This window comes from Anomaloglossus baeobatrachus, chromosome 2 (genome assembly GCF_048569485.1).
Source record: "Anomaloglossus baeobatrachus isolate aAnoBae1 chromosome 2, aAnoBae1.hap1, whole genome shotgun sequence".
NCBI classification, from domain to species: domain Eukaryota; kingdom Metazoa; phylum Chordata; class Amphibia; order Anura; family Aromobatidae; genus Anomaloglossus; species Anomaloglossus baeobatrachus.
In genome coordinates, this window is record NC_134354.1 from 46,632,323 (window position 1) to 46,704,411 (window position 72,089).

At 46.3% G+C, this 72,089-nt stretch overlaps 2 protein-coding genes across 2 annotated transcripts in view; one reads left to right on the plus strand and one right to left on the minus strand.

Annotated features, from left to right (window-relative positions):
* Positions 1 to 16,027: 16,027 nt before the first annotated feature.
* LOC142282503 (superoxide dismutase [Cu-Zn] B-like) lies at positions 16,028 to 54,694 on the plus strand. Its single transcript, XM_075332987.1, has 5 exons — positions 16,028 to 16,222; positions 40,970 to 41,060; positions 50,642 to 50,711; positions 51,532 to 51,646; positions 54,409 to 54,694. Exons 1-5 carry the CDS (start codon positions 16,151 to 16,153, stop codon positions 54,514 to 54,516), a joined length of 456 nt encoding a protein of 151 aa, XP_075189102.1. The 5' UTR covers positions 16,028 to 16,150; the 3' UTR covers positions 54,517 to 54,694.
* Positions 54,695 to 70,333: 15,639 nt separating this feature from the next.
* The window catches only part of SCAF4 (SR-related CTD associated factor 4), a 211,875-nt gene continuing 210,119 nt past the window's right edge, over positions 70,334 to 72,089 (minus strand). Inside the window, exon 20 of the mRNA XM_075335036.1 lies at positions 70,334 to 72,089. This exon is cut by the window's right edge and continues 480 nt beyond it. Within this exon, the coding sequence (XP_075191151.1) occupies positions 70,684 to 72,089 (1,406 nt within the window). The 3' untranslated portion in view covers positions 70,334 to 70,683.

Genomic DNA, 72,089 nt, shown 5'->3' on the forward strand with positions numbered 1-72,089 from the left:
ATTTCGGTAAAAATAATGCCGGAAATAGTGCTATACTGTGAGATCCGGCTATGAGACGCCGTAGCGGGTACAGCAAATCATAGGTGGATCTCAAACATGCTACCCCCAGCCCCTGCAGCACTGATTGGAGCGATCGTGCTATGACGCGCAATCGCTCCAATCAGTGTGCAGTGGGGCGGTTTGATTTGCTGGTGGCCGCCCTCCCCAGGCCTGTGCTGGTCTGGGGACCCTCCCCCAACATGTCTGCAGCGTGCAGCACTGGCTGGTACTAGTGGTACCACGCCGCTGCTGTCACGGAACAGGAGCGGTGAGTATTGTGCTCACCTTGCAGCCCCTGCGCGCTCCTGTGATTTGCTCCTGCGCGCTCCCGTTATGGCCCCTGCCCGTGCCCCCCGACATCCCAATCTGCCGGCCTCCCCCGTGATCTCTATTCTGCAGCTCCTCCGGTATCTCCCTCCTCCTCTGCTCTCCCACTCTGTCGCCCTCCCCCTCTGCTGTCCCCCCCGACGTCCTCTTACCTGTCTTCACCGGCCGATCACATCTGCCTCCATCGCTGGGTCCTTCTTCCTGGGTCTTCTGCTGAGCTGTCCAACTTCCTGCCTGCTGCTCCTGTAAAGCTGTTCCTCCTGCTAATCCTCTGGGTACTGTGAGTATAACTTTTTTTTTTTTCTTTTTCCTCTATCCCCTGTCCATTTTTACACCTCATGCCTCCGTGCGTCCCGCCGAGCGCTGATCAGGGATGCAGATAACGTATCTGCATCCGTGGTCAGTTTTTGGCGGGACTTTTTTTCCCGTATCGCATTAGTCCGTGCGTCCCGCCAAGCGCTGATCAGGGATGCACATAACGGATCGGCATCCCTGCTCAATTTTTGGCGTGACAAAAAGCATCGGGGATATGGAAAAATTTTGTTGGAAAAATTGGAAATTGCTGATGAACTTTGACCCCTTCTAACTTCCTAACGAAAAAAAAATTTCTTTCGAAAATTGCGCTAATGTAAAGTAGACAAGTGGGAAATGTTATTTAGTAACTATTTTGTGTGACATATCTCTCAGATTTATGGGCATAAATTTTCAAAGTTTGAAAATTGCAAAATTTTCGCACAATTTCCTAAGTTTTCACAAATAAACGCAAAAAGTATCGGCCTAAATTTACAACTGACATGAAGTACAATATGTCACGAAAAAACAATGTCAGAATCGCCAGGATCCGTTGAAGCGTTCCAAAGTTATAACCTGTCAAAGTGACACTGGTCAGAATTGCAAAAAATGGCCCGGTCATTAGGGTGTTTTAGTGGCCGGGGGTGAAGGGGTTAAATCAGTCCATTTTCAACAGGATAACTGAGAGGTGTGTGGTACCAGAGAGAGACCTATTTGCGACCAGACACAACAGGAAGGTTCCCATGTTCTGTTCCCATGTTCTGTTCCCTGGATCTGAGGGATCATCCTCACTCAGTAGATGCCCTATTGCTCAGATTGGGCTTCCACCTCGCATATGCCTTCCCTCCGATCACACTCCTCCCTGCGGTGCTCAGGAAGATACGGGACGATCAAGCGGCAGTGATTCTCATAGCCCCCTTTTGGCCAAAGAGACCTTGGTTTTATTGGCTGACCAATCTGTCCATAACTGATCCATGGGTTCTTCCGGAATTACCGCATCTCCTATCTCAGGGTCCAGCCTTCCACCCACAGAACACCAGGTTACATCTGACGGCGTGGAACTTGAGAGGTCACTGTTAGGAGGCAAGGGGTTTTCTCCAGGTCTCATCTCTAACTTGATGCAGTGTCGGAAACCTGTCACTACACGTATCTATGGGCGCATTTGGAACAAATTCTTAGCCTCCACGAGTGCAGCTCCTACTAAGCCGTTCCCTGTCCCAGTCATATTAGAATTCCTCCAGAGGGGTTGGGAACTGGGTCTGTCGGTTAGTACCCTTAAAGTGCAAGTTTCAGCGTTGAGTGCCTTGTATAACCATGCCCTGGCCGGAGATCACTGGGTGTCTAGGTTCATTATAGCCTGTGCTAAGTCTATACCTCGGTGCAGCATGCCCCTGGCATCCTGGGATCTTAACTTAGTCCTCTCGGCCTTAACACAGCCCCCGTTTGAGCCCTTAGATTCCATCTCACTCAAACATATGTCCCTCAAAACAATTCTCCTGATCACTCTCACTTCAGCCTGTAGGGTTAGTAACCTACAGGCCTTATCCATTTCTCCTCCATATACCCAGTTTTTTGACGACAGAGTGGTTTTAAGAACTGACCCGCCTATTTACCGAAGGTACATTCTCACTTCTATAGGTCACAAAAGATAGTGCTCCCCTCTTTTTATGACAACCCTTCTACTCCAGAGAGAGGATGGCACTGCCTGGATGTTAGGCGATGTCTTCAGTAGTATCTGTTGGTCACTTCAGAATGAAGGAGGGATAAGTCTGTTTGTTTGTTTTTTCCAGGGTTATAGGAAGGGGCTTAAAGCTTCAAAGTCCACCTTGGCTAGGTGGATCAGGGATGCAATCTCCATTGCTTACACAGCTAGGGGTGAAGACGTGCCTCCTGGTCTGAAGGCGCACTCCAAGCGAGCGATGGCATCTTCCTGGGCCGAGAGATCAGAGGTCTCCATCGAGTAGATCTGTAAGGCGGCTACCTGGTCTTCTCGGTCTACCTTTTTTTTAATCACTATCGTCTTGATTTGTCATTCACCGACATCACCTTTGGGAGACTGGTTCTGCAGACTGTTGTCCCTCCCTAGGTCTTCGTCTATCTAATTCTCTTGGTGCCGTCATGGGTGCTGGAAAAATACGTAATTACTTACCGGTAATGTGTTGGTTTTTTTTTTGTTTTTTTTCTGAACCCATGACTGCACCCTTACATTCCCTCCCCGCACTTATGTGTTGACAGTTTTACTGCCTTTTTCGCTCCTCTTCACTGGGCAGTTACGGTGGCGGGGTATGTCTTAACGATGTTCCCTTTTTCGGAGGTCCTGTCATGCTCTGTAATCAACTGATGCGGGGAGAGGTGCTGCCCCTTCTTATTCTGGAGGTTTCCTGTCCTTGAAGGGCAGATCCCCTCTCTCATGGTGCCGCCATGGGTTCAGAAAAAACCCATTACCGGTAAGTAATTACGTATTTTAGCTTTATAAGACGCACCCCCAAATTTGGTGAAGGAAAAGACTTTCTTTTTATTTTTTTTGTTGGGGTCCGTGTTATGCCAGTGTCCGTCTAACAAATCATAGAGTATATGTCCCTCATAGCCCCCCATCCTAAAATTAGCCCCCTTAATCTGGATATGGCCCCCTTATATTGAATATAGCCCCCTATTGCTGGCCCATGTCCCCTATTGATGGCACACGTCCACTATTGCTGGCACACAGCTGACATAGGTCTTCTATGGATGGAACACGTCCCCCCCCCCCCTCCTGTGCTGCCCATGGCCCCCTATGGATGGCACACCTCCCCCTGTGTTTGATATGGCCCTCCTGCTGCTGCCCATAGTAAAATAAAAAACTTTCCTTACCTCCTCCTAGCGCTGTCCTCCCGGTGTCTCCCTCCGTGCTGCTGAGCTCCTGCACTTCCTGGTTCTCGGTGTCGGTCATGTGATCTGCACAGCGGAGTGATATATAATCTCTGCCTGATCACAGCGGCAGCAGAGACACCGGGAGATCAGCACTGGAGGCGGTAAGTAAAGTTGTTTTTTTTTTTTTTTGTTTTTTTTTTATTTTACTATGGGCAGCAGCATGGAGGCCATATCTAACATGGGGGGCATGTGCCATCAAAGGGGGGCGCAGGCAGCTATAATATGCGCTACTGCCCCAGCCCATCACCGCGGTGCGGTTTCAGCCTCCAGAACCGCTCCAGAGCTGCCCCACCTCCCCTGGGCCCTGTAGTAATCCGTATATTCGGATTATAAGACGCACCCCCTACTTTCGCCCAATATTTGGGGGAACAAAAGTGCGTCTTATAAAGCGAAAAATACGGTGTTTATTGGAATACAACTTTAGAACACAAACTGTAATAAATTGTTAATATGCAGTACCCTATGTAATATATATCACTATGTAATAAACTGTGTAAGTGGCAAAGTTTCCAAAAAAACATACTTAACATTTGTGCAGTCTATGAATTTCTTATAAGAAATAGAATTGCTTCCATCAGATCCTCCTTCATAGATGACCTCAAATGTGACCTAATAATTTTAAGGCTAGAGAACAACCTCTACAAACTTGGGTTGGAGGCAAAGCCGTACCCACATGGGCAACATCTCTAACAATTTCCGGATATAAAGGAATTGCCTCATGCACAGTCAGTTGTGATGAACGGTTGAATTTTTCTATTTGAGAGCAAGTGAAAAATGTTGCTGAAATATGGTCAATCTGCTGCTATAGAAGACAGAGTGAAATCTTTTTCCTTGCGGCAACGCTTTGCATGCTCCATGTCATCCAAATACTTGTCAAAGTTAAACTCCTCATCTGATGAGGATGAAGATATGGCAGCAGTAGCACTGTCAGGACTCAAGTCCTCTTTCGCCTGGCACTCCTGTAAGCCACTCATCCTAACTGCTACCTCAGTCAGAGCTTCTTTTTCACTTTTTCTTTAGTAAGATGTTGATCATCAAGCAGTATACTATGACTAGGGTCCACATAAACAGCTGCCAGAAGAATTTTGTTTTCCAAAAGCTGTCTCTCTCCGTTTCATTGAAGCAGAAATACCATCTGCGATTAACCTCTTCACGACCATGGACTGATATATCCGTCATGGAGCGTGTCCCGTTAAGCCCCGCCCCCTGCCGCGGGCAGGCGGTGGTCGGCACACATCAGCTGTTTTCAACAGCTGACATGTGCCTGCTAGCCGTGGGTGGAATCGCTTCCACCCGCGGCCATTAACCCCTTAAATCTTGCTGCCAAAGTCTGGCAGCAAGATCTAAATGCGCGCGGCCATGTTTTTTACTTACCGCCGCCCCCACCGGAAGTCATGTGCGTGATCACGTGACTATCGGTGGTTGCCATCGTAGCACAGGGTCATGTGATGACGCCTGCAACTATGAAGTTTCACTTTAGTTTTCCCTCGGCCGCGAGCAGAGAGAAAAAGAAAGTGACTGACTGAATCTGCTGTTTACAGCTGTATAGCTGTGATCAGCAGATAGATAAGAGCGATCGGATTGCTGATCGCTATAGCCCCCTAGGGGGACTAGTAAAATAAAAAAAGTGAAAAAAAGTTTTAAAAAATAATAAAAAAAACCCTAAAAGTTCTTATCACCCCCCTTTCCCCCCATTGAAAATTAAAGGGTTAAAAAATAAATATACACATATTTGGTATCGCCGAGTTCAGAAATGCCCGATCTATCAAAATATAAAATCAATTAATCTGATTGTAATTTTTTTGCCACTACGCCGTTTACCAAACGCCAAAATTACGTTTTTTGGTCGCCGCATGTTTTACACAAAATGCAATAACAGGCGATCAAAACGTAGCATCTGCGCAAAAATGGTACCATTAGAAACGACAGCTCGAAACACAAAAAATTAGCCATCACTGAGCCATAGATCCCAAAAAATAAGAATGCTACGTGTTTCGGAAAATGGCGCAAAACGTGCGCCACTTTTATTGGACAAACTTGTAAAAACAATTTTTAACCCCTTAGATACAAGTAAACCTATACATGTTTGGTGTCTACAAACTCGCACCGACCTCAGGCATCATACCCACATATCAGTTTTACCATATAGTGAACACCGTGAATAAAACATCCCAAAAACTATTGCCATCAGTTTTTGTGCAATTTTTCCGCATTTGGAATTTTTTTGCTGTTTTCCAGTACACCATATGGTAAACCTTTTATGGTTTCATTTAAAAGTACAACTTGTCCCGCAAAAAAACAAGCCCTCATATGGCAAGATTGACAGAAAAATAAAAAAGTTACGGCTCTCGGAAGAAGGGGAGCAAAAAACAAAAACTCAAAAACTGAAAGTGCCCCGGGGCTGAAGGGGTTAAACCTCCTCTTTGGGACAGGCAAAATAGCAAGTTCTTCCACTCCCTTAAAAAAATGCCAGGAGTTAAATCCTCAGCTTGTAATTTTTTAGTCACTGTAAATGGGTGTTTATAAGCAATGCCTTCAATTCAGCCACCTGTGTCCATTGACCTTCATTTAGGGTTACCTGAGGGTTTGCAATATCTATAAAACTCTTTTAGTTCAAGCAATCGCTCAATTATTAAATAAGTGCTGCCCCACCGAGTGTCTTGATCAACAAATGCCCCTTTCCCAGCACGTCTCTTCAAGATGGAATCAATTTTAGGGGTTCTGGTGGCAATAACCAATTTCCTCACTTTTCCAATCAGATTTCCAGCTTGTCCCTCTTGCAGACTCTCATATTCATCACATACGCTGTGTTGTGCACACGCTGCAGCTGGCAATAAGAAAGTGTTTTGAAGCAGCTTCAACAAGATCCTCTAATTCTAAAGTATCATTTTGCTGTTCTTCTGTTGTAATATCTGTTTGTTCCTCAGTTACATGAATAGCACTGTGGACTTCCATCTCAGACATACTGAATCCTAAATTTTTCTTCTGGCTGTTGTTCATTACTCTCATTCCTCAGTTTAATTGTACTTATCATGTTTGAAGCATTGTTTTGTGAGGATCAGTTTTTGGGCTCAAAAACGGATCCTCACAAAGAATGAGCATGTCAGTTTGTGTGACGTTTTTTCAAATCTGCTTTTGCTATTGAAAACATTTATCTATGAGCTCAAAAACCTTTCAGGTGATGTGGTTTTTAAAAAAAGCATTTCTGCTTTTACAGCTAAAAAACGTAGCCTCAAAAGAACGCAGCAAAAACGCTGTGTGTGAATGTTGCCTTAGATCAGTTAGTTATAGAACAGCCATTTATAGGACATTTCATAACTTTCCCAAATTCTTATGAAAAATATTCAGCACATTCTGCATTGCACTACTGTACCCAATTTATTATATATTTTAGGAGTCGGTCTATTTGATACCGACTCCACCAAAATTAACACTGACTGCGACTTCACAGCCCTGGATCACACTGGTTGTCATCAGCGGCCCCTTGATGAGATTGTGGGGTGTCAATAGGTTGGCATGACAGTGTGGGGTCAGCGGATGATACCCTGTTGCTGCCATGTTTTCTGTGAATGCAGGAAGCATGCCCGCACTTGCAGGAACAGCATTTCTCATGATCAGAACAATGCCAAAGCATCGCTCTGATCAGAAGAAGTGATTGGAGTTTGCAGCTACAAAGTCCTCTGGGGAGGACTAGAGAAATCATTAAAAAAAGTAAAAGAAAAATATGAACCTTCTCCCCCATTGAAAATAAAACAATAGAATGCTGTACTTCTCAGTTTATAACACCCCAAATTTTGAGTGAAAAAACCCCAAAAAAACATGGTTTCATCTGGTGGTGTGTGCACAGACGAAATCTCTCAGCTTAAAGACATTTCGAGATCTTATCTGCACGCGCCACCTCCGGGCACCAATTTCCTTAAGCCCACTGCAGGGAGAGCAATTGGCAGGAGTTGGCGCGAGAGCAGCTAAGATCTTGAGCCGAGAGCACCATCTGCGCACATTTTGACTCGGGTGCTGTTATTTGAAGCCTGCACTACTGACATTTTCACTATGTCCCTGTCTCACCCCCCTGCAGCATCTCCTGTGAACCCCCCCCCCCCCCCTCCACCTCTCCTGGCAAGCTACATGCAGATTATAACATGCACCTCTCATTTTCCTCCCAAATTTTTGGGAGGAAAAGTGCATCTTATAATCTGAAATGTACGGTACACGTTATTCAGAAATGTCCAATCTGATCGGTACACGAGGTAGCGAGAAAAAAAATCCAAAGTTAAATAAAGCAGTTGGGGTATGTGCACACTAACTTTTTGCTGGATTGACGGATCCGGTACAGTACAATGGCAGCGCTGCAACTTCCGGGTCTCATGCTCCGGTCACATGCCATTGTACTGTTTACACTGTACTTGAGTGTGCTGGATCCGCCAATCCGGCGAAAAGCAGGCTGTGTGAAACTAGCTGAAGGCTGAGGCCACATGAGGATTTGTGCAAGTCTTCGCATGACACTCTGCTTACGCTCGCAGCAGAGTAGGAGCCGAGGGTCATGCGATTGTGGTCCGATCGTGCAATCAGACCACAGCTGCAGAGGGGAGGGCAAGTGCTGCAGGAGGGAGGGATTTATCTCCCCCATCTCCTCTGTTGCTGGCTAGTATGATTCTTGCACTACTTTTTGCTCGCATTACACTGGTTACTGTTACAACGCAAGAGCAGTACGATATTATTCTCGCACCATAGACTTGTATTGGTGCGAGTGGAACAAGATTGCATTGCACCAGCAGCATGCTGCGACGGTTTTCTTGGTCCGATTAGGGCTGAGAAAATAATCGCTCATGGGAGCGGACACAGAGTAATATTGGAAAAATTGAAAACAAAAAGGACTTTGTGTGCCAAACATACGTTCCAACATTTAGTTTAACCAAGTAATTGCATGTAAAAATTCTTTTTATTGAATACAAAAAGTTGGGTTGTCATAAAGATACAGTACAATGATACATGTATAATGCAAGATAAACGAGGACAGAGGGAAAAATTGGCACAATAAACCCTACATAATTAAGGCAGACAGACCTGTAAAACTAGCTTGACCCATATGAAATATATGTAGAATGTACTGGCGTACAGAAAAGGTAGGTCAGGAACTAGTGTACCACAGGGAGTTAAAGTGCACTGCATAAAAATAAAATGCAGGAATTATAGATGGAAAAATATATATTCCTGGAGGACTGATTCAGAAACTACCATATAAAGGTATACAAAAAGACCTTGGTGAGGTCTGAAATAATCCATCAATATAGTTAAAGAGGAAAGTCCAAACAGGAAACAAGTAACTTACCCATGTGAAGAGGTTGCGCCAGATGTATACTAAAGGGGCTTTACAAGCACCGACATCATGAAAGCACCTGCCCCTGTCGTTTGTGCGTCACGGGCAAATCGCTGCCCGTGGCGCACAATATCGTTCGTCCCCGTCACATGGACTTACCTGCCTAGCGATGTCGCTGTGGCCGGCGAACCGCCTTCTTTCTAAATGACAGTTCTTGGTATACCAAAAAGGGGTATCTTTGGCTCCTTCCCGTGTGGATCTTGTATGGCGTGCCATAATATGACACTCTAAATCCTCCTACATGGATATTGGGACAATAAAATCAACCTCTCAGGAGGATTTATGACTCATTACAAAATCTGAGAGGTCCGCTCCAGAGACTGCTAGGGCACCATGACTCTGAACCTACATGGATATTGGGACAATAAAACTCACACCACTAATCAAAGCTAATTAAGGATTCACTTTCCAAGCTCAGTGTTTGTTTATTTAAATGTCTTTTTACTATGCATCGCTCTACCCTGTTTTGTGTATATATTTGTTTCTTCAGATATTTTGTCATACCATGCCTGAGGAAGAGACCCGAGATGTCTCGAAAGCTTGCTTTATAACATCATATTTTAGCCATTAAAAGGTATCACAACTACAAAATTTTAATTTTGTTTCTCACTGAGAGCAATCAATTTTCAACTGCTTAACACGGTACCAGAACCTTTTTCTTTTAACTAATTATGTTGGAACGTATATTTGGCACACAAAGTCCTTTTTGTTTTCAACTTTTCCTCTTAGGGCTGCTTCTCAAACTCGCATTGGAATCGGACACATGTTGGTCAATGATTCAGCTTGCATTTGCGATTTTTTTTTTTTTTTTTTTTTTTTTTTTTTTTTTTGGGGTCACAGAGCTAGGGACCCCAATATAGAGATATACCTTGACGAGGTTTTGGGGCTCAGTTATATTGATCAATGTGATTGCTAAATATCTCCTTTTTCCTAATATTCTTGGCAGGTATGCAATTCATTATTCACATGTTCAAGTTAGCAAGTAGCATTTTTCATTGTATTTTCCAATATTTTTCCATATGCTTGAGGCATTATACTATTTAAGTTTGATGTGCAGCCTTATCCTTATACGGGAGTAACCTCAATGACAGCTCAGCTGATCGCGCTACTCACCTCAGTTGCTGCGTGGAGCTGACAGGAGCGGCGGTGTCTTCTGCAGCTCCGGTCACCTTCATGCAGCAGAGCTGGAAGCGACGCTGGACCATCCTGGATTACGCCGGACATGGAGGGCTTTTTGGGGCTTATTAAATTGGTGAACCAGGGAATTTGTTAGTGTTTTTTATTTCTAATGATTGTGTCTGTGTGTCTGTGTGTCTGTGTGTCTGTGTGTCTGTGTGTCTGTGTGTCTGTGTGTCTGTGTGTCTGTGTGTCTGTGTGTCTGTGTGTCTGTGTGTCTGTGTGTCTGTGTGTCTGTGTGTCTGTGTGTCTGTGTGTCTGTGTGTCTGTGTGTCTGTGTGTCTGTAATTTACAGATTAATCATGGAAGGTATCTCGTGGAGACGCCTGACATGATTAATCTAGGATTTAGTGGCAGCTATGGGCTGCCATTAACTCCTTATTACCCCGATTTTGCCAACGCACCAGGGCAAATCGGGAAGAGCCGGGTACAGTCCCAGAACAGTCGCATCTAATGTATGCGGCAATTCTGGGTGGCTGCTGACTGATATTGTTAGGCTGGGGGGCTCCCCATAACGTGGAGCTCCCCATCCTGAGAATACCAGCCTTCAGCCGTATTGCTTTATCTGGCTGGTATTAAAATTGGGGGGGACCGCACGCCGTTTTTTTTTTTAAATTATTTATTTCACTGCACAGTATAGACACGCCCACCGGCTGCTGTGATTGGGTGCAGTAAGACACCTGTCACTCAGCGTGGGGGCATGTCTCACTGCAACCAATCACAGGCGTCTGTGGGCGGGGAAAGCAGGGAATACGAGATTGTTTAATGAACGGCCGGCTTTTTCAAAATAGTAAAAGCCTCTGGAGCAGTGTGAACTCCGTGCAGCGCTGCGCCGGGGATCGGTGAGTATGAGAGAGGGCTGCTAACTTCAGTCACTCAGGGGATTAGCTGTCACCGGTGAGCCCTTCACAGGTGACCGCTAATCAGGACGCGGCACAGACAGAGCCGCAGCATGACAATGAAGTCGGGTGAAGTTCACCCGAGTTCATTCTGATCGTGCAGCTCTGTCCGTGTCTGCTGTCATCGGCCATTCAGCTCTGCTACATGGCTGTCTGTGTCTGCTGTCAGCGGCAATGTAGCAGAGCTGAATGGCAGATGACATAGTAAAAAATACGCATTACACACGCTAGTAAAATCATTAATTTATTCAGAAAAAGCATCGCACTTGCGTTGCACTCGGACCTAACGTGAACTAAAATCAGCCGAGTTTTTTTCAGCCCAGTCTGACCGATTTTACTCGCATAGATGTGTTTCCAGCCTTAAATGTGAGGACAAGCCGGAGCGGCCTTGAGATAGCCGCACCTGTGGCTCCACAATTGCGGGTCCTTTTAATTCTAAAAGAGTGTAATATTGGTCCGAGTGGAATGTGATATTTTTTTTAGGAACCTTGCTAGAACGCAGCCCAGGAGCCGCAGAAGGGGAAACTTTTAGGTTTAAAGCAAAATTTCTGCTGCCAGGTTCCCTTTAATGGATGTATAAGAAAAATAAAAATTAGCTTAATAAACACTCAAAAAGAGCAAGAGGGGAAAAAAAGAAACCTAAACAGAAAACATATGCAAAAAAAACATAAAATCTTAAGGGTATGTTCACATGATGTCTTTTATGGACAAATTCTGCTTTGAGTTTACCTGAAAAAGGGCCAGGTGAATTTAATGCACAGCAATGGAAAAAGAAAACGCACCCCTGTACTTGTGTACACGGAGCAGTGAGGCCGCCACCATGTCAGTCCCGCACTCACTGACTGCACTGCACTGTGTGTGTGACTGTGACAGGACTTTGCCGCCCTCTCTCTCACAGGAACAGCCCTTAGAGTCACGCGCTCTGCCCCGCCCCGATTGGTCAGCACTAAGGAGGCGCGAACGGGAACGCTTCTTCCATTGGTCATGGTGGGCACGCTGTCTCTATATAAGTCCGTAAACGAGTGATGGGCAGTCCGGCTCTTTTTGGTGATCCGGTTCCCATGGCTCTGCTCGCAAAAAAGAGCCGGATCTTTCAGCTCGTTCTCGGCTCCTTATTAACCCCTTCACGACTATGGATGGATATATCAGTCATGGAGCGTGTCCCGTTAAGCCCTGCCGCGGCAGGCGGCGTGGATTGGCACACATCAGCTGTTTTCAACAGCTGACGTGTGCCTACATGTTATGAGTGGAATCTCATTCCACCCGTAACATTAACCCCTTACATCTCTCTGCCAAAGTCTGGCAGGGAGATGTATATACGTGCGGTGAAGATTTTCACTTACCGCCGCCCCCACCGGAAGTCACGTGAGTGATCACGTGACTTTCGGTGGTTGCCATCATAGCACAGGGTCATGTGATGACGCCTGCAGCTATGATGTTTTCACTTTCGTTTTCCTTCGGCCCGGAGCAGAGGGAAACAGGAAGTGACTATCTGCTGTTTACAGCTGTATAGCTGTGATCAGCAGATAGATAAGAGCGATCGGATTGCTGATCGCTATAGCCCCCTAGGAGGACTAGTAAAATAAAAAAAGTAAAAAAAAAGTTTTAAAAAATAAAAAAAAACCCTAAAGGTTCAAATCACCCCCCTTTCCCCCCATTGAAAATTAAAGGGTTAAAAAATAAATAAATATACACACATTTGGTATCGCCGTGTTCAGAAATGCCCGATCTATCAAAATATAAAATCAATTAATCTGATTGGTAAACGGCGTAGAGGCAAATAAATTCCAAATGCCAAAATTACGTCTTTTGGTCGCCGCAAGTTTTACGCAAAATGCAATAACAGGCGATCAAAACGTAGCATCTGCACAAAAATGGTACCATTAGAAACGTCAGCTCGCGACGCAAAAAATAAGCAGTCACTGAGCCATAGATAACAAAAAACGAGAACTCTACGGTTTTCGGAAAATGGCGCAAAATGTACGCCACTTTTTTTGGACAAGCTTGTGAATTTTTTTTAACCCCTTAGATACAAGTAAACCTATACATGTTTGGTGTCTACACACTCGCATCGACCTCAGGCATCATACCCACACATCAGTTTTACCATATAGTGAACACCGTGAATAAAACATCCCAAAAACTATTGTGCCATCACACTTTTTTTGCAGTCTTCCACACTTGGAATTTTTTTGCTGTTTTCCAGTACACCATATGGTAAAACTTTTATGGTTTCATTTAAAAGTACAACTCGTCCCGCAAAAAACAAGCCCTCATATGGCAAGATTGACGGAAAAATAAAAAAGTTACGGCTCTCGGAAGAAAGGGAACAAAAAACGCAAAAACTGAAAGTGCCTGGGGGCTGAAGGGGTTAAATATGTGTTCACCCCAGGTGAACACATATTTAAAGGGAACCTGTCATGAGAAATTTTGCTTTAAACCTAAGTCTCCCCCTCTGCAGCTCGTGGGCTGCATTCTAGCAGGTTCCTGTACTTTTTGTGGCCCCTTTTAAACCAAATTAAATACTTTATAAACTTGTACCTTTTGCTATGTAAATTTTGTAAATCATCCATGGGGGCGGGCTCTCTGCTGACCGTTGCTGTTCCTCCAGCAGATTTACGCCGTCCCCCAACGCTGAATTTCATATCTCAGGACGCCGCCCGTGGTCCCGCGCATGCGCTGTGCGACTGTAGCGGGACTGTGCACTGTGTGCACGTGTGACCACTGGTGACGTTTTGCGCAGGCACGAGGTTATGGGCGGCGCTGTGAGTGTCCTTAGCAAGTGCCGCCCATAACCTCGTGACCGCACTTTCCCCTCTGCCTCCAGCGTTCTGTGCAAGCGCTTGCTGGCCAGATGACCCGACGTCACCTCTTTCCCATCTTGCCCTGCTGCAGGGTAAGATGGGAAGGAGGTGACGTCTGGTCATTTGGCCGGCGAGCGCTTGCGCAGAACGCTGGAGGCAGTGGGGGAAAGCGCGTCCACGAGATTATGAGCGGCACTTGCGATGCAATCACAGCGCCACCCATAAGCTCGTGCTTGTGACACACGTCACCAGCGATCCTGGCGTGGGCGGCACCTCGGGCGCAGTGGGCGGCGTCCTGAAGGATGAAATGGAGCGTGGGGGGACGGCGTCAATGTGCTGGAGGAACAGTGCGGTCACGAGGGGAAAGTGCGGTCACGAGGTTATGGGCGGCACTTGCTAAGGACACTCACAGCGCCGCCCATAACCTCGTGCCTGCGCAAAACGTCACCAGCAGTCACACGTGCACACAGTGCACAGTCCCGCTACAGTCGCACAGCGCATGCGCGGGACCACGGGCGCCCAGGGGCGGCGTCCTGAGATATGAAATTCAGCGTTGGGGGGCGGTGTAAATCTGCTGGAGGAACAGCAACGGTCACCAGAGAGCCCGCCCCCATGGACGATTTACGAAATTTACATAGCAAAAGGTACAAGTTTATAAAGTATTTAATTTGGTTTAAAAGGGGTCACAAAAAGTACAGGAACCTGCTAGAATGCAGCCCAGGAGCTGCAGAGGGGGAAACTTTTAGGTTTCAAGCTAAATTTCTGATGACAGGTTCCCTTTAACCCCTTAACGACCGCGGGCCGTAAAATTACGTCCTAAATGACATAATCTTACTGCCCGCGGTCCTCCGGCGGCAGCATGCCGCGATCGGCACACATCTCAGCTGATTTTCACAGCTGAGATGTGTGCCTGCTAGGCACGAGCAGAATCGTTATCTGCTCGTGCCGATTAACCCCTTATATGGCGCTGTCAATACCTGACAGCGCCATTATAAGCGCAATCGCGGTAAAGTTTTACTTACCGCCGAAACCGGAAGTCACGTGACGCGATCACGTGACTCCCGATAGTTGTCATGGTAGTACAGGGTCATGTGATGACTCCTGTACTACACATGAATTGGTTTCACTTTCGCTGTGCCCGGGGCACAGCAAAAGAGAAAGACAGCGTATCTGCTGTTTACAGCCTTCCAGCTGTGATCAGCAGATACTGCAGAGCGATCGGAATGCTGATCGCAATAGCCCCCTAGGGGGACTAGTAAAATAAAAAAAAAGTAAAAAAATAAGTTTTAAAAAATTAAAAAAAAACAAAAAAACCTAAAAGTTCAAATCACCCCCCATTCGCCCCATTGAAAATTAAAGGGTTAAAAAAATAAAAAATATACACACATTTGGTATCGCCGCGTTCAGAAACGCCCGATCTATCAAAATATAAAATCAATTAATCTGATCAGTAAACGGCGTAGCGGCAAAAAAATTCCAAACGCCAAAACGACGTTTTTTTTGTCGCCACAACTTTTGCGCAAAATGCAATAAGAGGCGATCAAAACGTAGCATCTGCGCAAAAATTGTACCGTTAAAAACGTCAGCTCGAGACGCAAAAAATAAGCCGTCATTGAGCCTAAGATCCCGAAAAATGAGAACGCTACGGGTCACGGAATATGGCGTAAAACGTGCGCCACTTTTTTCGGACAAACTTCCGATTTTTTTTTAACCCCTTATATAAAAGTAAACCTATACATGTTTGGTGTCTACGAACTCGCACTGACCTGAGGCATCACACCCACACATCAGTTTTACCATATAGTGAACACAGTGAATAAAATATCTCAAAAACCATAGTGCTATCGCACTTTTTTTGCAATTTTTCAGCATTTGGAATTTTTTTGCCATTTTCTAGTACACAATATGGTAAAACTGATGGTTTCATTTAAAAGTACAGCTCGTTCCGCAAAAAATGAGCCCTCACATGACCATATTGACTGAAAAATAAAAAAGTTACGTCTCTCAGAAAAAGAATGGCGAAAAAAAAAAACGGAAAGCGAAAAATCGGCCGGTCGTGAAAGGGTTAAGATTATAGTAACGCCACCAAAGCCCCGCCCACCCGCGGCTAAACCCCGCCCACTTACAAGCGGCTGATTAGATTGCTGAGTAGGCGGAGTTTAGCCGCGGGTGGGCGGGGTTTTGACTGCGAAAAGAGCCGTTTTTAGATTTTATTGGCTCAGACTGGTGAACGACAGGAGCCGGATCTTTGTGTCGGATCGTTAGCGACCGACACATCTCTAGCCGGCATACAGGTCAGTGTGACGCTGGGCGCGGAGACTGCACACATGCTGAAAGCATCCTGCGTCCTGAAAGGCACCGGGGACGTGGCCGGCGTCGTGCGCTTCCAGCAGCAGGAGGCAAGTAGCTTTTTATTTGCGGCTCGTCTCTGTGTATGTGCCGGTCTCTGGCGTGGCTGATTCCCAGTACTGAGCGCGCTCCTGAGCTGTGTGCAGCTGTACACTGCTTGTATGGGGTGTCTGCGTAATATTGTGCCACTACAAGTCCCAGGCTGTGATCAGGCTGCACTTCAGTAGTTTGCGTCCTGTTGCTTTTGCAGAAGCTAAACTATAACTCCCAGCAGAGAGTGGCACCATAGTGGGAGATGTAGCCCACACTATATTTCTCTAGGGCTGGTCACTAGCCTCTATTATAAGTTACACCAGGACCCCCTCCATGGCTGCTGGCTGCATAACCTCCAGGCTAATGACTGCATTATTAAATCCTCCCCACAATGCACGCCAGTATAGTCCCAGGGGGTTGTATGTACTACCACACCCATCATTCATCATCCATTCCTGTTGATGAACTGCTTTGATTTGGGAAGGGCGGAATTGTGCTGGGTTCACACATGGCGACAGCGACATCGCTGTTACGTCACCATTTTCTGTGACGTAGCAGCGACCTTGTAAGTCGCTGTTATGATCGCTGCTTAGCTGTCAAACACAGCGACGCAGCAGCGATCATAACGTCGCTACATGTGCAGAGAGCAGGGAGCCGCGCGCACTGCTTAGCGCTGGCTCCTTGCTCTCCTAGCTACAGTACACATGGGGTTAATTACCCGATGTGTACTGCAGCTACATGTGCACAGAGCAGGAGCCGGCACTGGCAGCAAGAGCGGCGGAGGCTGGTAACCAAGGTAAATATCGGGTAACCAGGGAAAGGTCTTCCCTTGGTTACCCAATGTTTACCCTGGTTACAGCTTTCCGCAGCTGCCAGACGCCAGCTCCTGCTCCCTGTTCGCTTCATTTCGTCGCTCTCTCGCTGTCACACACAGCAATGTGTGCGTCACAGCGGGAGAGCGACGACCAAAAAAAACGAACCAGGGCTGTGTGTAACGAGCAGCGATCTCACAGCAGGGGCCAGATCGCTGCTCAGTGTCACACACAGCGAGATCGCTAATGAGGTCACTGTTGCGTCACCAAAACCGTGACGTAGCAGCGATTTCGGTAGCGATCTCGCTGTGTGTGAAGCACCCCTTGGATGTGGGCCTCCCATGTGATCCCAAAAACGCGGTTACTGACAGCGCTGGAATGGGGCCAGAATGGGAGGGGAGTATAGGGTCTTCTATTTTAACTGGGGGTAACAAGTGACATTAGGGGTTGTCCTAGTAGTGGACAACACCTTTTAAATGTGATGCCTTTCGCCTTGTAGTGATGTTCTAAGTAGTTGAGCAGATTGCTAATAATCCGGGTCCGGCGGATCAGAGTCGGGTTGACATGGAAGTCCGAGATCCGATCCGGAATCCAGCCAATATATGTCAATGGGGAGCGGAATCCGGGACGAGAGAGAGAAAAAAAAATTGCCGAATCCGGATCGTGCACCCGGAATCCCGCGTCCGGGTCGGACTCGGATCTGCCGCTGAAACCGCGAGGATCCGGATTTTTCATGTTCGGGTCCGCTCAACACTAGTTCTAAGGCTAAGTGCGCACAGTGCATTTTTTCGGGTGAGTTTTTGGCTCAAAACTGCATGACTTTGCTTCCAAGCAAAGCCTATGAGTTTTCATTTTTGCTGTCCGCACACAACTTTGTTTTTTTTTGTTTTAGCTGCGTTTTTGAACTGGAAAAAAAAATGGTCATGTCAATTCTTTTCTGCGTTTTCCACCCATGCAATGCATTGGAAAAAACGCTGTAAAAACGCATGCGTCTTTAGTGATGCGTTTTTGCCACGGGTGCGTCTTTAGCGGCCAAAATTGCTGCATGTTTGCGGTCACAAAAAGGCAATGTGCGCACATAGCCTTAAAGGTCACTGCATAGTAGAACATCTCAATGTGCAGCTGTCAGACACAGCCAGACTCCCTGCAGAGTTGGGCGCTAGGTGGCGTTGCTGGGTATAAGTTTAATGTAATCAGCTGACATGACACATTGCTCTACAAGCCACGAGTGAAGCGGCGCTCTCCTCACAGCAGATATTATTATTAATAATTTTATTCATTTATATAGTGCTATTAATTCCACAGCGCTTTACATACATTGGCAACACTGTCCCCATTGGGGCTCACAATCTAGAGTCCCTATCTGTATGTCTTTGGAGTGTTGGAGGAAACCGGAAAACCCGGAGGAAACCCACGCAAACACGGGGAGAACATACAAACTCCTGCAGATGGTGTCCTTAGTGGGATTTGAGCCCAGGACCCCAGCGCTGTAAGGCTATGTGCGCACGTTGCGTACTAGCCCTGCAGATATTTCTGCAGCGATCTGAAGAGCACATGTGCGCTTTAGATCGCTGCAGAAATGTCCGTAGTGAGCGCCGATTCCATGCGCTCTGCCTGCAGCTCCTGCCATAGACAGAGCAGGAGCTGCCGGCAAAGCCAGGAAAGAAGTGACATGTCACTTCTTTTTGCGCAGCGCTTCGGCAGTAGCCGAAGCGCTGCGCTCTTAGACGCCACGTGCGCACGGCCCCTGCACAATCTCCATAGACTGTGCAGGGGACGCTGGACGCATGCAGTTACGCTGCGCTACAAAGCGCAGCGTAACTGCATGTTTTTACGCAACGTGCGCACATAGCCTAAGACTGCAGTGCTAACCACTGAGCCACCACAAGACTGCAGTGCTAACCACTGAGCCACCGTGCCGCCCTACAGATAACCTGCATGCTGTCAACCTGACAGCAACATTTAACGTGTGCTGTTCTGACCTCCTCATAGGCGCACCTGTGACATGATCACGGGATGCCTGTGTTATGACTGCCAGGGGTCACTTGATAAACCCTGTCTGTCATCTTGATAATCTTATCAAAGCTGCAGCATTGCTCTATATAGAACAAATGATCCAACCATTGCAGGTACAAGCCCCCTAAAGGGACTATTATAGGAAATCTGCCACTAGGTTTTTGCTCTCCCCCCCCCCCCCCAACTGAGAGCACATAATGTAGAGCCGGAGATCCTGATTCCAGCGGTGTGTCACTTACTGAACTGTTTGCTGTCATTTTGATAAAAGCAATGTTTTCGCTGCTGCTGCTGTGGATCTAGCAGTTATACAGAGCTCATGAATATGCTGGACTACCTGGCAGCCCAAGTAGTCCTAGAAGGGTACAGTTCCACTTGCATATGGCTTGTGCGAGTCTCTCATCAGTATCACCTGGCACGGCCGCACACTTTGCTAACAGGAGCTGGTCAGCTGCATATATTTGCATGTAGCTGCACGCTCGTGTCCGAAGAGCATCAGGCTGTGCCGGGTTATACCAATGCAAGACTGGCACGAGTCGTATGCAAGTGGAACCGTACCCCAATGATCTACTGCTGATTTAACCCCTTCACGACCGCGGGCAGTAAAATTACGTCCTATTTTAACGTGACTTAACGACCAGGGACGTAATTTTACTGCCTAAACTTCATTTGATTGCCGTGGCCATAGCAACGGCTTTCAAATGATGTCCCCTGCTGTTTCTTACAGCAGGGGACCTTTGCTTGACCCCAGGGGGGGCGGCATCGCCACCCCCTATCGACGATCGATGTGATTGGCTGTTCAAATCTGAACCGCCAACCACATCGTTCGCACTAATTTCGGCAAAAATAATGCCCGAATTAGTGCGATACTGTGAGATCCAGCTATGAGATGCCGCAGCTGCTGCAGCAGATCATAGGTGGACCTCAAACATGCCGCCCCAGCCCCTGCAGCACTGATTGGAGCGATCGTGCTATGACGCGCAATCGCTCCAATCAGTGTGCAGTGGGGCGGTCTGATCTAGCGGTGGCCGCCCTCCCCAGGCCTGTGCTGGCCTGTGAGCCCTCCTCCAACATGTCTGCAGCGTGCAGTGGCTGGTACTTGTGGTACCATGCCACCGCCGCTGCCGCCGTAGCTGAGGTCACCGCTCCTTCTGCACGTGAGTACTGTGCTCACCTTGCAGCCCCTGCGCGCTCCCGTGTTAGCCCCTGCCCGAGCCCCCCTGCGATCTGCCCCCCCGACATCCCGATCTGCTCCCCTTCCCCCCCCCGACATCCCGATCTGCTCCCCCCGTGATCCGACTGCCTCCCCCATTATCTCTATTCTGCTTCTGCAGCTCCCTCTCCGGTCTCCCCCTCTGCTCTCCCCCCTCCCCCTCTGCTCTCCCCCCTCCCCCTCTGCTCTCCCCCCCCCCCTCCCCCTCTGCTCTCCCCCCCCCTCACCCTCTGCTCTCCCCCCCCTCCCCCTCTGCTCTTCCCCGACGTCCTCTTACCTGTCTTCACCGGCCCGATCACATCTGCCTCCATCGCTGGGTCCTTCCTGGGCATTCTGCTGATCTGCCTGCTGCTCCTGTAAAGCTGTTCCTCTGCAGCACTTCTGGTCAGTGATCCTCTGGGTACTGTGAGTATAACTTTTTTTTTTTTTCTGTATCCCCTGTCCATTTTTACACCTCATCCGTCCGTGCGTCCCGCCAAGCGCTGATCAGGGATGCAGATAACGGATCGGCATCCCTGCTCAATTTTTGGCGGTACTTTTTTTTCCCGTATCCCAGACGCTTTTTGTATCGCATCCGTCCGTGCGTCCCGCCAAGCGCTGATCAGGGATGCAGATAACGGATCGGCATCCCTGCTCAATTTTTGGCGTGACTTTTTTCCGTATCTCCGTTTTTTGTATCGCATCCGTCCGTGCGTCCCGCTGAGCGCTAATCAGGGATGCACATAACGTATCTGCATCCATGGTCAATTTTTGGCGTGACTTTTTTTTTTTTTACGTATCCCCGACGCTTTTTGTATCTCATCCGTCCGTGCGTCCTGCCGAGCGCTAATCAGGGATGCACATAACTGATCTGCATACCTGGTCCATTTTTGGCGTGACTTTTTTTTTTTTTTACGTATCCCCGACACTTTTTGTATTGCATCCGACCGTGCGTCCTGCAGCGGCCGATCAGTGCACTGCGTCTGTGCGTTTGAAAAGTCAAATGGCGCTCCTTCTCTTCTGAGCCCCGCCATTTGCCCAAACAATTACTTTCCACCACATATGAGGTATCTACGTACTCAGGAAAAATTTCTCAATACGTTTTTTGGTGCATTTTTTTACTGATAGCCTTGTGAAAAAAAAAAACTACCTAGTTGAAGCAACCGTTTTGTGGCAAAAAATTTTTTTTTCCTTTTCACAGCTCAACGTTATAAACTTCTGTGAAGCCCCCAGGTGTTCAAAGTGCTCACCAAACATCTAGAAAAATTATTTGAGGGCTCTAGTTTCCAAAATGGGGTCACTTGTGGGGGAGCTCCATTGTTTGGCACCTCAGGGGGTCTTCAAACCCGACATGGCGTCCGCTAATGAGTGCAGCTAATTTTGCGTTCAAAAATTCAAATGGCGCTCCTTTCCTTTCGAACTCTGCCGTGCGCCCAAACAATTGATTTTTACCACATATGGGGTATCAGCGTACTCAGGAGAACATGCACAATAAATTGTATTATGCACTTTTTCTCTTTTCTCCCTTGTAAAAATGAAAATTTTATGGCTAAAGTAACATTTTTGTGTTTAAAAAGTAAAATTTTCATTTTTTCCTTCCACATTGCTTTGGTTCCTGTGAAGCACCTAAAGGGTTAATAAACTTCTTGGATGTGGTTTTGAGCAGTGTGAGGGGTGCAGTTTTTAGAATGGGGTCACTGTTGGGTATTTTCTGTCACCTCGGTCTCTCAAAGTCACTTCAAATGTGATATGGTCCCTAAAAAATTTTTGTAAATTTTGTTGGAAAAATGAGAAATCGCTGATGACCTTTGACCCGTTCTAACTTCCTAACGAAAAAAAAATTTGTTTCGAAAATTGCGCTGATGTAAAGTAGACATGTGGGAAATGTTATTTAGTAACTATTTTGTGTGACATATCTCTCAGATTTATGGGCATAAATTTTCAAAGTTTGAAAATTGCGAAATTTTCAAAATTTTCCCAAAATTTCCTAAATTTTCACAAACGCAAAAAATATCGGCCTAAATTTACCACTGACATGAAGTACAATATGTCACGAAAAAACAATCTCAGAATCGCCAGGATCCGTTGAAGCTTTCCAGAGTTATAACCTGTCAAAGTGACACTGGTCAGAATTGCAAAAAATGGCCGGGTCATTAGGGTGTTTTAGTGGCCGGGGGTGAAGGGGTTAAAGTAATTTTTAATAAAAACTACACAAAGCAGCCCAGTAAGTGACACATCGCAGGAATCAGGATCTCTGCCACTATGTTATGCTGCTCTCAGATTAGGTGACAAAATCATGGTGACCTATTCTTTCAATATAGTACAAAGTAGAAAAAATATTTATGAAAAAAAAAATGCTCAAATCATGCCCTCTTTACAGGAGGGGGATGAAACTGATGCCAGTTGGAATCACTGTTTTCAGCCCTCCCACCATTCAAAAAAAGTTTAATAAATCAAAAATTATTTCTACAGTAAGGGGAACATATCTTGTAAATTTAAATTTGTTTTTTTTTTTTTTTTAGTGGTAAAAAGTTAATCCTCATTGTGGGTAATCAGTTATTTTAATATCAACATTTTTTTAGCTATCTTGATGAATTCCTCCCCATAATGTAGAGCAGGGGTGGGCAATTACTGTATTTTTCGCTTTCTAAGACGCACTTTTGTTCCCCTAAAATTTGGGGGAAAGTAGGGGGTGCGTCCTATAATCCGAATATACGGATTATATACTGCAAGGTCCAGGGGAGGTGGGGGCAACTCTGGAGTGGTGCGGGGGGGGGGGCCAGGTGGAGGCTGGTGAAGCTGCAGGAGGGAACCTTTGATCTCCTGCTCATATAATATGCACAGCCGCTGAAACCGCACCGCTATGGGCTGGGGGAGCGGCGCATATTATATCTGCCTGCGCTCCCTTTGATGGCACATGCCCACCCCTGTGTTAGATATGGCCCCCATGCTGCTGCCCATAGTAAACTAAAAAAACGCTTTACTCACCTCCTCCTGCGTGTCTCCCCGGTCTCCGTCCTGCTGCTGTGATCATGCATGCAGAGATGTCACTCTGCTGTGCCGATCACATGACCAGGATGTGAACCAGGAAATGGAGGCCGGAGCTCAACCCCAAGGAGGGAGACACGAGGGAGCACAGTGCTGGAAACCGTAAGGAAAGCGTTTATTTTACTAAAAGCAGCAGCATGGGGGGGATATCTAACACAGGGTGATGTGTGCCAGCCACTGGGGGCCGTGTGTGCCAGCCCAAGAGGGCTATATTCAATATAAGGTGGCCATATCCAGATTAAGGGGTTAATTTTAGGATGGGGGGACATATACTCTATATGATTTGTTAGACAGACGCTGGCCTTATAAGACTGACCCCATTTATTAAAAAGTCTCTATTCCTTCACCAAATTTGGGGGTGCGTCTTATCAGGTGCGTCTTATAAAGCGAAAAATACAGTAATTTTTCCCATGGGGCCTCATGAGAAATTGGGATGGTTTTAGAGGGTCGGACTAATATAATTAACTCAGTTCTACCCAATATACTACATCACTACACCCCCATATACTACACCTGTAATAAACTACACAACTACACCCCCCCATATACTACACCTGTAATATACTACATCACTACACACCCATATAATACACCTGTAATATACTAAACCCCCCTATACTACACCTGTAATATACTACACCCCCCTATATTATACCTGTAATATACTACACTCCCCATATACTACACCTGTAATATACTACATCACTACACACCCATATAATACACCTGTAATATACTAAACCCCCCTATACTACACCTGTAATATACTACACCCCCCTATATTATACCTGTAATATACTACACTCCCCATATACTACACCTGTAATATACTACATCACTACACACCCATATAATACACCTGTAATATACTAAACCCCCCTATACTACACCTGTAATATACTACACCCCCCTATATTATACCTGTAATATACTACACTCCCCATATACTACACCTGTAATATACTACATCACTACACCCCTACATACACCTGTAATATACTACATCACTACACCCCTATATACACCTGTAATATACTACACCCCTATATACACCTGTAATATACTACATCACTACACACCTATATACACCTGTAATATACTACACCTGTAATATACTACATCACTACACCCCTACTGTATATACCTGTAATATAGTACATCACTACACCCCTATATACACCTGTAATAAACTACATCACCACACACCCATATAAATACACCTGTAATATACTACACCCCTATATACTACACCTGTAATACACTACACCCCTATATACTACACCTGTAATATACTACATCACTACACACCCATATAATACACCTGTAATATACAACACCACTATATACTACACCACCATATACACCTGTAAAACCACACCACTACACCCCCAGTATTAGTCACCAGTCTCCCCCCTCCCCCATTGTCCCTTCTCAGCTTATTAGTCACTACTTACCTCTCCCTTCTTATTGTCCCCGTCCTCAGGCACCTCCATATAGGCCCCCCCCCGCAGAGCTGCTCCTTCTGTTGTATGGATACTCGCTGATCTGCTCCTTCTTATGTATGGGCCCTGGCTGCGCTGATGCTGTTCTGCAAGGGGCCCCCGCCGCTGCCTTATCTCTGGGAAGGCCCCAGCTGTGCCGCTTCTTCTCCTGCCCGGCGGTAACTTTTGAAATGACACGCGCGCCGTACTGACAACATCAGAGTGCGCGCGCGTGTGTCACAGAGAAAGTGCCGGCAAGGAACAGAGGAGAGATTCCTGCGTTCCGCTGCCTGCACTGACTGTGCGGAGCTGCAGGATCGCTCCCTGCCTGGCACGCAGCAGCCCGGCTCCACTGCAACGACTGAAGAAGGGCGGGCCAGATGTGGCCTGCGGGCCGCCCCTTGGCCAGGTCTGATCTAGAGGCTACAGTGCAAAATCAGTCGTGTTCCCCTTTTATTCTCAGGATTTTGGAGGCTCCTAAAATCATAAAACCATTTGCAAATTTCAGTCTTTGTCCCTTTGGGTTTGTATTTGCTGAAGGTAAATAAACATGGAGGTAGCAAGCTGAGATTAATGTTTGGAATGGATAAAGCATATTGAATGTGGGTAATAAAGTTGTAAATGAAGGTGTGTTTTGTTTTTTTTTTTCTCTTTCCAAATAAAGGATTTTTCGTTGTGTGTGTTTATTTACTTACCTTCCATTATTAACCTGTAGTGAATCTTGGTAAGACGCCTGCCATGATTAACCTAGGACTTGAGTGGCAGCTATAAGATGCCATTTAACTCCTTATTACCTCGATTGCCACCGCACCAGGGCAATTCGGGATGAGCCGGGTAGAGTCCCGGAACTGTCGCATTTAATGGTTTAATGGATGCAGCAATTCCGGGCGGCTGCTGGCTGATATTCTTAGGGTGGGGGGGGCTCCCCATAACGTGGAGCTCCCCATCCTGAGAATACCAGCCTTCAGCCGTGTGGCTTTACCTTGGCTATACTAAAATTGGGGGGGGGGGGGGGGGGTTGGGGGGGGTGTTGTTTACCGCACATCGTTTTTTTTAATTATTTATTTTACTGCACTATATAGACCTGCCCACCGGTGGCTGTGATTGGTTGCAGGGAGACAGTTGTCACTCAGCGTGGGGGGCGTGTCTGTCTGCAACCAATCATAGGCGCCGGTGGGCGGGGGAAGCAGAGAATACGTGATGGAATAATGAGCGGCCGGCATTTTCAAAAGAGAAGCCGCCAGAGCAGTGTGACAGCCGTGCAGCGCCGCGCCCGTGATCGGTGAGTATAAAGGAGGGAGAGACTGATCGACAGAGAGACTATTTACACACTGTCTGTGTGTACACATTGCTTTTTTGTGTGCTTTTCTGCACACAAAGCATGTTTTGGCAGGAAAAAGCAGCTGAAAAAAACCATGCATTTTTTGTGTGTGTGTGTGTGTGTGTGTGTGTCTCTCTCTCCGTCTCCATAGTATCCCTGGGTCATTACCATGATGACCCAGGGATACTGAGCTACGGAGAACCTCACACCATGCATGGTGTGTGAAATGCAGTGTCGCTGCAGCAATATAATCCACTGTAGTGATAAAGCATTGCAGGGGATTATAAGGCTATGTGCACACACTGCGTTTTGGTGCGTTTTTGGCTGTGTTTTGCTGCGTTTTTGCTCACTGCGTTTTTCTGCAGTGTTTTTTTTTTATATCAACATTGCCCTTGCCATTAAAGATTGTTGAAAAAAAAAAAAAAAAGGTCTGATGTCATTTCCTTCTTCCATATGTTCTTCATTCTCCACTAGTGTATGCAGGAGAGCAGACAGCTGCAGAACTACAAGGCTCAGCATGCTCCATCCAGGACTATATGCTGGAGGGAGAGTCAGGGGGGGCAGAACTACAAGGCTCAGCATACTCCATCCAATAGTGTATGCAGGAGAGTAGACAGCAGCTGTCGAACTACAAGGCTCAGCATCCTCCTTCCAGGACTGTATGCAGGATTTCTTTGCCCCCCCAAAGAAAAAAAAATGACGTGGGCTTTGCCATATTTTTGTATGCTAGCCGGGTACAGCAGGCAGGTACGGGCTGCCCCCAACCCCCAGCTGCCTATTTGTACCCGGCTGGGAGCCAAAAATATAGGGAAGCCCTTTTTTTTTTTAATTTTATTTTTATTTCTATTTGCTAGAAGGCAAAGCGATCAGATGATGTGTCAGATTCAAGGATGTGAATCACATGACACAACGGCTTTTATACAATCAGCTGATGCATCAGTGCAAAAAAAAAAACAACAAAACAACCACACACACTTCTGTGCAGCGTCGGGCTGGCTACCAGAGGAATCTCCAGTAATGCCAGGCCTGGATTCAGGTACCTGCACTGCACTCCGGAGCTCTCACCTGCGCTCCGGCGTGCAGCCTGGACTTTACAGTGAGCGCCGAGTGATTGATTCCCCGGCACATGCGATTCAGTTCATGACAGCTGCAGACATCCCGGGCTAATCTCCGGTGCTGTCAGGAATCCTGCAGCAAAACATGCAGCTGTCAAATTCTGCACAGTGCGCACAGCATTTTTTTTTTTTCCCCCATAGGTTTTGCTGGTGATTCACTGCAGAGATGTTATGAACATTTTCTGCAGCGGAACATGCAGCAAATCTGCAGGAAATCCGCGGCAAAAACTGGCAAGTGCGCACAGGGCCTTAAAGCAGCATTGCACTGAAGTTGCACTTTACATTCATTCACAATGGGCTAAAAGGGTTGCTGAAAGTGACTTCAGTTGCTGTGAAGAGGGTGTTCCAAGTTCTATAGGCACAGTATTTGCAGATGATACATAACTATGTAAGGTAGTTAACACAAAGGAGGACAGTTTGCAACTACAGATGGATTTGAGTAAATTGGAGAATTCGGCTGAAAAATGGCAAATGAGGTTTGACACAGATAAGTGTAAGGTTATGCACATGGGAAGGAGAAACAGATTCTACGATTACTTACTAAATGGGAAACTGCTGGGGAAATCAGACATGGAAAAAGACTTGGGCATCTTAGTCCATAAGAAGCTAAATTGGAGTGCCCAGTGTCAGGCAGCTGCCACCAAAGCAAATAGGATGCATTAGAAGAGGTCTGGGGGCACGAGATGAAAACATCATTCTCCCTCTGTACAAATCACTCGTCAGACCACACTTGGAGTATTGTGTGCAATTTTGGGTTCAGAGGCGGACAACTAAAATAATAAATGGAGTGGGTGCATTACAATCCCCAGAAAGGTTATCAAAATTAGGTCTATTTACTATAGAAAAGAGAAGACGTAGGGGAGACCTAATAAATATGTACAAGTATATCCGAGGGCAATACAGAGATCTCTCCCATGATCTGTTTGTACCAAGGACTGTGATGAGAACAAGGGGGCATTCTCTTCGATTGGCGGAAAAGAAATTTCTACATCAGCATAGAAGAGGGTTCTTCACGGTAAGAGCAGTGAGGGTCTCGAACTCTCTTCCTGAGGAAGTGGTGATGGCCAACTCACTGAAGAGAGGAATGGATACTTTTCTTGAAAGCAGCAGCATAGAAGGTTATGAATAACATATTACACGTAGATAGTTGACCCAGCTTAGGAGTCGGGAAAGAATATTTTTCCCAATGAGGAAAATTGGCTCCTACGCTGTGGGGGTTTACCTTCCCCTGGTTCAACAGCGGCACTAAAATAGGCTGAACTAGATGGACATAAGGTCTTCCTTCCGCCTTACAAACTGTTACTATAACTGGGTAAGAGCATCTTCTCCAGGCTGCATGTGCACGTCGCGTGTTTGTTCACGTTTGTCGTATTTTAAACTGCACTGTATCAATGACAAACTGCATGCTTTTGCTTCCCCAGCAAAGTCTAAGAAATCTGAATTTCCATGCGCACGTTGCAGTGTTTTGTCTGCATTTTATTTGTCAAATATAATATAATATAATTCGCTCACTCTCTGGAAGCTGGAGGCGTTGTCGGACCTGGAGGGGTGTTTGGGGGGGTTAATAAAGTGGTGAAAGAGGGTGCTTTTTTCTTATTTAAAAAAAAAAAAAAAAAGGATTTTATGGGTGTTTGTGTGTACTTTCACTTCCAGATTAGTGATGGGTGTGTCTCATAGATGCCTGCCATAGAGCCGAGTCCTGCACCGCTTCTGGGACGGCTGCGGGCTTCTATTGTTAGGCTTGAAAGCGCCAAATAATGATGGCCATTCACACGCTCATATCAGCCCGCAGTTGTCTGCTGTACCTTGGCTGGTTTTAGAAAAATGGAAGGGGATTTCACGTCATTTTAAGAAGAAAAAAAACATTTAAAAAAAATGTAGGATCCCCTCTTTTTCATAACCAGCCAAGGTACGGCACATAGCTGAGGGTTGCAGCCTGCAGTTGTTCCTGTACTGGATATGAAAACGGGGGACCCCACGTGTTCGACCCCCACAAAATAAAAAAAAAAACCCAAACAGCTGGCCAATCTAGCCATCCCTCTATCTATTCTATGTTCTTATCTATTTTTTTCCATCTATTCTAGCTATCTATCAAATATCCGATCATATTTTTTTTTCTCCTTTTAAAAAAATTCATTAACAAAAACACATGCGTTTTTACTGCTTTTTTTTGTACGCAGTGTTTACAGTTGAGCAGTTTTGTTGTCATACAAACTCCAGTGTGCGCACATAGGTGAATCTGCGTTTAGGGTATCTGTGTAGTGCATAATGTCATGAAAAGGTGACATTAATAGTACATTTATCAGTCGTGACATTAGAACAGGTGATAACTGCACCTATCAGGGATTGAATATATTGGGCACCAAGTAAAGTCACTCATTTTTATTGCTTTCAATAAAATAAGAACAAACGGGGGCATCAGAACAAAATGTGCATTTATGGTCGCCACAAAGATGCAGCGTGCACATATAGCCTAAAGCAGACACATTGCCACCTTGCAGTGTGGCATTCTCAAGAAGCCACACCCTACCAAGAATGGTCCTAGTGAGGATTACTGGAAGGGTATGAAGGCTAGCCTGTTTGACATATGAGCGCTTTCTAAGTTACTACGGTACAGGCTGTCATAAAAAGATGCCGGAAAATGCAGAGCATTGCAGGTTGTGGTGCTTTGTGCTGCATGCCTGCAGCTTATGCTGTCCCTCTCCAGTCTACCAGTGAAAGTTCTTCAGTGAGCATAAGGCTATGTGCCCACGGGGACAGTGTCCTGCGGATATATCCGCAGGACATTCCGCAGGAGCTCCCAGGAAATCGCACCACAACTTTTGTCTGTTTCCATGCTGCGGAATGTCGTGCGGATATGGTGCGGGCATTCTGCATTGAGGATACAGTACCATGGCTTCGGCACTGCATCCTCAATGCAGAACAAGTGCTGCAGTGATCGGGTGTTCATACTTACCTCCATCATGCAGCACCTCCCTTTCCGGCGGCCGTGTCACTCTGTGAGCGTCTGCAGGAGAAGGTGGGCGGGCCTGAACTAGCTCCGGCTGTCACATGACCGGAGCTCGTGCAGGCCCCGCCCACCTCTTCCTTCCTGTACCTGGATTCACCACGCTCCTGTACACCGGACGGAGAAAGTGACTCCGGTGAGGCAGGTAAGTATATGGGACCCTGCGGAGAAATCCGCAGGAATAATTGACATGCTGCTGATTTTTTCCGCAGGGAAATCCGCATTATTTCCGCAGCGTGGGCACAGCAGTTCCCAAATGCCATAGAAATGGCTGGGGAGTAGCTGTGCTGCAGATTTTTGAAAAATCCGCGGAATTTCCGTGAAAAAAACGCGGCAAATTCCGCGCATTTTCCGCAACGTGGGCACATAGCCTTAAACCGAACCAGAGCAACAGTAATAATAATTGTATTAGTGCCAACATATTCCTCAGCGCTTTACATTTCAGAGAGGAAATGTACAGATAACGAGACATGCAAAATAACAAAATTCAGATACCAAGAAGAGTGAGGTCCCTGCTTCTAAGCTTACACTCTATTATGAAATGGGGGAGGCACAAAAGGTGAATTTGGGGAAGAAGTAAAAACAAAAGCTTGTCATATGGTCCAGCCAACAATATAATAGGGGATTCAAAACCAGCCAGAATTTATACAGGTACAGAGTGTAATAAGGTAAGTGAAGAGGAGTGCAACCGGAAGATACAGGGGACAAGAATTGGAGGTAAATTTTATGAAGGGCAGAAAGGGACTAGATTAGATCAGGGAAGTGAGGTGATAGGCTAGTCTAAAGAAATATGTTTTTTAGGGCCCGCTTAAAGGTGTGGATGTTGGGAATTAATTGAATTGTTCTTGGTAGTGTGTTCCAGAGCATAGGCGCAGCTCGTGAGAAATCTTGAAGACGGGAGTGGGAGGTCCGAATTGTTGAGGATGTCAGTCTTAGGTCATTAGCAGAGCGGAGGGCACGGGTGGGGTGATAGACAGAAATGAAGGAAGTGATGTAGGGTGGTGCGGAACCGTGGAGAGCTTTGTGAGTGAGAGTGATACGTTTATTTTGCACTCTGTAATGGATAGGCAACCAGTGCAATGACTGGCACAGAGCAGAGGCATCAGTGAAGCGGTTGTAGAGGAAAATGATCCTGTCTGCAGCATTCAGGATGGATTGGAGAGGGGAGAGTTTAGTAATGGGGTGACCAATTAGTAAATTACAGTAGTCCAGGTAAGAATTAATTAATAAAAGCGAGTTTTTGCAGAGTCAACGGTAAGAAAAGGTCGAATTCTAGAGAGGTTTTTGAAGTGGAGGTGACATGAGCGAGTGAACGAATGTGGGGAGATCGGAGTCAAATATAACCCCAAGACAGCGAGCGTGCTGCTGGGAAGTAATGGTAGAACCACACAGAAATGGTAATATTGGGTTTGAGAAGGAATAGTAAAAGGAGGCCTGTTCTAATTATATTTTCTTTTAAAGCCCTGTTCCTGGCTTTATTTGCTTTTTAAGCACTGAAGAGGTATTCTAAATCGAAGCACTCTGACTCTGGTATTAGGCTGCTTTCACACATCAGTTTTTTTTTTTTTGCATCAGGCACAATCTGGTTTTTGCCTGATGCAACGGATCCGTCTCAGATTGTGTAAAAACTGATGCGACGGATCCGGTAAAAAAACGGAAGATTTTTATTTTTTAAATGCTGAGACCCAATAATCTCCGCACACACCCCAGCACTACCGCAGGCATAATCACCACACACTTCGGGCACTATCGCAGGCATCACCGTGGGCACTACCGCAGGCATCATCACCATGCACACTGCGGGCACTACTGCAGGCATCATCACCGCGGGCACTACCGCAGGCATCATCACTGCGGGCACTACCGCAGGCATCATCACCGTGCACACCGCATTTCACTTCAGTTGCTGTGTGGAGCTGATAGAGAGCGGCGGTGTTCTACTGCCGCTCCTGTCAGCTTTATGTAGCAGAGCTGATAGTGTCGTGGGACCTCTGTGGATTACGTCGGACCTGCAGGGGTATTTGGGGATTTTAATAAAATGGTGAAAGAGGGTGTTTTTTTTGTCTTTTATTCCAAAGGATTTTTTTGGGGGTGTGTTTTACTTTCACTTACAGGTTAATCATTGGGGGTGTCTAATAGATGCCTGCCATGATTAACCCCTTATTACCCAGATAGCCACCGCACCAGGGCAATTCGAAATGAGCCGGGTAGAGTCCCGGGACTGTCGCATCTAATGGATGCGGCAATTCCAGGCGGCTGCTGGCTGATATTTTTAGGCTGGGGGCTCCCCATAACGTGGAGCTCCCCATCCTGAGAATACCAGCCTTCAGCCGTGTGGCTTTATTTTGGCTGGTATCAAAATTTGGGGGGGATTGCACGCAGTTTTTTTTAAATTTATTTTTTTATTTTTTTACTGCAAGATATAGACCCGCCCACCAGCGGCTGTGATTGGTTGCAGTGAGACAGCTGTCACTCAGCGTAGGGGCGTGTCTGACTGCAACCAATTTTAGGCGCCGGTGGGCGGGGAAAGCAGTGAATACGAGATTGAATAATGGGCGGCCAGCATTTTCAAATCAGGAGAAGCCGCCAGAGCTTTGACAGCCGTGCAGCCCCGCGCCGGTTATCGGTGAGTGAATGAGTCAGTGAGTGAGTTTGAGAGAGATTGAGTGATTGATTTTTCTGACAAGCAATGAATTTATATCACTTCTGGACATGCTCAGAAGTAAAAACCGGTGTTTCACGCATGCCACCGTATCCGGCGCACATAGACTTTCATTATGTACCATGCCGCACCCGGCGCTATGCAGTTTTTTTGCCCTGGCTGGAGTGACAATTTTTGCCGCATCCGGCAAAAAACGGATCAAACGCAAGTACATGCGGCACAATCCGGCGCAAAAAAAAAGTCTGAGGAAAAACCGCACCCGGCTGCAAAAAAAAAACAAACTGATGTGATTTTTCTGCAAAGCGCCGGATTGTGCCTGATTGCAAAAAACTGATGTGTGAAAGCAGCCTTAGTAACTCTCCAGAGTTCTAATGGTTTTTCACCTCCACGGCACCATCTCATGATAACTTCTGACTTGTCAGAAGTCCGGAGTTGTCACAAGCTCCCAAGGTATCTGAGCCAGACTGAGGTTCAAATACAATTGAGTTGTGACCTTGGCACACTCTATGAAACTCTGGAAATGGATGAACTCTGCCACAGGAGTGTATGAGACAGGGCAGGGAACTTGCATTTAAAGCTTCACTCCAGTGGTGTAATTAAAAAAAAAAAAAAAAAAGCACCACTCCGGCATTTAAAGTAATGTATCGAGATGAGTGAACAGGAGTTTCGGCATTCGAAGGAAACAGACTTTGCAAAAAAAAAAAATTCTGGATAATGAGTTCAGCTGCATTATTTGTGAACACCATTTGCGTGAACATCGCTGTGCTCGGGTTCGCTCGGTGCTCAGCCCAATGCAAGCCACTCAGTGTTTGAACGTCTCACACTTGGGGTAACGGCATGATTAAATGTAGTGTGCAGCAAAGAGTATGGAAAGACACCTCCCACTCGAACCCGGAAGTCCTCTGTTTATGGCTGCATGTGGGTGGAGACCCAAACTGTCCAATTGTTGACTTCATTTGGGGTTCAGGTCCTAACAAAGTGTGTAAAATTTCACTAACTTGTATGTAATCCTACAAAGCGTTATAGAGCTATGGAAACTATTAAAAAGAGACTTTAAAATAAAAAATACAAACATTGTACTCAGGAAGACTCTACTTAATAGCCTGAATCTACTGATGGTTTTGATTTAAAGGCTTTATCCAGCACTTATTTTTCCATATGGGGCTTGGTACTTTCAGGCAGGTAGTGTCACGGATGTCGAAGGATTTTCTTCAGCTCACCTGCCGCCCGGGCTGCTGATCCTTGCGGGTGCCTGGAATCTACCAGTAAGTCCCAACCGGTTGGAAATAGTGGAAGGAAGGAAAAAGATCCGGCACAACCTCTTCTAAGATAAAATCATCCAAACTTTATTTGTGAATATTAAAAAGTAACATCCGTGAAACCAAAGGAGTTACTCCATGGAAACTTTACGCGTTTCGGACTACCGAATTAAAACAAAAAAGAGTCCTTAATCATAATCACTTATGATTAAGGACTCTTTTGTTTTAATTCGGTAGTCCGAAACGCGTAAAGTTTCCATGGAGTAACTCCTTTGGTTTCACGGATGGAACTTTTTAATATTCACAAATAAAGTTTGGATGATTTTATCTGAGAAGAGGTTGTGCCGGATCTTTTTCCTTCCTTCCACTAGTGTCACGGATGTGTCTGGACCTTCAGGTGCTGCTGCTGGGACCAGGTGCAGAAGGGCCCGGCGATCGTCCAGACATTAATGAACGCTGTCTCTTAGGGCCGTTTCAGATCAGCGTCTTTCTGCCGCACTCCCAGATCCGGCACAAGGGCAGTACAGTACAATCCAGTTCACTGGCAAGCTCCGGGCACACGTGGTCATGTGACCGGAGCATGTGCCAGCTTGTGACCAGGGCTTGCCGCACTGTCTGTGAACTGTAAAGTACTGTACTGCCCTTGTGCCGGATCTGGGAGTGCGGCAGAAAACCGCTGATCTGAAACGGCCCTTAGGGGCTTGATTTCGGTTTTTTTTTCTGTTTCCTTGCCGGGTTGGAGGAGCCTTTCCTCCAGCTGGTAATTAAGGGCCTTTATAACCTGGGGCCTTTCACTCCTCCAGTGCGGGTTATACTCTTCACTTGGCGAAGCTGCTTGCTCAGGAGTGCATGTGGCTTCAGACTACTGTGTTCCAAATTATTATGCAAAAAGAGTTTAGGAGTGATAAGGTTAGAAATTTTTTTTGTTTGTCATTTAAACTCATTGATGGTGATGTGTGTCAGGGCTCTTTATATCACTGAAAGCAATTGCAGATACCTGTGCGAATTAGTTTGGCAGGTGTGTCCAAATAAAGGCAAGACTACTTAAGAAGGCTGTTCCACATTATTAAGCAGCCTACATTTTTTTGCCAAAATGGGAAAGAAAAAGGATGTGTCGGCTGCTGAGAAGCACCAAATTGTGGCGTATTTACCGTATTTTTCGCTTTATAAGACGCACTTTTGTTCCCCTAAATTTTGGGGGGAAAGTAGGGGGTTCGTCTTATAATCCGAATATACGGGTCCAGGGAGGTGGGGGCAACTCCGGAGTGGTGCTGGGGGAGCTGGTGGACGCTGGTAGAGGCTTGTGAAGGCTGCTGGAGGCAGCGAGAGATCTCCTGCTCCCGCTCATATAATATGCACAGCCGCTGTCCATGCTGAAACCGCACCGCGGTGATGGGCCGGGGGAGCGGCGCATATTATGTGCCTGCGCCCCCCTTTGATCGCACATGTTCACAACCCCCCCCCCCCCCCCCCCCCTTGTTAGATATGGCCCCCATGCTGCTGGCCATTCTAAAATAAAAGAGCTTTACTTACTTCCTCCAGCGTGTCTCCCGGTGTCTCCCCGCTCACTGCTGATGCTGTGATCAGGCACGCAGAGATCATGTCACTCTGCTGTGCCAATCACATGACCGACACCGAGAACCAGGAAGTGCTGGTGCTCAACCACACGGAGGGAGACACGAGGGAGGACAGCACTGGAGAAGGTAAAGTAAAGTGTTAATTTTACTATGGGCAGCAGCATGGGGGCCATATCTAACACAGGGGGACGTGTGACAGCAATAGGAGACCTGTGCCACCTTTATGGGATGTGTGCCAGCAATAGGAGACCGGTGCCACCTGTATGGGACATGTGCCAGCAATAGGAGACCGGTGCCACCTGTATGGGACATGTGCCAGCAATAGGAGACCGGTGCCACCTGTATGGGACCTGTGCCACCTTTATGGGATGTGTGCCAGCAATAGGAGACCGGTGCCACCTGTATGGGACATGTGCCAGCAATAGGAGACCGGTGCCACCTGTATGGGACATGTGCCAGCAATAGGAGACCGGTGCCACCTGTATGGGACCTGTGCCACCTTTATGGGATGTGTGCCAGCAATAGGAGACCGGTGCCACCTGTATGGGACATGTGCCAGCAATAGGAGACCGGTGCCACCTGTATGGGACCTGTGCCACCTGTATGGGACGTGTGACAACAATAGGAGACCAGTGCCACCTGTATGGGACTTGTGCCAGCAATAGGAGACCTGTGCCAGCTGTATGGGATGTGTGCCAGCAATAGACCTGTGCCACCTGTATGGGACGTGTGCCAGCAATAGGAGACCTGTGCAACTTGTATGGGACGTGTGCCAGCAATAGGAGACCGGTGCCACCTGTATGGGATGTGTGCCAGCAATAGACCTGTGCCACCTGTACGGGACGTGTGCCAGCAATAGGAGACCGGTGCCACCTGTATGGGACATGTGCCAGCAATAGGAGACCGGTGCCACCTGTATGGGACCTGTGCCACCTTTATGGGATGTGTGCCAGCAATAGGAGACCGGTGCCACCTGTATGGGACATGTGCCAGCAATAGGAGACCGGTGCCACCTGTATGGGACATGTGCCAGCAATAGGAGACCGGTGCCACCTGTATGGGACCTGTGCCACCTGTATGGGACGTGTGACAGCAATAGGAGACCAGTGCCACCTGTATGGGACTTGTGCCAGCAATAGGAGACCTGTGCCAGCTGTATGGGATGTGTGCCAGCAATAGACCTGTGCCACCTGTATGGGACGTGTGCCAGCAATAGGAGACCTGTGCCACTTGTATGGGACGTGTGCCAGCAATAGGAGACCTGTGCCACCTGTATGGGACGTGTGCCAGCAATAGGAGACCTGTGCCACCTGTATGGGACGTGTGCCAGCAATTGGAGACCTGTGCTACCTGTATGGGATGTGTGCCAGCAATAGGAGACCTGTGCCACCTGTATGGGATGTGTGCCAGCAATAGGAGACCTGTGCCACCTGTATGGGATGTGTGCCAGCAATAGGAGACCTGTGCCACCTGTATGGGATGTGTGCCAGCAATAGGAGACCGGTGCCACCTGTATGGGATGTGTGCCAGCAATAGGAGACCGGTGCCACCTGTATGGGATGTGTGCCAGCAATAGACCTGTGCCACCTGTATGGGACGTGTGCCAGCAATAGGAGACCTGTGCCACCTGTATGGGACGTGTGCCACCTGTATGGGACGTGTGCCAGCAAAAGGAGACCTGAGGAATGGAGGCTTTTCTTGATAGCAAAAGTATAGAAGGTTATAAATAGCATAATCTTACAGGTAGATAGAAGAGTGACCAAGATTATTAGAGGAATGGGTGGGCTGCAATACCAAGACAGGTTATTAAACTTGGTTATTTAGTTTGGAAAAACGAAGGCTTAGGGGGGATCTAATCACAATGTATAAACATATGAGGGGACAGTACAGAGACCTTTCCAAAGATCTCTTTACACCTAGGCCTGCGACTGGAACACGGGGGCATCCGCTACGTCTTGAGGAAAGAAGGTTTAATCATAATCACAGAAGAGGATTCTTTACTGTACGAGCAGTGACACTATGGAACTCTCTGCCGCATGATGTTGTAACGAGTGATTCACTACTAACATTTAAGCAGAGCCTGGATGCCTTTCTTGAAAAATATAATACTACCAGTTATGTATATTAGATTTTATGACAGGGTATTGATCCAGGGAACTAGTCTGATTGCCGGATTTGGACGAAGGAAGGAATTTTTTTTCCCCATTGGAGCTGTTTGACACATTGTTTTTTTTTTGCCTTCCTCTGGATCAACATGTTAGGCTACGGGTTGAACTAGATGGACTTAGGGGTACTTTGCACGTTGCGACATCGCAAGCCGATGCTGCGATGTCGCACGCGATAGTCCCCGCCCCCGTCGCAGCTGTGATATCGTTGTGATAGCTGTCGTAGCGAACATTATCGCTACGGCAGCTTCACATGGACTCGCCTGCCTTGCGACCGTCGCTCTGGCCGGCGACCCGCCTCCTTATTAAGGGGGCGGGTCGTGCGGCGTCACTGCGACGTCACACGGCAGGCGGCCAATAGGAGCGGAGGGGCGGAGATGAGCGGGATGTAAACATCCCGCCCACCTCCTTCCTTCCGCATATCCTACGGAAGCCGTGGTGACGCCGGTAGGAGATGTTCCTCGCTCCTGCGACTTCACACACAGCGATGTGTGCAGCCACAGGAGCGAGGAACAACATCGGACCGTCACGTCAGCGTAATTATGGATTATGCCGACGCTGCACCGATGATACGATTATGACGCTTTTTTGCTCGTAATCGTATCATCGAACCTTTACACACTACGATGTCGCATGCGATGCCGGAAGTACGTCATTTTCAATTTGACCCCACCGACATCGCAACTGCGATGTCGTAGTGTGCAAAGCCCGCCTTAGAGTCTCCCTTCAACCTTAAAAACTATGAAACTATGAGAGGCTTCCGTCGGGCCAGTCTGCCATAAAGGCTTGACTGGCGGAGGGCTGCAGAGATAGTTGACTTTGTGGAACTTTCTCCCATCTCCCTACTGCATCTCTGGAGCTCAGCCACAGTGATCTTGGGGTTCTCCTTTACCTCTCTCACCAAGACTCTTCTCCCAAGATTGCACAGTTTGGCTGGACGTCTGGGTCTAGGAAGAGTTCTGGTGGACCCAAACTTCTTCCATTTAAGGATTATGGAGTCCACTGTGCTCTTAAGAACCTTGAGTACTGCAGAAATTCTTTTGTAACCTTGGCCAGATCTGTGCCTTGCCACAATTCTGTCTCTGAGCTCTTTGGGCAGTTCCTTTTGACCGCATGATTCTCATATGGTGGGACATGCCCTGTGAGCTGTGAGGTCTTATATAGACAGGTGTGCGCCTTTCCAAATGAAGTCCTATCAGTTTAATTAAACACAGCTGGACTCCAATGAAGGAGTAGAACCATCTCAAGGAGAATCACAAGGAAATTGGCAGCATGTGACTTAAATGAGTGTCTGAGTAAACGGTCTGAAACCTTATCACCATGTGATATTTCAGTTTTTCTTTAATAAATTTGCAAAAATTTCTATTTCTGGTTTTGTTCTGTCAAGATGGGGTGCAGAGTGTACAGTAATAGGGAAAAAAAATGAACTTTTTTGAATTTACCAAATGGCTGCAATGAAACTGTGAAAAATTTAAAGGGGTTTGAATACTTTCCGTACCCACTGTATAATGACATCTCATCAACAGAGCAAACCATAAGAAAGGTACTGTTCTTTTGGTGAGATGTGTAATTGCCGGCTGAGACCTCTCCATGCAGAATAGGAAGGTAGTTAGCAACCACCTGCCTTCTAGTTCTTAACCCCATTTAATAAGTCCTTGTAAACCCCTTTTAAGAAAGAAACAAAAAATGGCTCAGTGGGTTAGAAATTGATATGGCCAGGTAATGTTTCTTGCCAGCTCTGGTTTCATTTACTGTTACGGGGGGCTGTCTGATAATAACCGAAAGGAGTATCAGACAGTCAGGGTCCACCGTGCAAAGACTTTGCTGCAGACTATGGCAGAGTGCAATACCTCTGTTAACTCACAGAAGGATATAATAAGAAAGTAAAGCAATTCCTCCCTTACTTGGAGGGTGTGTGGAATGATCTCTGTTAATAATCACAGAGACAAAGGCAATGTGTGCGAAATGGCACCTACCTAGGTCCGCTCTTCTAGTGGTGCAAAAGAGACGAACAGCAGCGTAAGCCGCACAAAGCTCCTACCTGCGTTCGCTCCACTAGTGTGCGAGGACACGAACCACTAGATATGGCACCTGCCTAGGTCCGCTCTTCTAGTGGTGCAAAAGAGACGAACAGCAGCGTAAGCCGCACAAAGCTCCTACCTCTGTTCGCTCCCCTAGTGTGCGAGGATACGAACAACTGCCAGACGCAGTATAAGGAACGTTACCCTAGCGGCAACGTCCACCTACGAGTAGAATCACAAGGCCCAGCCAGACCATGTGCCTCAGGCACCTGCCTATGTCCGCTCCCCTAAGAGGTAAGGATACGGACAGCAGCCGAAGCTGTAAGGTATAAGAACGCTACCCTGCCGGTAGCGCTCACCTAGCATAGACAGAGGAATGCCTAGAGGAACGCGCACAGAGCGTCTACTCATATGCATGAACCAAGAGGACTGAGCACCATGCGGCGTGTGTCAGGGTCTTATATAGACTCTGTGCCTCATCCAAGATGGAGGACACCAGAGCCAATCCGCTGCCAGAACGACAGGAGTGACGTCATGCTGGCCTATCACCGAGCAAGACGTCACAAGCACATGACCAGCGACCAATCGGCATAGAAGGTGTCAGAGACATGTGACCTCGTGTCAGCGATGATGTCACCCGCACATGTGCAATGGCTCCAAGATTGGACTTAGTCTCCGGCGCTCGCACATGTGCAGTAGCAAGAAATCTGGACTTAGTCTCCAGCGCTCGCACATGTGCAGTAGCAAGAAATCTGGACATAGTCTCCAGTGCTCGCAGCAACCGTAAGATTTACATTCTGTTTTGAATACTTTTTAAGTTCACGTGTGGTGAAGCAGAATAGCACAGGATTAGGGGTGCGTGATCGTGAAGGGAGATCTGCTGGTTCTCAAGTGCATCTGCAACAAGCTGGCTGCAATGTGGATCTATCTGAGCCGCGGGCTAATGTTATAAGCGGCCATGTGGTAGTTTGCTAAAGGAATTGAATGAGTCCAAGCAGCTCTTCATTTTCCAGTTTACAGTTTGAGACTAAGTGGTAAGACACTGTAGAAGATAGAGAATATATATCTCTATTACGTATTTTTGTTTACAGAATAATGAAGTGACTGTGAAGGGCACGATTACTGGTCTGACCGATGGGCTTCACGGCTTCCATATCCATGCTTTTGGAGATAACACTAATGGTGAGTGATATAAACCACACTGTGGTATTATGTCCTGCTGTCCCCTTTACTGTTCACAAATAAGGGAGTACTACAACGTGTGTGTGTGTGTGTGTGTGTGTGTGTGTATGTATGTATGTGTGTATAATATATATATATATATATATATATATATATATATATATATAAAAAAAATTATATTCTGGTTTTTGATCAGTGCAGTTTTTACACCAAGGAAGAAGAAAAACTAATGTAATGCTTTATCTACCAGGTGAAACCTGATGGTTCAAGAGAAGGGTTTCAATTAGCCCCTTTACCCAGAGTCCATTTTCACATAAATGACCAGGCGCAGTGGCGTTACTAGAGTTTGATGGGCCCCGGTGCAAAGTTTGGATTTGGGCACCCCCCACTTACACAGACACTCGGGGTACAGGATAATGACGCTGATACGTGGTTCTTACCCACAGCACTCAGGTTTCTCATGTCCTGAAATCCCTCTATCAGCACCCATACGGTGGCTCAGTAATTAGCACTGCAGCCTTGCAGCGCTGGGGTCCTGGGTTCTAGTCCCACTCAGGACTCTTTTCTCTCTCTTTCTTCTCTCTTTTAACTGTGCCCTTTGGAACTCACGCTCAGCATGTAACAAACTCCTTCATCCATGACTTCTTCTGTTGTGAATGTCAGTTATGCTTTGGCTGCTGGGAGGCTCCCTCTTGTGGCCAGGAATGGTTTGGACAGAGACCAGGAGTGTTGAGCAATGGGCATTTCCATTGCTAATTCTCTGCTTATTTAAATCCTGGTCTGATAGCAGGCTATGCCGGATGTCAGTTGTTCTTTGTTCACCAGCCTGCTTTATCCTGCTCCATACCACATCTACCCCAGATAAGTGCTTTGCTCTTTGTTGTTTGGTTCTTTTACTCTTATCTGAGTTTGTCATTTGCTGTGGTTGTTTTCAGTTTATTTGCATGCAGAGATCTTCCCTCTCCGTTGCTTAGCTGGGAAACTTCCTGCAGTTATGTTTGGAGTATTGCTCCTATTAGTCCATGTGTTTGTGGCTTTTTGAATTTGTAATCATTCCTGTTTTCTGTTCATTGGTATGACAAGAGCGCATGGTATAGGACGGAGTGCAGATAGCACAAAAAGGCCCTCAGATCGCACGATCAGGAATTTTGAAGGGTTTTTCTCTGGCCACCATCAGCCTCTTTCCTGTCCTTTCCTATTTTAGTCAGTGGGGGCCTCACCTTTGCTAATCCTATCATCTATCTGTGTATTGTGTTTTCCTATATCACCGCAGTCTTTGAATGTGGGGGGCTTGCTATTCTTTATCTATTTATTGAGGTAGAGAGTTATCCATCTTTCCTTCCTTTAGGATAGCTAGTTCTCCGGCTGGGTTCGCGGTGCACAGGATGTTAGTTCACCCCTCGGCTACTTCTAGTTGTGATGGTTAGTAAGGGGATGGCGGCCAGATTAGTTGCCAATGCTCTTGTCACCTTTTATCAATGATTTATGGTGGTCTTCCATGGTTCCGGATCATAACATTCTTCCTTTCCAATTCCCTCAACCTCCTGGCTCTTACTGAGACCTGGATTCAGCAGTCAGACACCACCGCAGCTGCTGCTCTCATATGGTGGCCTTCAATTTTCTCACACCTCTAGACTTGACAACAGATCAGGTGGAGGTGTTGGTCTGTTGCTTTCCCCAAACTGCACTTTCCAGGTCATCCCTCCTGTTCCCTCACTTATCTTCCCTTCTTTTAAGGTCCACACTGTCGTTTTACAGACCCTTCTCCCTGCAAGTAGCAGTTGTATATCGCCCTCCAGGCCCAACCAGTCAGTTCTTGGATCATTTCGCCACCTGGCTTCCACATTTTCTAGCCTGTGACCTCCCCACTCTTGTCATGGGGGACTTTAATATTCTTATTGATGATCCCCTCTCCCCAGCTGCCACTCATCTTTTATCTCTAACCTCCTCTCTTGGCCTTTCACAACTAACTAACTCTGCTACACATGAAGGTGGGAATATGCTGGACCTGGTCTTCTCCCGTCTCTGCTCAGTGCATGATTTCACTAACTCCCCTCTCCCACTCTCTGACCACAATCTTCTTTCATTCTTGGTCAAGAGCTGTCAACCCACTCAGGACACCCCCCACTTACCTCCCATATAGGAATATACATGCCATTAACCAGAAATTTCTGAAGAAGTTGCAGTCATCACTGGCCCCAATATCCTCCCTCTCATGTCCTGACTCAGCTGTAAAACATTATAATGACACCCTACAGAGCGCCCTAGATGAAGATGCACCTGCTACACACAGAGCAACTCGGCGCAGACGACAGCAGCCCTGGCATACGTTGCAAACATGCTTTCTCCAGCGGTGTTCCAGGTGCGCTGAACGTTTGTGGAGAAAATCCAATCTGGCTGAAGATTTCATCCATTATAAGTTTAGGCTCAAAACATACAATGCTGCCCTCCACCTCTCCAAACAAGCGTACTTCAACACCCTCACCACCTCTCTAGCCCACAATCCGAAACGACTCTTTGATACTTTCCATTCCCTCCTAGGACCAAGAGTTCTGTCCCCAAACACCAACCTCAGTGCAGATGACCTGGCCAATTATTTTAAAGAAAAAAATTGACCATATACGCCAGGAAAATTCCTCCCAGGCTCATAACACCGCACATTGTCTGCCCTCCTACACTTCATCTAGCTCACTTTCACTCTTTGATCCAGTCACAGAAGAAGAAGTCACCAGGCTCCTCGCATCTTCTCGCCCTACTACCTGCACCAGTGACCCTATTACCTCACATCTCCTTAAATCTGTCACCCCAGCTGTCACCACTCACCTAACTAAAATATTCAATCTCTCTCTCCTCTGGTGTCTTTCCCTCCCCCTTCAAACATACCAGCATACACCCATTACTTAAGAAACTATCCCTGGACCAAAATTGTGCCGCTAACTACAGACCTGTCTCTAATCTCCCATTCATCTCCAAACTCCTGGAACGTCTGGTCCACTCCCGTTTAATCCGCTATCTGTCAGATAATTCTCTCCTTGACCCTCTACAATCCGGTTTCCGCTCCTTACATTCTACTGAAATTGCTCTTGCTAAAGTCTCTAATGATTTACTAACAGCTAAATCTAATGGTCACTACTCCCTGCTGATCCTCCTGGATCTCTCTGCTGCATTCGATACTGTGGATCACCAGCTCCTCCTCACTATGCTCCGCTCTATCGGGCTCAAGGACACCGTTCTTTCTTGGTTCTCCTCTTACCTCTCTAACAGCTCATTCACTGTATCCTTTGCCGGCTCCTCTTCCTCTCCTCTCCCCCTTACGGTCGGGGTTCCTCAGGGTTCAGGCCTAGGCCCCCTCCTATTCTCTCTATACACAGCCCCTATTGGACAAACAATCAGCAGATTTGGTTTCCAGTACCATCTCTATGCTGATGACACCCAACTGTACACATCTTCTCCTGACATCACCCCTGCACTATTACAAAATACTACCGATTGTCCACTGTCTCCAACATCATGTCCTCCCTCCTATCTAAAACTGAACCTGTCAAAAACTGAACTTCTTCTGTTTCCTCTCTCTCCTAACTTTCCGAAACCCAATATTACCATTTCTGTGTGTGATTTTACTATTACGCCCCAGCAGGATGCCCGCTGTCTTGGGGTTATATTTGACTCCGATCTCTCCTTCACTCCCAACACTCGCTCACTTGCTCGTTCTTGTCAATTCCACCTCAAGAACATCTCAATAATTCGACTTTTTCTTACCGTTGACTCTGCAAAAACTTACTGTCGCTCTCATTCATTCTCGCCTGGATTATTGTAATTCTTTACTAATTGGTCTCACTGTTACTAAACTCTCCCCTCCCTAATCCATCCTGAATGCCGCAGCCAGGATCATTTTCCTCTGCAACCGCTTCACTGACGCCTCTGCTCTGTGCCAGTCATTGCACTGGTTGCCTATCCGTTACAGAATCCAATATAAACTTATCACTCTCACTTACAAAGCTCTCCACGGTTCCGCACCACCCTACATCTCCTCCCTCATCTCTGTCTATCACCCCACCCGTGCCCTCCGCTCTGCTAATGACTTAAGACTGACATCCTCAACAATTCGAACTTCCCACTCCCGTCTTCAAGATTTCTCACGAGCTGCGCCTATGCTCTGGAACACACTACCAAGACCAATCCGATAAATTCCCAATATCCACTCCTTTAAGCGGGCCCTAAAAACGCATTTCTTTAGACTAGCCTATCACCTCACTTCCCTGATCTAATGTAGTCCCTTTCTGCCCTTCAAAAAATTTACTTCCAGTTCTTGTCCCCTGTACCTGTATAAATTCTCACCGACGGGTTCATGCAGCTGCTTTTGAATACCCTATTGAATCAATGGCTGGACCATATATGACAAGCTTTTCTCCCCCATTCCCTTTTGTGCCTCCCCTATTTCCTCATAGACTGTAAGCTTATGAGCAGGGCCCTCACTCCTCCTGGTATCTTAATTTTGTTATTTTGTATTGTCTCATATGGTCTGTACATGTCCCCTCTGAATTGTAAAGCACTGCGGAATATGTTGGCGCTATAGAAATTAAACTTAATAATAATAATAATAATAATAATAATAATAACATCTGCAAGGAGTTTGTATGTTGTCCCCGTGTTTGCGTGGGTTTCCTCCGGGTACTCCGGTTTCCTCCCACACTCCAAAACCATACTGATAGGACAGTGTTGCCATTGTATGCAAAGCGCTGTAGAATTAATAGCGCTACATAAGTGAATAAATATTATTATTATATATCCATCTTGTCGTCACACCCAGCTTCCCCATGCTGTGCTATACATCTTTCCCATATCAGTGCATGGGAAAGATGGGTGCTGAGAGATGTATAGCAGAGCATGGGAAAGCTGACTGCTGAGGGAAAGTGCCTTTATTTCTCAGGACAAAACGTTCCCATCCCATGCTATGTCCCCCCTCATATATAGTTCTCAAACTACTATAATGGCCCCCACATAGCCTTCCATATAGTATAAAGGGTCCCACATAACTCTTCATATTAGAATGAACCTCCATAGTCCTATGTATTATAATGCATTTCTTATAGTTCTGCATGTATTATAACTCATCCCATAGTACTCCATATATTTTACTGCACCACATAGTCCTCCATATATTATAATGCACCCCCATAGTCATCCATGTATAAAGTAGCCCTCATAGCCCTCCAATTCTAATGAATTTCCCATAGTTCTCAATGTATTATAATTCACCCCATAGTTTTCCATATATTATAATGCACCCCATAATACTCCATATATTTTACTGCACCACAGTCCTCAATGTTTTATGATGTACCTCCATAGTCTTCCATATATTATAATGTAGCCCCCATAGTCCTATATGTATTATAATGCAGCCCCATAAACCTCCACATGGTATTATGCAGCCCCATACTCCTCCATGTATAATGTACCCCTATATTCCATGTATAAGGTGTCTGTTATGGTCAGAAGACCACAAGATCTTGAGATACAAAAAATATAAATTCTAGATCAGACGGAGCAAAACTCCCTTTCTTGCTGGGAATAAATTGTCCTCCAAACCAAGTGCAGGGAGAGCTCTTATTCACATGCAAGAAACAAAAAGGTGCATGAGAATTAACTAAATTTCAGAAGGAAAAAACAAAAAATGCTTATCAGGGATAGCTGCAGACCAGGTTGACATGGAAACAAAACCGATGCAAAGGAACGAAAAAAACACTGTGGAAATCAAGCCTGGAGAATCCAAAAAGGAGCAGAAAAAATGCAAAAAACAGAACCTACAAGGAAAGGCAAAAGCCTCAAGGCTGGAGGACAAAATTCAGGACATTTTCTCATGGAGCAGAAACAATTATCACCGGCAAAGGCTAGACAGAAACTGCCTTCCTTTATTCCCCCATGCTGGATTCCATAGGCTTCCTGGAACAGCAATCATCTCCTGCACCTGTCTGAGCGACAGATGCAGAATCAGACTCACTACCAGCACTAGCCACCAGAGGGAGCCCAGAAACACTCTCGGGAACAGCAACATTTCTGATGATATTCACAACAGCTGTCCATGATGTATAATGCATCCCCATAGACCTCCAAGTATAATGCAATCCTATAGTCCATGAATAAGGTGTCTTCATGTTTATTATATTTATATATTCATTCATATTTATTATATACATGCATATATATATATATATATATATTTATATATAAGTGCTCACCTCTCCTCTGTTCCCTCGCTGCTCCGGTCGGCGTCTTGTCCTGCGCCGCACAGGAGTGAAGTCACCGCTGAGGCACAGGGGGAGAATGATGGAGTATGGAGCGGCGCAGGTCGCTCGATGCTTTATCATTTCTGTGTCCGATGACAGGGGAGGGGGGCCCGGTGCCACCGCTGACACTGGGCAGGGGGAACCGATGTCAGCAGCGACGGCGCCAGGTCATATAGTGGCCGCGTGGTCTGCGACAGAACAGCGCAGCTCCTATCACAGAAAGGAGCTGGCTGCTGGTCTGCAGGGCGGCCACAGGCCCCTAATCTGCTGGGACCGGTCGCATAAGTGACCTCTGTGACTGCCATAGTTACGCCCCTGAACGCTTCAATGGATCCCGGTGATTACTTTTCTTGACATATTGTACTTCATGATGGTTGAAAATTTAGGCCGATCTGTTAAAATATCGGAAACTTGGCAAATTTAGCAATTTTCAAACTTTGCAATTTTATGCTCCTAAATCCGTTATGTCACACAATAGGTAAGAAATAACATTTTCCACATGTCTATTTTACAAAAGCACAATTTTTGAAACCCATACATACATTTTTTATTTTTTTGGGGCTGAAGACCCACATATATGTGTGGCGCCCTGGACAAGCCAGGATGTCACAAGCACAACACCAACACACCCCACACTCCCGGTCAGGCACACCGAAGTCAGACAGAAACCCTTGTTGCCTTCCTCCAGGGGCTGATGTCCACACCAGGGGGTGGGCCAGGCGGTTGGCCCCGCCCACCGAGGAGTTCACAGTCCTGGAGGCGGGAAAAGTACAAGTGGAAGGAGGAAAGTGGCAGTAGAGAAGCCTGAAGTTGGTCCGGGTGTGTGGCCCGGACAGATCAGCAAGGTTGGCAGACGGTGGTGACCGTCTGCAGGAGAGGCCTATTGGAGCCAGCCGTAAGGACCGTGAACGGGCGGTGGCCCGGCGGTACCGGACCGGTACGCAAAGAGAAGCCAGCACCATCCGGCAGGGGCTTACGGACCCCGGCAAGGCTAGGAGTCGCCGTGAATTTGCCAAATCCGTTAGCGAAGGGAACCTCCTGGGTTTCCCAGCAGCCAAGTCCCGACAGAAGGCAACAGTCCAATCGAGAGAGGGAAACACAGTCACCGCCAAGGCTAAAGTTCCCAGGGCCAGAGCCTGCGGGCAAAAGGGGCTCCTTCAGCACCCATCCAAGCTGGGAGAGCGGGTTACCGGTGGGAACCCATTGGAACCGTACACGTTGACAGGTGCAGGGAAAGGCAGTCACCATCAACCTGCTGGGAGGAGAAACACCGCAGCCGTCTGTGGGACCCGTCCATCCAGCCGTTTGTTTACCGAGAACTGTGTCCTCATCATTGGCTGAGTGAGTACCACAGTGCCATGCGGCACAGCGCTGCCCCCGCGACCCTGCACCTCACCAGGCCCCGTAACCCGCCTGCCATTCACCCCTACCCCCATCACCGGGCCCCGGGACAACCAAACCATCCCTACCCACGGAGGGGAGAACTAACATCCAGGCTGCTCCCTGCCATCGCTCCCGGGATCCCCGTCCAGAGCAGTGGTGGTGTCACCAATATCACCACAACCGTGGGTGGCGTCACGGACAATATCCAATCCCCACAATCAATCCCCACCCTTTTCACTCACGGGCGAGGAACGCCGCTCGAGTCCCCGGGATCCGGCCCACCGCTCGAGCCACCACCGAGCAGCGGCAGCAGCAGCCGGACCCGAGCAGTGGGAGAGCGCAGCGTCCCCTCCTCCGCCCGCGACATATGCATGCATGGATGTACCGACGCACATATATACGCATGGATAGATGGATGGGCAGACACATGCATATACATGGATGGATGGCCAGATATATATAATTACATACATATACTGTAAGATAGAGAGGGTGCTGCACCACTGTATGTCACTCAGCGAAAACGCATGTGTGCTCGTAGAGGGCTGTGAATTACCGTATCCTGAGCGGGGGTGCTCGTCCAGAAGCAAAGTCCAGGTACCGATGGATGAGTGAATGATGAGTCCATCAATTGTTGGACCTGTGGAAGCCTAATTAGTTAGGCGAAACAGCTGTCGTCCTCTACCTGGGAGCCAGCTCACAGCTCGTCTCCTGCTTTTTACCCTGCACCGTCTAATAAACTAAAGATTCCTGCACAGCGGTACGGAGTGCGGTCCCTCTTTTCCTTCACTCATCCACATACATATACTGTATCCACGCATGGGTGGGGATAGATACAGTATATATATATATATATATATATATATATATATATACTGTATGTGGACATATAATATGGATGGACGGACACGCATGTATACACGTGGATGGACACGCATGTATACACGTGCATGCATGGATGGATAGATGGACACATGTATACACGTGCATGGATGGTTGGACGGACACACGTATACACGTGCATGGATTGTTGGACGGACACACATGTATACACGTGCATGGATGGTTGGACGGACACACATGTATACAACTGCATGGATGGACGGGAGGAGTTTCAACAGTGCACTGATAATGGAAGTGGAGCCAAGCCACCAGTGCATGTGTAGTAGATTCAATGGTGTAGGGGGGAGGGTGTGTGAAAATCAGGCCAAAGAACACTCTACAGTGCACATGCGGGATTTGCTGCTTGACAAAAACATCAGACACACTGATGTTGAGGAGGTGACAAGAAGGATAACTAAGCAGGGAGGCAGGGATTTCTTCCAGGGAAGCCAACGCCTAGTAGCCTGGTAGGCTAATTTGCATATGGCAATTTTAAGGTAACATTTCTGGAACAAGGCATCTACTGTGAGGCATACAGGTAAGACTACTTTCAGCATCCTATTACCTATATGCCCATAGTAAGCTTAAAACGGTCATAGGTGGGTGACAGATTACCTTTAAGTCTAAGTCCCCCTTTCTACTTATTCTCCGGCATTTTCATCCGTTTTTCAGTGTTGCTTTGGTCCCTTTGGTGGCATCTTGTGCCCATAACTTCTGACAGGTTGAAAGACAGAAGTTGTCAGTCGCACAATGCAACTGAGCCAGAACGAGGCTCTCATAGACTTGTACTGAGTTGTGACATCCACCATGCTTCATGAAACACTGGAGCGGTCAGCAGGTCACACAGATCTCCAGAGGCTGACCAGAGCAACATTGGAAACAGATGACGTTGGCTGCAGGGGACTAGATTTAAAGTACCACTCAGCGCTGAGATAAAGAGAAACCTGCTGGAGTGGTGCTTTAAATGCCTAACTTCTATCATCCAGCATATATGCATGTAACCTAGACCCTGTCCTGTCTCTGCAGGCTGTATCAGTGTCGGGCCACACTTCAATCCACATGACAAGACGCACGGTGCTCCAAGCGATGAAGAGAGGTGATTGAACTATGCACTATATTACTGTGTATTGCTACAGTTTTTGCTCACTGACATCTTTATTGTTCAAAGGTTAATTGCACAGAACTTAAATCAAATTATGGATACTTGTTATATCAGACTCTGGTCACGTGTTGCGGTCTTGCTCGCTGATCTGGTGCTCATATTCCGTGCAGGAACCAGTGTGGAGGCTCGGGTCTTGGTCTGGCCTGAGCAAGAATTTATCCTTATGTTTTATGTGGGACACACATGAAGAGTGAATATGCTCACTGCACCTTTAGATGAATTTAAGGGATGATTTGTAAAATTGGGTCACTTATGGGGGTATTTGTTTCTTGGCCTGTCTGGGGCTCTGCCAATGTGGCACTCTAAACCATTCCAACTAAATCTGAACTCAATATGCCGCTTCCTCCCTTTGCACTGTCCCTCAAATGTAGTTTTCCACCACATATAGGGTATTGGTGTACTCTGAGATAATGCACCATACAATTTGTTGTGCAATTTCTCCTGTTACCCTTGAAAAATTGGGGCTAAAGCAAGATTTGTGGGGGAAAATAAAATGTTCAAGTTTTCTTTCCACACTTCTTTAATGTGAAGTACCTGAAGGGTTAAACTTATAGGATGTGGTTCTGAGCACTTAGAGGGGTGCAGTTTACAAAATGTCATAGGCCCATCAGTCTGGCTGCCCATCAATATAAAAGTCCCAGACCTTACCCTTTAAGGTGGCCTGTAGGACATTCTGTAAATTGCAGCAGGGAGGAGAGTGACTTGATTGCTGTTCATCCTTACATAATCTCTAATTTATAATTGTTTCCCTCAGGCATGTCGGGGATCTTGGGAACATCCGCTCCAGCAATGGCAAGGCCGAATTTGAGATAAAAGATAAGCGAATTTCACTGAAAGGACCGCTCAGCGTCATTGGTCGCACAGTAGTGGTGAGTAACAGAAAGGAATGTAATATTATTATTTATCAGTTATTATAGCGCTATTTATTCCATGGCGCTTTACAAGTGAAAAGGGTATACATAAAAACTAATACAACAATACAAAACAGACTGGTACAGGAGGAGAGAGGACCCTGCCCGCGAGGGCTCACAGTCTACAGGGAATGGGTGATGGTACAATAGGTGAGGACAGAGCTGGTTACGCAGTGGTGTACTGGACTGAGGGTTATTGTAGTTTCTAGGCTTGTTGGAAGAGATGGGTCTTCAGGTTTCTCTTGAAGCTTTCCACGGTAGGAGAGAGTCTGATATTCTGGGGTAGAGCGTTCCAGAGTATGGTGAAGGCACGGGAGAAATCTTGTATGCGATTGTGGGAAGAGGAGATAAGAGAGGAGTAGAGAAGTAGATCTTGTGAGAATCTGAGGTTGCGTGCAGGTAGGTACCGGGAGACTAGGTCACAGATGTAAGGAGGAGACAGGTTGTGGATGACTTTGTATGTCATGGTTTGTTTTGAACTGGAGTCGTTGGGTGATGGGAAGCCAGTGAAGGGATTGGCAGAGTGGTGAGGCTGGGGAATAGCAAGGGGAGAGGTGGAGTAAGCGGGCCGCAGAGTTTACTATAGATTGGAGTGGTGTAAGAGTGTTGGAAGGGAGGCCAGAGAGCAGGAGGTTGCAGTAGTTGAGGCGGGAGATGATGAGGGCATGTACTAATGTTTTTGCTGATTCTTGGTTAAGGAACACACGGATCCAGGAGATATTTTTGAGTTGTAGTCGGCATGAGGTGAAGAGGGCTCGGATGTGCAGCTTCAAGGAAAGAGCAGAGTCTAGGGTTACTCCAAGGCAACGAGCTTGTGAGACTGGGGAGAGTGAGCAGCCATTAACTTTGATGGATAGGCTTGGTGGAGGAGTTGAATAAGGAGGAGGAAAGACCATGAATTCTGTTTTGTCCATGTTAATCTTTAGGAATTATGTAGAGAAGGGTGAAATAGCAGACAGATATTGTGATTGTGGGATTTTGGTTAGTAAAGGGGTAATGTCAGGTCCAGAGAGGTAGATCTGTGTATCATCGGCATAGAGATGATACTGAAAGCTGTGGGACTCTACGAGCTGTCCCAGGCCGAAGGTGTAGATGGAGAACAGCAGGGGTCCAAGAACTGAACCTTGGGGGACACCAACGGATAGAGGGTGGGATGAGGAAGTGGTGAGAGAATGGGAAACGCTGAAAGTTCGGTCGGTTAGGTATGAAGAGATCCAAGATAGGGCCAAGTCTGTGATGTCCAGAGATGAGAGAATCTGTAGTAGGAGGGAATGGTCCACTGTGTTGAAGGCAGAGGACGGATCCAGGAGGAGGACAGAATAGTGTCGCTTGGCTTTGGCGGTTAGTAAGTCATTGGTAACTTTAGTTAGGGCAGTTTCAGTAGAGTGATGCGGTCGGAAGCCAGATTGTAGCTGGTCAAAGAAGGAGCAGGAGGAGAGGTATGAGGACAGTTCAAGATGGATATGCTGTCCCAGTAGTTTTGAGACATAGGGGAGAAGTTATATGGGGTCGTAGCTAGACACAGAGGATGGGTCAAGGGAGGGCTTTTTGAGGATGGGTGTGATCGAAGCATATTTAAAGCATGAAGGGAATACACCAGTTGATAATGATAGGTTGAAGAGATGGATTAAGGTCGGGATGAGGACTGCGCTGATGTGGTACGACGCCAGCGGGTCAAGTGCCCAGGTGGTTAGATATGATCTTGAGAGTAGAGAGATGATCTTCTGTCGTGGTGAAGCTGGATTTGGAGAAAGAGGGTGGAGTAGCTATGATGAGGGGCTGTGGGAATTGTGGGCCAAAGCTTGCTCTGATGTTATCAATCTTATGCTTGAAGAAAGAGGCAAAGCCTTCAGCTGAGAGGAGAGGGAGGTGGTGCTGGGGAACGGAGGAAAGAATTGAAAGTATTGAATCGCATTTTAGGGTTGAGAGAGGATGAGCGATAAGAGGTAGGTTTGTCTTGCAGCAGTGAGTGTGGACTTGAAAGTGGTGAGGGACTCTTTATATGCAATGTAGGGCTCAGTGGAATGAGACCTCTTCCATCTGCGCTCAGCAATTCTGGAACCCAGTCTCAGTTCTGTAGTAGTCTGGCTCGTGTGCCAAGGTTGCCTGTTGATTGTGCGACTTTTGTTATGTGTGAGGGTGGGGGGAGGGCGGCCAATTCAAGAGCTGCAGAGATTGTAGTGTTATATAAAGTGGCTGCAGTTATTGGAAAGTGACCTATTTAAATGACAGCAGGACAGGAATGCTGTTGTCAGTAATGGACAGCAATATTTAGCAGTAACCGTGCCGGGCAGAGCCGTGCTCCAACTGCTGTTGTAAGAGGAAGATGTCGCAGGCATTCAGCCTGCATCATCAGACCAGGACCTGACATTGAACATACTAGTGAATCAAATGTCAGGAAGGCATTAAACCTCCCTCTAAGCAGATGTCACTGCTTTACGGCTGCAATAACCATGATGCATTATTCCTGATTACTGTACTGTAGAGTAATATGGCACAACTCCAAATAATCCAGGTCTCATACATATCTGATTACTAAATATGACCACAATTGAAGTTGGCAGCACCAATTGTCAGGGAGATTGCAGGTTTGTCTGATATTCTGGAAGAGATTGAGCCCTCACTGCACTTTAGGCATCATTCAGATAGGAGTATCTTATCACACTTTATATTCTGATATAACTTTTTTTTTTTTTTTTTTTTTCACCTCCCCTCTCCAGGTCCATGAGAATGAAGATGACTTGGGGAAAGGAGGTAATGAGGAGAGTCTGGTAACTGGCAATGCTGGAAGGCGTCTCGCCTGTGGAGTCATTGGATTCTCTCAGTAACTACAGAAGGATCAAAGATTTGCCCCTTGCTTCCTGGATATTCAGCCGCACTAAACAAGTCTCAATCTGCAACATAGTTGTCTTTAGCTCTCCTGTTATCAGCTGCTGACATTGCATCGTTTTATATGAAACATTGAAACGATTCCCGTTTGGTCATTTTAATAAATATGGAAGTGGAGGAAGTGAGTGCATGTCTTCATTGGTTCATGGTGGATTTGCTTCCGTGTCTAGCTGGATAGCCGGTTAAGATTTGTGCAAACTTTGTGCAAATTTCATACAAATTATTGCTTCTTGGTCTTTAAAGGGGGTTCTCAAGCCTTGCTGGGTTTTTTTCTCCACTTTGTGGCTAAAAAATGTAGTAATTTGGGTTTCATTAAAAATGTTACACCATTTGCCTCTGTGCTGCACCATCAACGCTGGCTGCAAAAGTAGGTTACTGGGCTGGCCACACTCTATTTTCACAGATGTGTTTGAATATGATTTTGAGGCACTTACAATATACCAGTATGGCTGGAGTCACACTTGTGAGAGACTCGCGCGAGTCTCGCATCGCATCACCCGGCACGGCCTGATGCTCTCCGGACAGGAGCTTCTCAGCTGCATAGAAATACATGCTGCCATCCCGCTCCTATCTGGGGAGTGTGCGGCCATGCCGGGTGATGCGATGCGAGACTAGCGCGAGTCTCTCACAAGTGTGATTCTGGCCTATGACAGGTTCTCCTCCTGCTCGTTACTGCAGCTTTCCTCAGGGTGCATAATTTCCATTCTGTAAAATGGCTGCTGGTGGAGCATGTGATCAGACCTGTCCATCTGATTCAGCCCTCTGCCTCTAACAGCCACAAATTGAGAGGTCCTCCTGTGGCTGTTGACATGTTAAATGCCACTGTCACTCTGACAGTGGCATTTCACATGCCCTGGCACAAGTGGGCCATCCTATATGCCCATTGGTGTGCCTATTACATACTGGTGCTGGTCAGTTTCCAGGACAGCCAGTGTTGTGCTGAAGACTCCTGTGCTTGTCATGATTGTCATGATGGTTCTCCTGTGAAGGCAAACATCGAGCTAGCATTGATTGTGAATTTTGCTATACATAGCAGTGCTGATGCACTGCTGTGTATAGTACACGCAATCACAATATTGAAATCCCCCCCCCCTTCTTTTAAGGAGACTAACATACAGTAAGTCACATGTTTTAAAAATAAAGGTTAAATCGACCTTTCGACCCATTAAAAATAAAAATTATAAAAACACATTTGGTATTGACACGTTCAGAAACTAGATTTTTTTTTTCCTGCACTTTCTCTCGAATAGAATCAAAACACACTTTCTTCTCTGACAAAATTCCCCCCCCCTCACTTATTAGTGGTTAACTGCAGCAAAAAAACTCAGGCTGTGTGCTCTTGCTATAGTTTTTCACATCCGCATGGAAATCCTTATGCCAGCAAGTCTTAGAATGCTGAAGTGTAATGCACATGTTCAGGATTTTTATCCTGGAAAAAAAAAAATCTGATTTTTTTTTTTTTTTTCCCCTTTTTCAGGGAAAAATTCTGCAGCATATCAATTTTCACCATTGAAAGCAATGACAAAAAAAAATATGTCACAAATTGCAATAAAATTGCACATTTCTGCAGCAGTGGTTTCCTGCCTGGAGATTTGGATGCATTTTTTTTTTTTTTTTAAGGAATGGTTTCATATGATTTGAAGAATCTTATTCACTTTGCTAGCACTAGACAATCCTTCAGGTTTTGTGAAATCTACTCCGGAAGAAAAAAAAAAAGACAAATTCAGCATGTGCACAGACCCTATGTGCTCATGGGGAAAGTGTCCTGCAGGACATTCCGTAGGAGCTCCCAGAAATCTGCAGCACAACTTTGTCTGAGTTGTGCTGCATTTTTGGTGCGGAGATCCTGCGGATATGCTGCGGTCATTCTGCATTGAGGATATAGTACCATGGCTTGGCCACTGCATCCTCAATGCAAAGTGCTGGAGTGATCGGTGAGTTCATACTTGCCTGTATCGCACAGCAACTTGGGTTTCCGGTCGGATCCTGGACGAACTCCGGCTGTCAGATGACCAGAGCTCGTACGGTCCTATGATTGCAGCTCGTGCAGGTTCCGCCTTGCTCTTTTACACCGAAGGAAGAGTCTCGGTGTCTTCAATCAAGGCAGGTAAGTATAGGGATCGCGAGGAACAATCCGCATGAATAATTGACATGCAGTGATGTGTGGCTGCGGGAAATCCGCAGCATTTTCTGCAGCCGCAAAAACCGCGGCATTGATACAGAACTCCCCAAATCCCATAAGATAACATGGGGAGTGTCTGTACTTGTGTAAACCTGTGGATTTGTCTCGAAATTCCGCAGCAAAATCTGCAGGTATTTTCTCCCGTGGGCACGTGGCCTAATACCTTCTGCAGTACAGTGGCAGTAGGAGGATACCCAAACACCATGACTTTAAGATTAAAAATAAAATTGTCCCATTGTTGGAAAAGCCCTTTTAAGGGCTTATTTTCACAGATTTTTCACTGCATGGATATTAACCTTCAGAGCATGTGCATACAATATTTTATTGATCTAGGTTTATTATGGTTGAGATTTGCCCATCAAACTGTACTGCAGATGTTGGTAGAGAATGTAATGTATTGTTATGCAATAGGTGAAATGTGTGGCTCCTTTGGCATGAGATCTCCTGAATGGTAGGGAGTGTAAATATTGTATGTACACCCTGAACTTGGGTGCTACAGATGTCCTCAATGGGACCTGGCTGCAATTAATTGCTGGGCTCGGAGCGTCTTCTGAAAAGAAAAGCCCAGCACGTACCAGTCAGCAGAAGAATGTACTGTAATGGCTTCACCTGAAGCGAAGTGCCTGCATAGTGGAATACGAACATGGGTGGGGTGAATTATAACTGGCTACTTTATATGCTCATACAAGATCACTTGGACCTGTTGCAGTACATGATGTGCAGTGAAGCGAGGTCCCACCTACCTGATTGCGGGAATTGGCAGAACAATCAGTATTGGAACAGAAAATTCAGACAAGCTGTTGCGACACACTCAATATTCCAGAAACATCGTGTGTCTGACGTGCCAAAGTGAACGTAGATTGTGGAATGGATATATTTAAATCATGCACTTAATATTCATCTAGTTATGAAATCCAATTTAGACACCTTGGTAATTCTGAGTTAATAGCTTAGAAGCCTCATTTCTGAGGCTGCGGCTACATGCCAATGTGTTGTGCCAGCATTCGGCGTAATGATTGTGACTATAGATGCGTGAATAGTGAACTATTTGGGTTCGGATTATGCTATCTGAATACTTGTATACAGTATTCGTCACGCACAACAAACCTAATGCAAGTCAATGGGTGACCTGAGCGTTTTTCTGGGAAATCTTCAAGATTTTAAAATAGCCACAGCGTGAATAGTAAAATGTTCAGTTTTTTCATATTAAATAACGAACCTAATGCAAGTCAATGAGAAACGTGGAATATTTTTCTGGAGGACATTGGAAGTAGGTCTGGGAGAACTGTCAAATAAAAAAATGCTGCAATGGATGGAGAAGTGCTGAAACTGAACGGGAACAGCATGTGGAGAATGTCTGGATGAATTTCTGACTCAGCTGGTTTCTGGAAATAATGTCAGCGTATTACACCACTTTTATAGTGTGACAAAGCTACAAAACCACATCTAAATTTGGATTTTACAGGAAAAATGTTAAAGGTTATTTCCTGTTTAATGACTTGTATATAAGGCAACATGAAAAAGAAAATACATAAACATCCCCCCCATTTAGTTCACATGCAGAGTTTTTTCTTTTGTTTTTCTAATTGCTTTTAATCGCTTAAGGGTGCTTTACACGCTGCGACATCGGTAATGATATATCATCGGGGTTACGTCATTAGTGACGCACATCCGGCGCAGTTAGCGACATCGCAGCGTGTGACACCAAGGAGCGACGATCAACGGTCGCAAAACGTCAAAAATCGTTGATCGTTGACACGTCGCTCCTTTTCATAATATCATTGGTGGTCCATGCCGCTGGTTGTTCGTCTTTCCTGCGGCGTCACACATTGCTATGTGCGACACCGCAGGAACGATGAACATCTCCTTACTTGGGTCCACCGCCAATAAGGACGGAAGGAGTTGGGCGGCATGTTCCGGCCGCTCATCTCCGCCCCTCCTCTGCTATTGGGCGGCCGCTTAGTGACGCCGCAGTGACGTCGCTATGACGCCGAACGCACCTCCCCTTGATGGAGGGATTGTTCGGCGGTCACAGCGACATCGCTGACAAGGTATGTGCGTGTGACACTGCCGTAAAGATAATGTTCGCTACGGCAGCGATCACCAAATGTCGCACGAACGACGGAGTCGGGTGCTATTGCTAGCGATGTCACAGCATGTAAAGCACCCTTAACCGACATTGTACAAAGAGAGGGAAACCATGATGGATCTTGGTCCCTCTATTTTATGCGTTGGAAGCACGTGTGGTGTCCAACTCTATCCCGGTCTCCACCAGGGTCACCCAGTATGCTGTCTGGGAAGTGTAGCATCCCTGTCCACAGGTCTGTGGTTAAATGGACCTTCCTAGTAACTGCGTCAGAGTAGGAGACATGTTGTTGGAGACGTGCTTGGATAAGGCCAGTTCGGCACACCAGGAGATATAGTGGTGGCTGGGGACAGAGTACCGGGGGACAGCTGTTGGCAATAGGTTGCGGAAAGACTCAGTCTCCACAAGCCTAAATGGCACCATTTCCAGGGTGAGTAGTCTGGCAATGTGGCTGTTTAGTGTTTGGGTTTGTGTATGGGTGGCCAAGTATTCCACTTCCGTTCCAAAGCCTTGGGTATGGACAAATGAACGCTGCACTGGGACAGCGAAGCGGACATGGTTGCTGATGTTCGTTGTATATGTGCAATTATAGGTTCAGGGGAGGAGGCATCCACACTTGCTCTCTGGACAGCGGATTGGGAAGCACATAAGCCCAGGGGAAGTGGCAGTTGTTTTACCCTCAGACACTGGTTTTCTATATAGGCAATCTGAACACCTACTGGGGGGGGAAGGGGGGGGCTTGGCTGACATGTGCTTGAGCATTCTGTTGATGCTCCGCTTAGTACTGCAGATGCTACAAATAACTGTCCTTTTGTGTTCAGGACTTTCAGAAAAAAAAATAGCGAAATCGGGGAACACCGAACCCTCGGCCTATGATCTGGCAGCATGGTGGTGGTCTGGGGAATAGTTGAGCGCCTTCTCCTTCTGGTGAAGCCACTGCCTCTTCCTCCCTGTTGCAGTGTTACGGATCCCTCCCCTCTGTGCTCACTTACACTTCCTCAATCTGATCCCCCTCCTGAGTTGTGATCTTAAGCTTACCTGTTGGCAACTGTGTCTTATCATCATCCACCGCTTCAAACAGTAATTGCTGTTCCGGACTTGTTATGGTGGGAGGAAGGAAGATCAGGATAAGGATTATGTGGTCCAGCCTCTTAGCTAGTGAGACTGGACCATGTGGAAGACCATGTGCTGGTCAACAGACTGGAAGTAATATCTGCCATCCAGCCCACAACCTGCTCGCACTGTTCTGGCTTCAACAATCGTGTACCGCGCCCCAATACAAATTGGAACAGAAACCTAGGATGAGAAAAAGTTTGGAGTGCTCCCGCAGAAGCAGGCACAGTTTACCCTGTCACATGGCCACAACATGTGCCAAATCCACTTGCCCGTCCCTGAAGGAATGACTTGCGCATTTTTAATTAGTTTCGCAGCTAAGTGAACTCTTATTACAGAATAGAGTGTATGGAAATTATTCCTTTAAAATGGTGTTTTGTTTGGTGCAGCAGTAGGTAATTTAACTCAATCAACCCTGCCTAAATGGGATTTTTTTTTTAAACATTCTGCAGCACTTACTAAAACTCTAAAAGCACTAACAAGGACAGGTAGAGGTATTAGAATTATCCCTTTAAAATAGCAGTTTGTGGTAAATAACCTACTGCTGGAACAATCAGCCCTGCCTAAATGCCTTTTAAAACACGCTGTACCCTGCTCCAAAAACTCTGCTTGCATTATCCACCGCTAGCACCAGTATTGTGATTTAGCCCCGGAAAGGGCTGTTTGTTTACCTTCCAGCCGGTCCCCACATGCACTAACAGTTCTTTCTCCCATAACAGTTCTCCCTGTGTTCTCTCTGGATGAAATGCACCTAAGATGACGTCGGCAGGTCTTATATAGACCCAATGACAAAATCCGGCCAGGCAATCACAGTAAGGCCAGTAGCAAAGATGGCTACGGCATTACTGTAATTGGCAAGAAATCTCAGCATGTTTGGTTTCTGAAAATCAAGCGCCAAACATGTGGGGCAGGGAACTCGAATCTCGCTCGGAGAGAACCAAAATACTCATCAAGTAAAGAAGATCTTGAAGAATACTGTACTATTTGTGCGAGTAATGAATAGTACAGAGTATATTCGCTGATCACTGCACAGGATCCTTTTACCCATCAAACATTATCCAAAACAGATGGGCGGATAAATAGTTCAGTGCCAATGTCAATATTCTGTGATCACTGCAAATCGCCTCGTTATACGTCGCATTGACGATGTCCTGATGACTAGATATGAGCGGACCCCTGGAAGTTCATGTTCACGCAGACATTAAAGTTTAGTTTGGGACCCAGAATTGATCCCAAAGCCTGAACCCCATTGGAAGTCACTGATTGGGAAGTTTGGCTCTCTTTCCACATGCAGCCAGCCATAAAGAGTGGGAGGATTTTTTTTTTGTTTTTTTTTTTTAACACACTACATCCGAAACCATTTAACCCCCACTGAGAGCCATTCAGAGACTGCAAGCCACTCCCACTGGGGCCAGCACCAAAGTCTACCCGAGCACCCCGATGCATACGTATGGTTAGCATACGTACAGCACCAGACCTCAGACACTGATATTTTTTTTTTTTAAAGTATGAGTTTGGTATTAATTCCTGATCTTTAAAGTAGGGGTTCACTCAGCAAGTTAAACAAGAGGAGCCAGTGATACCGGCAGCTAGGAGGTGGTTCACGGGGCTCCCATCTAGCCATCTTGGAATATTGACTTGGCGCTCGATCCAGCAATTCGATTCAGGTACCTCTACTGACTACTCTTTTAATCTGCAGAATATGAATGACTCCTGGTATCTACCGTGTTTTTCCAAAAATAAGACACTGTCTTATATTTTTTTTGCACCGCAAAAAAGCACTAGGGCTTATTTTTGGAGGAGGTCTTATTCTTGGAGAAACACGGTTGGGGGTAAGTTTGCCCCCCAAAAAAGCAGACCCCCCACTTCCCAGGAGACTCATACTCACGAGACCAGGACGTCTACGTGGTTCCCAGGTCCTCCTGTGATCTCCGGTCGGTGCTGCACGCCATCCTACCCTGCTGCTAGCTGACACACTGGCACACACAGAAGATCCCAGACACACACAGCAGATCACACAGAGACACACAGCAGATCAGATATACACAGCAGATCACACACAGCAGATCGCAGGCACACACAGCCGATCACAGATACACACAGCCGATCACAGATACACACAGCAGATCACACACAGGCGATCACAGATACACACATCCGATCGCAGACACACACAGCCGATCACAGATACACACAGCAGATCGCAGATATACACAGCAGATCACACAGCCATCACAGATACACACAGCTGATCACAGATACACACACAGCAGATCACAGATATACACAGCAGATCACACACAGCCATCACAGATACACATATCCGATCGCAGACACACACAGCCAATCACAGATACACACAGCCGATTGCAGATACACACAGCCAATCACAGATACACACAGCCGATTGCAGATACACACAGCCAATCACAGATACACACAGCCGATTGCAGATACACACATCCGATCGCAGACACACACAGCCAATCACAGATACACACAGCCGATTGCAGATACACACAGCCGATCGCAGACACACACAGCCGATCACAGATACACACATCCGATCGCAGACACACACAGCCGATCACACACAGACACACAGCAGATCACAGATATACACAGCAGATCACACACAGCAGATCGCAGGCACACACAGCCGATCACAGATACACACAGCCGATCACAGATACAGCAGATCACACACAGCCGATCACAGATACACACATCCGATCACAGACACACACAGCCGATCACAGATACACACAGCAGATCGCAGATATACACAGCAGATCACACACAGCCATCACAGATACACACAGCTGATCACAGATACACACACAGCAGATCGCAGATATACACAGCAGATCACACACAGCCATCACAGATACACATATCCGATCGCAGACACACACAGCCGATCACAGATACACACAGCCGATCGCAGATACACACATCCGATCGCAGACACACACAGCCGATCACAGATACACACAGCCGATCGCAGACACACACAGCCGATCACAGACACACACATCCGATCGCAGACACACACATCCGATCACAGATACACACATCCGATCACAGATACACACATCCGATCACAGATACACACATCCGATCGCAGACACACACAGCCATCACAGATACACACAGCTGATCACAGATACACACACAGCAGATCGCAGATATACACAGCAGATCACACACAGCCATCACAGATACACATATCCGATCGCAGACACACACAGCCGATCACAGATACACACATCCGATCGCAGATACACACATCCGATCGCAGACACACACAGCCGATCACAGATACACACATCCGATCGCAGACACACACAGCCGATCACAGACACACACATCCGATCGCAGACACACACAGCCGATCACAGATACACACATCCGATCACAGATACACACATCCGATCGCAGACACACACAGCCGATCACAGATACACACAGCCGATCACAGATACACACAGAGCAGATCGCAGATATACACAGCAGATCACACACAACAGATCGCAGGCACACACAGCCGATCACAGATACACACATCCGATCGCAGACACACACAGCCGATCACAGATACACACATCCGATCACAGATACACAGCCGATCACAGATACACACAGCCGATCACAAATACACACAGCCGATCACAGATACACACAGCCGATCACAGATACACACAGCCGATCAGAGATACACACATCCGATCAGATACACACAGCCGATCACAGATACACACATCCGATCGCAGATACACACATCCGATCGCAGACACACACAGCCGATCGCAGACACACACAGCCGATCGCAGACACACACAGCCGATCACAGACACACACATCCGATCACAGACACACACATCCGATCACAGACACACACAGCCGATCACAGATACACACAGCCGATCACAGATACACACAGCCGATCACAGATACACACATCCGATCACAGATACACACATCCGATCACAGATACACACATCCGATCACAGATACACACATCCGATCACAGATACACACATCCGATCACAGATACACACAGCCGATCACAGACACACACATCCGATCGCAGACACACACATCCGATCGCAGACACACACAGCTGATCAGATACACACATCCGATCGCAGATACACACATCCGATCGCAGATACACACATCCGATCGCAGACACACACAGCCGATCACAGATACACACAGCCGATCACAGATACACACAGAGCAGATCGCAGATATACACAGCAGATCACACACAACAGATCGCAGGCACACACAGCCGATCACAGATACACACAGCAGATCACACACAGCCGATCACAGATACACACATCCGATCACAGATACACACAGCCGATCGCAGATACACACAGCAGATCACACACAGCCATCACAGATACACACAGCTGATCACAGATACACACACAGCAGATCGCAGATATACACAGCAGATCACACACAGCCATCACAGATACACACATCCGATCGCAGACACACACAGCCGATCACAGATACACACAGCAGATCGCAGGCACACACAGCCGATCGCAGAAAAACACAGCCGATTGCAGACACACACACACACACACAGCCGATTGCAGACACACACACACACACACAACACATCACATCACATCCAGCACTTACGGCAGCAGAGAATAAGAGCAAGTCACGTGTCCGGCTGCAGGTCCTGTTCGTCGTGCTACACCGCACTGCCTCTCAGGATTCTCCCGGCGAAGAGATCGGTGTCACTGGATGAGGTGAGTGCGTATGCGATCCGATGTGCGTGCGATCCGATGTTTGTGTGTGTGTGTGTGTGTGTGTGATTTGTTGTTTGCGTGTGAGCCGATGTTGTGTGTGCGATCTGATTATGTGTGCGATCTGACTGTGTGTGCGATCCGATGTTGGTGTGTGAGATCTGGGGTGTGTGTGAGATCTGATTGTGTGATTGTGTGTGTGTGTGTGTGTGTGAGAGGTGATGTGTGCGGGTGTGTGATCACTGCAGGTTCTCTGCTCGGTGTCGGGTGAGTGTAATTGCCGGGTGCCGCTGTCTATAATGTAGTGTCCTGCAGTATCTGTAACTTTTTTTAGCTGCACGGACACTTCATTATTGATCCGGGACTAGGGCTTTATTTTCGGGGGAGGTCTTATATTAAAGCCTTTCTCCAAAAATGCTGAAAATGCCTGCTAGGGCTTATTTTTGGGGGAGGTCTTATTTTTGGAAAAACACGGTAGTTGGCACAATTCTCACAGTTTAGTAATTTTTGCCAAATATTTATTATTTGACATGATATCTACATAAGCAAATTGAAAAATCCATCTCATTGTTGAAGATCATTTTTAGGAGAGGTGATTTATGACTGTATATAAGAAACTCAGAATTCTTCTAAAGAAAAACTGTGGGAAAAGACTAAATTACTTAACAATGGTCAGTTTCGTTAAACAATGATGTTGTTCATGTGGTAAAAAAACCTCCAAAAGCTCATGGAATTATTGTGACAATAATTCGACAGAACTGATATAACCTCGATTATGGATCGACACAAAAACACCTCAGCCTGATTCATCACTGACTTTGCACCTGTTTTCTGTCTAGTTTTGTGTTTTCCATTCAATAAATTTTATTTGAATCTTTTTTATTTGATATGTGCTCACCCATTTTTTTTTCTGCCTTGCAGATGGTGTCTAGCAATTCCAGATGTTCTTGCCTGATTCTTCAATTATAACTTTTTATAGAGTTACAATATTTGGCACAATGGGTGAAATGGCGGAAGAGGATGAGGGAAAGGCCAATGTACTAAACGCCTTTTTCTTTATTATATGTGCATAAAAATAGCCCATGACAGATAACGATCAGGGATAGCATAAATTCTCCATGAATTGTCAGGAAGTACGGCACCACCTCAAAATCAATGAAGTAGACAAATCACCTGGCATACACTGACAATTATTGTAGGAATTAAGTTCTGTAATAGAAAGATCGTTATTTCTAATATTTAATGATTCCATAAGGTCTGTACCACAGGACTGGTGCAATGTGATGCCAACAATCAAAAAGGGAACAAAATCTGAGCCTGGAAATGATATGTCGACAAGTTTAACCTCTGCGGTGGGCAACATCTTTGAGTGTTTTCTAAAAGATGTTATTCTTGAGTATCTCAATAAGAATACCCTCATGACCCAGCATCAACATGGATTTATAAGGGATTGGTTCGGTCAAACTGATCTGATCACCTTCTATGATGAGGCAAGTTCCAGACTGGACCAGCGTAACTTCATAGATGTCCTCGATTTGGACTTTTTAAAGCTGTTTGATAAGGTGCCACATAAAAGGTTGGTACATAAAATAAGAGAAATAAGACTAGGGGAAAATATGTCCAACTGGGGTAACAACTGGCTCATCAATAGTAAACAGGGTCGTTATTAATAGAGCACAATGGGATTGGGTCACAATTATCAAAAAATATATTATCTTGTAGAGGGAAAGCAATCTTTACAGATACTAAACTCAAAAGATGATAATTTAATGTTACAGAAGGATTTCCGTAAGCTGGAGGGTTGGGCAGAAAAATGGCAATTTAAGTTTAAAGGGACTCTTGGAACAGAATAAGCCTTCAAACCAAGTATAGGTATTTGGTGCATAGTGGTGGAGCCAAATGTTCAAGCACACCTTTCCCACTTGCTACTTTTCCCTCCATCTCTGCCCTTCCTTTTCGCCATAATGCCAGGGGCCTCACACTCAGCTGAGTATAAGGGTCCCACATAGGAAAACCATTTTATTTGGAGGGCCACATTATTTGCATGACAGTGACATTTTTAATGATACCATCTTTTTTTTCCATAAACCTGCTGGAAGATTTTTCACTTGCTTATTATAACAAATGTGCACTTTTTAAAATTCCGTTTATATATAAGCAAAGTATTTTTAAATGGCAAAAAAGTCATGCTTTATTTTGAATGTTTTCTTTACTTTTTTTTTTTTTACATTTTATCCTCTTCTTGTAATATGGTTTTCCAATTATCACCCTATAGTAAGTTTGGGCAACATCTTATAGTAATGTTCCCACCCATTCTTGTAGTAATGTCCCCATACTTGTGCCCATTCTTGTACACATCCTGTAGTAATGTGCCTATCCTTGTAGTAATGTGCCCATCCCTGTCCCCATCTTGTAATGTGCCCATCCTGGTCCCCTTCTTGCAGTAATCTTCCCATCCTTGTCCCCTTGTAGTAATGTATCCATCCTGGTCCCCTTCTTCTAGTAATGTGCCCATCCTGGTCCCCCTTCTTGTAGAATGTTCCCAACCTTGTCCCCTTGTAGTCATGTGCCCATCCTGTAGCAATGTGCCTATCCTTGTCCCATCCTGTAGTAATGTGTGAATCCTGTCGTAATGTACCCATTCTTGTCCCCATCCTGTAGTAATGTGCCCATCCTGGTCCATATCTTATAGTAATGTTCCCATCCTAGTCCCCTTCTTGTAGTAATGTTCCCAAGCTTGTCACCTTGTAATGCGACTATCCTTGTACCTATCCTGTAGTAATGTGCCCATCCTGAAGTAATGTGTCCATCTTTGTTCCCATCCTATAGTAATGTGCCCATCCTTGTCCCCTTATAGTAATGTGCCCGTCCTGGTTCTCTCCTTGTTGAAATGTCCGCTTTCCTAGTCCCCTCCTGTTAGCAATGTATCATCCTGTAGTAATGTGCCCATGCTGGTTTCCTTCTTGCAGTAATGTCTCCTTTCCTAGTCCCCTTCTTGTAGCAATGTCCCATCCTATAGTAATGTCTCCTTATTATGCCATTGTTCACATAGACACACACAGACACACACACAAAAAAAAGGAATCTTCTCACTTGTCCTCTGTTCCCTCGGCATGCTATTTTCTGCTTTTTGCGGTCCGCAGACACGTAGATCCCATGACGATTGGGGCAGGGGCTGCCGCCATTAACTCTTTACGCTAGTTGAATGAGTTGCGGCACCACGCAGAAACACAGCTATACCAATAGCAGCCGCCAGCCAATCAGCTGACGTCATACACCAACATCAGCTGCTGGCCTCCGATTGGCCGGCGGCTGACATTTGAATAGCTGCAGAGGAGAGCTCGTCTTTGTGGTGCCGCAAATCAACTGACAAAGCGAAGTCGATGGCCGCACCGTGTATCGAGCCACAATCGCGACAAGGTCAACATGCCTGCAGGCTGCAAGAAGAAGCCTCAAGACCCCTAATCAATGCTGATGCAGTCCCTTTAAGTGCAATTTCTCACATATTTGTTTTCCTTCTATCTCCACCTTTGGTTCTCTAAAGCCAGAAGTGTCTGTTAGTCAAAGAGGGGGGTTGGAGATCAAGGGAAAATAAGAATGGTGCACTGAGCGCCTGTTCTTTTGAACAGTTATTTTGTGTTGACCAACTCCCTTTAAAACGGAAGCCGGAATTTCTGCTGGGAATGTATTCAATTTGACAGGAGAGCAGGATCACAGATGGAGACACAACAAAAATTCCTTGTAACCTGTGTTGTGGTTTCTGGCATTAGGGACGGATTATACTTTGCAATAGGCAGGAGACAAATTAAAAGGACTGTCAGCACAGAATGACTGTTGAAAACCAAGAACAGGTACTCTGTGCATCATGACATGGCCAAACATTTCCATACATCTTTCCACCTGCTTTTTCCTAGATCTCCCTTCTCTAGCTCTTTGAAGCCACAGCCATCAAAGAAGAGGGGAAGGTGGAGATAGATGGAAAACAAGCAGATGGAAAGGTATATTTAAATAATTAGCCCCACCAAGATGCAAGTGCACATGTACTTGGTTTGATCAGTAATTTTGTGCTGTTAAATTCTTTTTAAAAAGGTTAAAAAGGGAGACACTTTGTTGCCAGAACTTCTAGTTTTTTTGTTTTTCAATTTTAGACTCAAAAGGGGTTGTCCACTACTTGGAAAACCCCTTCTCAGTTAGTAGGTTTCCCCCTTGTAAAATAATAACATCTATAACTACCTCCGGTGCCAGCACCTTTACGCCAGTGTCGGCACTGACTCTCCTGAGGCTTGAGTGACATTTCATCACGCGATTCCTGCGACCAATCAGCTGCCACGTCACTATCCCCTACTTTAGAAGGAATTGACATCAGAGGAAGTGAGAAACCAAAGCTTGCTCTTCTGCCGAATGTCAATTATGGAAGGGACAGTGAAGCAGCCGCTGATTGGCTGCAGGAGGAATCATGCGAGCCCTGGGAGAGCCAGTGCTTACACCGCAGGAATGGCAAGCATACCGGAGGCAAGTATATGAGTTATTTTGCAAGGGGGAAAACGTACGAATTGACTATTTTGTATAAAGAACTACAATTTTCTTAGTTAAAAACAAGAAAACCCCCAAAAACGCATTGATTGAAGCTCAATGTTTAGCGTGAAAACTGTGGGATTTCAGGATTTTTTTTATATTAATTTAGCTAATAATATGCAAAATTAAAAAAAATGATTTCTTAAAATGTTTAACATAAAAACTTCTTTTTTGATGATACATTTCCATGAATATCAAGGCATTGAACAAAGCAAAAAACCCATTGTTTGAGCAGATTGATTGCTATTTCACGAGGCCAGAACGGTTAGTGTTTTTGTATCATAGGTCAGGTCCTTAAAGTTTTTGCTTTATAGGTAAAAACTACTCTCTCCTTAGCCAAAACTAAGAATCACAAAAAATTGCTAATGAAAATAGTTTCCTTAAACAAATCTCTAACATTTTCAAGGGCTTAAAATTTTTTACCAAAATGTTACCGTTCATTCTCATTACCATTCCCAAATGATCTACCAAATCTCCTTTTGTGTCAAAAAGAAATCCTAAGACAATCATTTCTAGCTGGATGGAAAGTTTGACTTTGTGGAATAAATCTTTGTCATTTATGATGAAATCCAGGGTCAAACCATAGTCTGTGGCTTGAATTCTTGTTTTTCTATTTCAAACTTAAAGAGATTGTCCACTACTTATACATTGATGGTCTATTTTTAGGATAGGTCATCAATGTTTGAAAAGTCACCTGGCACCCCCACCGATCCGCTGGTCTTGGTCCCAGCAGTGGCAGCCGGAAATGCTCAACTCCGGAGCAGTTCCGTCTTCTGGTAGTGGCCGCAGCCGGGCACTTCACATCCGCCTCCTAGTGGCCGCCGATGGGACAGTGAACAGCTGAGTGGCCTAAGGATAGGCCATCAATGTAAAAATAGTGGACAACACCTCTAAATGTGGTTCCCTCAATTAGCAAAAAAACCAAAATCCTTTGAGCGAAGGATAGGTTGAAAATAAGGTTTTTTTTTGTCTTGTAGGATATTACTAATATTCTCTTCTTATCCAAATCTAAGAATCACACATAATTTGTTACGAAAATATAGTTTATTAAAAACACAGCCCTAATGTTTTCAAGGGCTAAAAGGTGCTTCTCCCATTAAAAAAAAAATAAAATCTGTAAACTTTTTAAAGATGGTATTTAAAAAGCTACAGCAAAACTTAGGAGGCTTGATTTTGTTTTTTTAATAACATGTTGGAACTTTTCGTAACCATTTAATTAGAAGGAAAGCCAATTAGTTTACAATTCTCAAGAAACTATAACAGGATAGCATACAGCAGAAGCAAATATTTTACAGCATATTATACAACTCTGAAGCTCTACACAACAAAATGGACCCCCCCACCCACCCCCGGTAAAGTCCTAGCGTGCAGCGTCTTATGTTGATCCAGATTCCTTTTTTGCTGGGTCAGAAGATGTCGATGTATTAGAAGGCTTCTCCTCAACAGCAGGTTTCTGCTCTTTAGGTTCATCTTTCTTTTTCTCTGGGATTTCAGGTTTACTCTTTTCAGGCTCATGGTTCTCATTTATACTTTGCTTTCTAGCATCTGGGAAATCAAGAAGTACTCGTCTGGGCTCCCTTTCTCGCCCTACTGACCATCTATTTCTTTCTTCACTTTCCCTAGTTCTATCAGGACTTCCTCTGCCCCAATTTCTTCGCCCACGCCCTGGTCCTGGTCGCTCAAGATCCCGATCATCAAATCGATTACCAAAATGTTCTCGTTCATCCTCATTACGGTTCCCAAATGGCCTCCTACCAAACCTCTCTCTTTCTCTGTCAGGATGAAATCCTGGACGGTCATTTCTATCTGGATGGAAACCTTGTCTTTCTGGATGAAAGCCCTGTCGTTCGGGATTAAAACCTGGCCTGTCAGGACGGAAACCCTGCCTATCTGGATTAAACCCTGGTCTCTCTGGCTGGAATTCTTGCTCTTCTTCCATTTCAGGATTGAATTCTGGACCCTCATCCATCTCTGGATTGAACTCAGGCCCCTCCTCCATATCCGGATCAAATTCATCCTCTGCCTCAGGCTGAAACCGAATTCTTTCATTTCTTTCAGGATTAAATCCATGCCTCTCACCTCTTTCAGGATTAAACCCATGTCGATCAGGATTAAAGTCACGCCTATCATTTCTAAATGGTCTGCCTTCTTCTGGCCCCCCATGTCCTCCCCTTCCAAACTGCCCTGGAGGTGGGAAAGGACCTCTCATCCTATGTGGTGGTGGCATTCCAAAGCCACCTGGCCCATGAGGACCACCTCTGTGAGCCAAGTGAGGTGGCATTGGTCTATTTGGCATGCCAGGAAATCTTTGCATGTGATGTGAGGGTACTCCAGGTGGCCTTTGTAGTGGTATAAGCCCTGGTCTTGCTCCCAGAAGACCTGTTGATGTTCCTGTGGAAGGCCCCTGAGGTGGACCAGTTTGAGGAGAGTGAGACTGAATTGAGGGACCGTGGGATGATCCTTGTGATGAACCTGAAGTACTTTGTGGAGGGCCCTGAGGTGGACCTTGAGATGAGTGTGGAGGCCCTTGGTGTGGACCAGGAGGCCTTTCTTGTGGACCAGGATACCTTTCGTGTGGACCAGGAGGCCTTTCGTGTGGACCAGGATGACCTTGGTATGGTCCAGAAGGACCTTGGTATGGTCCAGAAGGACCTTGGTGAGGACCAGGAGGACCATGGTGTGGACCAGGAGGACCATGGTGTGGACCAGGACCACCATGGTGTGGACCAGGACCACCATAGTGTGCACCAGGAGGACCATAGTGTGGACCAGGAGGACCAT

Excerpts from the sequence above, each read along its gene's own strand:
- LOC142282503 (XM_075332987.1), top strand. The coding sequence starts at position 16,151 with ATGCTGAAAGCATCCTGCGTCCTGAAAGGCACCGGGGACGTGGCCGGC. Across the intron at positions 16,223-40,969 it reads TGCGCTTCCAGCAGCAGGAG|AATAATGAAGTGACTGTGAA; the intron begins GCAAGTAGCTTT and ends TTTTGTTTACAG. Across the intron at positions 50,712-51,531 it reads GCTCCAAGCGATGAAGAGAG|GCATGTCGGGGATCTTGGGA; the intron begins GTGATTGAACTA and ends TGTTTCCCTCAG.